Raw genomic sequence first — 72,089 nt, 5'->3', positions numbered from 1 at the left:
CATTTTGATAACTTGGGCTTAATGGGCCAAAAATCGGGTTCATGGGCCAACGGGCTCAATTTGGTAAGTATGCGCGGTAAGTATTCTGATAGTACGTAAATGGATAGGATATGCATGAAAACCCTAGAAGTAGCTAAATCACTACAATACCCTTATGTATGAAAAATTACCATGATACCCCTAGGTGTAAATGACCAATATGCCCCTAGGGTTAATTTTGTCTGAAAAGCATGTTGATTTAAATCTGTATGATGTATGCCATGAATGAATATTTGTTGCATAGGGACATGGGTTATATTTTGGAGGAAGCGTCCTGGTGGCTATGCCACAATATCTGATCTGGTGGCTCTGCCACATATTTCTGTTCTAGTGGCTCTGCCACGATTATCTGTATCTGGTGACTCTGTCATATTATCTGTTCTGGTAGCCATGCTGCATAATTCTGTGGCGTGTAGCGGTTGGGTGGGTCGAGTAGTCTCCCCACATGGTGAAAGGATGGTATGGGGTGTACATGGTTGGATATGGGTTGGGTTTTGCATATACATGAAATATCTGATCTGATCTGTTATGGGCCTATGGGCTTAATTCTGTATTCTGTTCTGGGCTAAGGCCAATTTATTCTGTTTCTGTGGTTTGAGCTGATATGGGCTATGGTTGGGTTAATTTTACACGCTGAGTTTCTCCAAACTCATCCCCTATTTTCATCCATGCAGGTAATCCCCAGCCATAGTGGGCTTGGAGCTGCGAGGGTTCGGAGTGGCCACTCGTTCTGCAATATGGATTTCTTCTGGTGATTTGGACTTCAATTTTCTTTACTTTGATGATTTGGGTTTTGTTATGTAATAAGGCCGCTTATGATTATTTTTAATTAGGTTTCGATTTATAACTTATCATGATGACCTTAAATTATATTAACTATCAAAATGGGCTAAATCTAGGGTTCGTTTTCCAAAAACATAAACTGATTTCGAAGTAACACGATTACAAACAAGGCTTCTGCTATGATAACGTTTTACAAACTTAAATACGTTTTATTCTAAAATAGACATAATTTCAATGGTAACCTAAAAATATACGCGATGTTAGAGTGTGGAAATGGCGGTGTGTATGTCTAGGATTGGATCCGAAAGAGCTTGGTACTTAAGCAGTCCGATGGACTCACCTCCTTTTTCCAGTTTCCTACCTGGTGCACAACTTCCATTCACTTTAACCCTTAATGAATTAATCCTTTGAACATCAAGTACGATTTTCTGAACTTAGAACGGAAAAATGTTTTTAACGTTTTTGATGTGGCACATCGGATCCGGTCATAACGTCTAGGTCGAGTTTTGGGGTGTTACATTTAGTGGTATCAGAGCCAGGTTGCAACAACTCGGCTGTGGAATGGGTTTCCAAAAATGAAGATTTCAAAAAAAATTCTATTTTTAAAATCTGGACTTCTGAAGGTGGCATTCCAAATCTTTGGCCCAAGCCTGTAAGTATTCTGAATTTTTCTGAATATATTCTGAATTATCTTTCTGTACTGAAACTTTACTAGAATACTCTAGATAGGATGCTATTGAAATCCTAGAAAAGCTTGCTAAAAGACTGAAATTGTAGCTAAACATCGATTCTACGAAAACCAACTCTGAATTACTGTCTGAATCATAAAACATCTGTAATAAACATTGGAATGATATTAATGCATAAAATTCATAATCAGATAATACGATATGAGTACAAGAGCCACTCATGGAAGAGGCCGTGGACGTGGCCGAGGAAGGGTTTGAGCGGTATCTTCATCTTTGGGACATATGCCGGCGGTAGATGCCCCGGTACCATCGGCAACAGAAGTAGAGTCTCATGATTGTGGTGCCGGGGATGACGCCCTATCGCAGGCTATGCTTCGAGTTTTGGAAAGGGTTGCCGGGGAAAGTACAGGCAATGGAGTTCAGGGGTCCATTTCGGAACGACTCCGGGCCAACGGAGCGGAGATTTTTAGGGGTGTGTCTGGTATCGCTTCGAATGTGGTAGAATATTGGTTGGAGGCCACAGAATGAATTATGGATGACTTGGACTGCTCGGTGGAGCAGAAGCTGAAGGGGGCCATATCACTGTTACGAGATGAGGCTTATCAGTGGTGGCTCACCGTGAGGGATGGAACCCCAGCTGATAGGGTTACTTGGAAGCTGTTTAAGACAGCCTTTAAAGGAAAGTACGTCGGGGCAAGTTATATTGATGCCCGCAGGAAGGAATTCCTGAATCTGGTCCAAAGATGTAAAACTATCGCTGAGTATGAGGCTGAGTATCTAAGGCTGAGCCGGTATGCTGTGGGGATAGTCGCTACGGAGTATGAGCGTAGCGTTCGCTTTGAGGATGGACTCAGAGATGACCTTAAGGTGCTGATTGCTCCGCAGAGGGAGCGGGATTTCGCGGTTCTGGTGGAAAAAGCTAAGATAGCTGAGGAGGTAAAGCGTACTGAGAGGCAGAACCGTGAGAAAGATCGAAACCGTTTCCGGAGGGATTCAAGACCCTCGGGTGGTGCCAATAAGAATATTAAGAGAGCAAGAGTAGAGGAACTAGTGCGAGCAGTGCCGATGAATGTGGTTAGACCACCAATCTGTGGAGACTGTGGTAAGGTACATTTGGGCGAGTGTAGGAAACGTTCCGGTGCTTGTTTCCGATGCGGATCTATGGAGTATAGAGTTAAGGACTGCCCACAGAGAGCTGGTCAGGCTCAGGTTGCTGTACAGAGGGTTGTTCAACCCGCGAGAGGTGGACCACAACCACCGAGAGGACGTGGACAAGGTAGGGGCGGAAATGGAAATAGAAATGGTCTAGGTCGAGGGGCGTCTGGTAGGGGTGCCGAAAATGCTGAGGCTCGACAGCCAGCGTTGGTGTATGCGGCTCATCATCGAGAGGAGGGTGACGCACCTGACGTCATAACTGGTACGTTTTTGGTTTCTAGCATGCCATATACTGCTTTGGTGGATATTGGATCTACTCATTCCTATGTTGCATGTGTCATATCTGGGTCATTGGGAGTGCATTCTGAAAAGATAGTGAGTGGGGTATCTGTGTTAACTCCTTTGGGCCACTCGGTTAGGGTAGACAAATTGTATAGGGATGTACCCTTAGAAACTCAAGGTAGGATCTTACCTGGAGATCTAATGGAGTTGCCGTTCGGAGAGTTTGACCTCATTCTAGGAATGGACTGGCTTGTTAAGTATAGGGTGAATTTGGATTGTGCTGCAAAATTAATGGTGTTAAGGACCACGGAGGGTGAGGAGGTTATGATGATAGGTGAGCGAAGGGACTATTTGTCTAATGTGGTGTCGGCATTGAGGGCCGAAAAGTGGATTCGAAAAGGTTGTGAGGCCTATTTGGCATTCATAAGCCAGTCGGAAGAGAAGGGATTGACAGTGGATAAGGTTAGGACCGTAAAGGAGTTCCAAGATGTTTTTCCGGAGGAACTCCGGGGATTACCTCCAAACCGAGAAGTGGAGTTTGGAATCGACTTGTTGCCTGGAACGGAGCCAGTGTCTATCGCACCGTATAGGATGGCACCGAAGGAGTTGGTGGAGCTAAAGGCACAAATTCAAGAGTTGTTGGATAGGGGCTTTATTAGGCCAAGCATGTCTCCATGGGGAGCACCGGTGTTATTCGTGAAGAAGAAGGATGGTACAATGCGGATGTGCATTGACTATCACCAGTTGAACAAACTGACTATTAAGAATAAGTATCCACTGCCAAGGATTGACGATCTGTTTGACCAGCTTAAGGGGGCTTCTGTATTTTCTAAGATCGACCTTAGATCTGGATATCATCAGTTAAGGGTCAAGGAGACGGATATCCATAAGACGGCATTCAGGACTCGGTATGGTCATTACGAATTTCTAGTTATGCCATTTGGGCTGACGAACACTCCTGCGGCATTTATGGATCTGATGAATCGGGTGTTTCAACCATTTCTGGATCAATTCGTAGTCGTCTTTATTGACGATATTCTGGTATATTCTGAAATGGAAGCAAAGCATGATGAGCATCCCGTATAGTGCTACAAGTGTTAAGGGAGAAGGAACTTTATGCAAAGTTCAGCAAGTGTGAATTCTGGTTAAGGGAGATAACTTTCTTAGGAAATGTGGTCTCTGCTAACGGGATTAAGGTGGATCCTCGAAAATTTGAAGCAGTTTTGGAGTGGAAGCCACCTAGGTCAGTATCGGAGATACGGAGTTTCCTGGGATTGGCAGGATACTACAGAAGGTTTGTGGAAGGTTTTTCGGTGTTGGCTGCACCTCTGACTAAACTCATAAGGAAAGGGGTACCATTTGTATGGACTGAGACCCAGTAGGAAGCTTTTGAAAAGTTAAAGAAAGTTTTGACTGAAGCACCTGTGTTAATTCAACCGGAGTCTGGGAAGGATTTTACTGTCTACAGCGACGCATCACATGTAGGTTTGGGCTGCGTGTTAATGTAGGAGGGTAAGATGGTTGTATATGCGTCACGGCAGCTTAAGCCTCACGAGGGGAACTATCCTACTCATGATTTGGAATTAGCAGCAGTGGTTTTTGAACTTAAGATTTGGAGACATTACCTGTACGGAGAGAGGTGCATTATATACACAGACCATAAGAGTCTTAAGTACTTGTTGACTCAGAAGGAGCTGAACCTTAGGCAAAGGAGATGGATTGAGTTGCTTAAGGATTATGATTGTTCAATCGAGTATCACCCAGGAAAGGCTAATGTGGTAGCCAATGCTTTGAGTCGTAGAGCCGTATCTGATCTGAAAGTAATGTTTGCTCGTTTGAGTTTGTATGATGATGGTAGTTTGTTGGCTGAATTGCAAGTAAGGCCAACCTAGGTGGACCAGATTAAGGAAAAGCAGTTGGAATATGAGTCTTTGGTCGCTCGTTTTCAACAAGTTAAAGAAGGGAAAACTTCTGAGTTCGGTTTAAATGGTGATGGAGTTCTGTGTTTCCGAGGAAGAATTTGTGTTCTGAAGGACTCTGACTTGAGGCAGACAATATTAAAGGAAGCTCATGGGGGACTATGTGCCATGCATCCTGGAGGGAATAAGTTGTATCACGACTTGCGGGAATTGTACTGGTGGCCTGGACTTAAGCGAGAAGTGACGGAGTTTGTAGGAAAATGTTTGACGTGCCAACAAGTGAAAGCTGAGCATCAATTACCTTCTGGACTGTTGCAGCCGATAAAGATACCACTTTGGAAGTGGGAGAGGGTAACCATGGACTTTGTGAGTGGGTTGCCGTTGACACCATCGAAGAAAGACTCGATATGGGTGATTGTGGATAGCTTGACCAAATCGGCCCATTTCATACCAGTACGTACCGACTTTTTGCTTCAAAAGTTAGCCAAACTGTATGTGGCGGAGATTGTGCGACTTCATGGAGTCCCAGTTTCGATTATCTTTGATCGGGATCCCAGATTCACATCTCGGTTTTGGCAAAAGTTACATGAGGCATTGGGGACGCGGTTGAACTTCAGTACAGCTTTCCATCCCCAAACTGATGGTCAGTCAGAAAGGGTCATTCAGATTCTGGAGGACATGTTAAGGGGATGCGTGATTGACTTTCAAGGTAGTTGGGAGGACTACTTACCGTTGGCAGAATTTGCATACAATAACAGTTATCAGGCGAGTATTCGAATGGCACCGTATGAAGCACTGTATGGTCGAAGGTGTCGTACACCTAGTTGTTGGACGGAGCTAGGGGAGCGACAAGTTCTTGGACCAGAATTGGTGGCTGATACTGAGGCTAAGGTCAGAATAATTAGGGACCGTTTGAAAGAAGCATCTAATAGGCAAAAATCGTATGCAGATTTGAAGCGTAAGGAGATTGAGTACTCATTAGGGGATATGGTCTTTTTAAAGGTTTCTCCTTGGAAGAAGATATTGAGGTTTGGTAAGAAAGGCAAGTTGAGTCTGCGGTTCATTGGGCCTTATCGGGTTTTGAAGCGAGTAGGCCTAGTAGCTTATCAGTTTGAATTACCTCCAGAGTTGGACATGATTCACGATGTTTTCCACGTCTCCATGTTAAGGCATTATCGTTCTGACCCTACTCATGTCGTGCCGGTTGCAGAAATTGAGGTGCAAACTGATTTGACTTTTGAGGAGGAGCCTGTGCAAATTTGGATCGAGATGTTAAGATTCTAAGAAGGAAATCTATCCCATTAGTAAAGGTGCTTTGGTGTAATCATGGCAGAGAGGAAGCTACTTGGGAGCCAGAGGAGGCGATGCAGCAACAATACCCTCATCTGTTCGGACCAGGTAAATTTCGAGGACGAAATTTCTTTAAGGAGGGTAGAGTTGTAACGCCCCAATTTTCAAGAATTTTAAAGATGTTGGAAAACTTTAAAAATTCTGTGTCCTGTTTGTTTGTCGTAGGATTAAGTACGGTAGTGGGCCTCTAGAAGGCCCAAGCTTAAGGTAAAACCCGGTAGTTTTAATTAATTTTAATTCCATAAGAAAAAGGGGTTCTGGTTAATTGGGCTTTTAGGTATTCATTGTGTAAAATAAATCACAAGGAAGCATGTGGTAAAGTGGCTAAGTGACGCCACTGGGAATGCTATAAGTGGCGTGTGGATGATTGGGAGGACCCAGGTTCAAGTCACAATGACAGCAAATAAAGGATTAATTTTTATGAATGGAAAAGGTAAGTAGTGGAACTGAAGTGAAAGTCTGTCAGGAGAGGAATTAGGAGTTGATAAGGGATAGGATTTAGGAGCAGATAAGGGAGGAAATCTAGGAGCTGATCAAGGAACAAGAGGTGGCCGGCCAAGGGACTTTAGCATGGGAATTTCGGCTAGGGTTAGTGCCAGTATAAATTCGGCACTAGTGGTAAGTGGTGCCGTTTCCTGACCATTCTCTTCTTCTTTTCTTTTTCTCTTCTTTCCATCCACTTATTCTTTTCTTCTTCTTTTCCCCATAGCCAAATCCTTCAGCTACCCTACTCTATACCACCTTCCTTCCATTATTTTTAAGACTATAGCCGATTGCCTCAAATCCCAAAATCCCAAAAACTTGACTCCTTTTGTACTGATTTTTCCCTAGCCAAATCTCTTATTTTTCTCATCATCTTTGGCCGATTCTCTCAACCTCTAAACCCCAGGTTTCTTTCGACAATACCACAAGTAAAAACCCTCATATTTTATCTTTCTCTACACTTTTGCAAAAAGTCGAAACTCCCACACTATCCTAGGGACATAGCCGAATACTGAGATCACTGAGGGCTCGACTTTTGTTATCGTTTGAGGGCTTAGAACTGCATCAAAATCAAATAGGAACTAAGGGGGAACGTTGATTGGAAGAATCGGTGGTAAGTCTTTCCAACTTAGTCTATCTTGCATATTTTAAGAAAAGCCGGAATCCCTAAAAGGTTAGGGAGGTTGTCATTTTTTGGACTTGTAGCCCTAAGGGGTTGTGATAATAGTATTATTTTGGTAATAGTGTGATTAAGAGGCTGTTGATCAAGGGCTTGGACAAGTGGAGTGAACGGATCTGGATCGAAACACTATTTTCGGCAAAGGTAGGAACGCTAAGGCCTAAGGTGTTGTTGGCCGAATATGGTAAGAAGTTAATATGTAGTTCGTTTCGGTAGTAAGATTAACGTGGTAGTATTATAATTGCAGGCAGTTCGTGCGTGGATCTCATTAGCGAATCGTCATAAAACAGGTGTGTAACTGACACCCTCTCATAGTCTCGATCGGCAAAAGCCAAAAAGCCGAAATGCCAAAAAGTTGGTATTTTGGGAATTTGCGAGTGTGCGAATGCTCGTAAGATAGTTGGGTTTGTATGTTTGGTATTCTGAAGATAATAAACTGCAGTACGTGCGATTTCGTGCATTTTGATAACTTGGGCTTAATGGGCCAAAAATCGGGTTCATGGGCCAACAGGCTCAATTTGGTAAGTATGCGCGGTAAGTATTCTGATAGTACGTAAATGGATAGGATATGCATGAAAACCCTAGAAGTAGCTAAATCACTACAATACCCTTATGTTTGGAAAATTACCATGATACCCCTAGGTGTAAATGACCAATATGCCCCTAGGGTTAATTTTGTCTGAAAAGTATGTTGATTTAAATCTGTATGATGTATGCCATGAATGAATATTTGTTGCATGGGGACATGGGTTATATTTTGGAGGAAGTGTCGTGGTGGCTATGCCACAATTATCTGATCTGGTGGCTCTGCCACATATTTCTGTTCTGGTAGCTCTGCCACGATTATCTGTATCTGGTGACTCTGTCACATTATCTGTTCTGGCAGCCATGCTGCATAATTCTGTGGCGTGTAGCGGTTGGGTGGGTCGAGTAGTCTCCCCACATGGTGAAAGGATGGTATGGGGGTGTACATGGTTGGATATGGGTTGGGTTTGCATATACATGAAATATCTGATCTGATCTGTTATGGGCCTATGGGCTTAATTCTGTATTCTATTCTGGGCTAAGGCCAATTTATTCTGTTTCTATGGTTTGAGCTGATATGGGCTATGGTTGGGTTAATTTTACACACTGAGTTTCTCCAAACTCATCCCCTATTTTCATCCATGCAGGTAATCCCCAGCCATAGTGGGCTTGGAGCTGCGAGGGATTCGGAGTGGCCACTCGTTCTGCAATATGGATTTCTTCTGGTGATTTGGACTTCAATTTTATTTACTTTGATGATTTGGGTTTTGTTATGTAATAAGGCCACTTATGATTATTTTTAATTGGGTTTCAATTTATAACTTATCATGATGACCTTAAATTATATTAACTATCAAAATAGGCTAGATCTAGGGTTCATTTTCCAAAAACATAAACTGATTTCGAAGTAACACGATTACAAACAAGGCTTCTGCTATGATAACATTTTACAAACTTAAATACGTTTTATTCTAAAATAGACATAATTTCAATGGTAACCTAAAAATATACGCGATGTTAGAGTGTGGAAATGGCGGTGTACATGTCTAGGATTGGATCCGAAAGAGCTTGGTACTTAAGCAGTCCGATGGACTCACCTCCTTTTTTCGATTTCCTACTTGGTGCACAGCTTCCATTCACTTTAACCCTTAATGAATTAATCCTTTGAACATCAAGTACGATTTTCTGAACTTAGAACGGAAAAATGTTTTTAACGTTTTTGATATGGCACGTCGGATCCGGTCATAACGTCTAGGCTGAGTTTGGGGTGTTACAACTATTGTTAGGATGAAATGAAGGGTTAGTAGTATTTTTAAGAAGTTTCTCGAGGTCTCATATTGGCATGGAAGCGGAGGAGGATGACGGGAGGATTGTTTGGTGTTTCACGGGTTTATATGGTTCCCCAGTGGAGCAAGCTAGGAAGGATTCGTGAAATTTATTGAGGCAGTTGAATCAGGAAAGTAATATGCAATGGTTAGTTCTGGATGATTTCAATGATATTTATTATTCCTTTGAAAAGAAGGGAGGGCGTCTAACAGAGGAGTTGTAGGTGGGTGCTTTTAGGGAAGTGTTGGAAGATTGTGCTTTGGGCGATCTAAGCTTTGTTGGCCAATGGTTCACTTAGGAAAGAGGTTCATTTCCAAAAAATAATATAAGAGAACGATTAGATAGGGGATAGCTAACCCAAGATGGTGGGATGTTTTTTCAGAATATTCAATGAACCATTTAAGCATAGTTTTTCAGATCATTGCTCGGTGACTATTGATACGGGAAATGATAAGAGGGCCCGACCGATGCTGAATGGACATTACTTTCATTTTGACGTCGATTGGATTCTGAAGGATGGGTTCGAGGATCATCTGAAGAGTTGATGGGTAATGAACCATAAAGAGATTTCGATGAAGCTTAGGGATTTAGGGGTGGAGCTAAGTAGTTAGGCTAAAAAGGTTCGAATACGTCAGAATTGTAGGAGAGGGGGTCTAACTGCTAGACTAAATATCCTAGCGATCAGGTCCTGGCAGAAATCACTGATGTTAAGTTAGCCTTAAATTTAGAAGCTGATATCGAGGAATTATTTTGGGAACAATGGGCTAGGGCTAATTGGTTATGCCTGGGCGATCGCAATACATCCTTTTCCATAGTTTTACTCTTGGTCGAAAGAGAAGAAATATTGTTAAAGGGTTAGAAGATGGAAATAGTGGTTGGATAAGCAAACAAAATTGGATGATATAGGTGGAAACGAATTATATTAAAGATTTTTTTCCTCAAAGCCAGTGAGAAATGATGATTAACTACTTTTGGGAATTCCAGTGTGCATTGAAGAGAACCAAAATGAGGAGTTAATGGCTGAATTTAAAAGGGAATAGGTGCTAGAGGAGATTAAGGCTATGGCCCCTTTAAAAGCATCCGATAGTGACGGTTTCTTAGAACTTTTCTTTTAGAGGTACTAGCATGTGGTTGGGAGTGATGTAGAGAAGTTTTGTTTGGAGATGCTTAATGGGCAACGATATTTTGAAGAGATCAATTGAACAAACATTGTGCTTATTCCAAAAGTGGGTTCACCGAAGAATATGAGTCAGTTTAGACCCATCATCCTTTGTAATGTCATTTATAAGATAATTTCGAAGGTGATTGTTAACAAACTTCGTAAAGTACTTGATAATTATATTGATGAATCTCAAGGAGCTTTTGTGTCTTGACGAAAAATTGCGGAAAACATGTTTGTAGCATATGAAGTTCTACATTCCTTGAAGAAAAAGAAAGGGGTCAGTTGGATCTTTCACTTTGAAACTTGATAAAAGCAAAGCTTATTATAGGGTGGATTAGAGTATTTTAGAGAGAGTGATGGGCTCTCTAGGTTTTTGTGAAGCGTGGATTTCACTCGTCATGCAATGCATCTCTAGTGTGTCGTATTCTTTAATTTTGAATGGGGAGAAAGAGGAGCAGTTTCGACCATCTATGGGCCTGAGACAAGGGAACCCCCTTAGCTCGTATCTATTTTTAATTTATGCTGAAGGTTTCTCAATGTTACTACATATAGTGTAACACCCCTAAACCCATAACCGTCATCGAATTAGGGTTACAAGGCATTACCAGACGGACAGAACATTTCAAACCAATCCAGAATCACAGACATCACATAACATTGATGCATAATCTAACATCAGCAATTCATCTCTTTATATGGTCTACGAGACCTAAAACATACTTTTAGGGACAGTCAGAACTAAACCGAACACATTAATAAATTTTGGAACTTAAAAAAATTTTCAATTTTGTTGAAGTCACACGCTCGTGTAACCAGGCCGTGTGCCTCACACGAGCATTAGACACACCCATGTGAACCAGTCGTGCCAAAACAAGGCACACATACTAACTTTCACCCACGACCAATAGACACACCCGTGTGCTATGGCTTTGTGATACTTAGCTAGCTACTGACTTAAGCCCACGGCCATATGACACGCCCGTGTGCTATGGCCATGTGGCACAATGCAGGCTTAATTTAAACCAACTTGCCACCCCTATTTGGGCCATTCCTACAAGCAACATTAAACAACATTCATGCCAAAATTTTTAGCCAATTCCATGCTTAAAATAACCAATTCATATTAGATCATAAAACATTACAAAGCACACACCATTTGGCATCACTAACCAAATACCAAAACTATACACACACATATCATTTGCTAGCCAACTCTCATGGTATAACATATATACATATCAAAGCTTAAATACATAGACATTCTAGCCTATACATTCCATACTTAAAAATATTTACACTTTCAAAAGTACCAAAATGAGTTCGATAGTGTGATGACAATCCTCAACTATCCCCGAGTATAATATCCTGATTTTGGGCCTAATCAGAATGGTGGTTTCGAGACCACAAATCTGAGATAGAAATAATTATTTTATAATTATTTTGAGGTCTATGATATGATTGCATGATTGTGTGAAAATTTCGTGAAGAAATTCTATGCATAAATTGCTTAATTTGAAATTAGGGACTAAACTGAATAAATTGCAAAACTTGTGTTCTAGAAGTATTTTGCATAAAATTGAATTAGATTATTAATTAGAGGTACTTAAAGAGTAATTTTACCAATTTATAAAAAAATTTTGGACAAAAATGGGCTTGGAAGGGTAAAAATTTAAAGAATAGTAAAAAGGGCATTTTGGTCATTTAGGGGTAAAATGAATTAAAGGACAAATTTCAAAACCCAAATGTGTCCATATTCAACCCCATGGCCGAATATAGCAAGGAGAAACCATGGCTAGGGTTTTTCAAGCTTCCAAGCTCGATTGTAAGTCCGTTCTAGCCTCGTTTTTAATGTTTTTTTACGTTTTTGGAGTCCCGGTAACTTGATTTAGCTTATGCTAGCAATAATTTAACCTAGGGTTTATATTTGGAAAAATACCCATAGGTGAAATTTGTATATTTTGGTGTTTTATGATAGAATATGAGGTTTTAAATTATGTTAGACAACTTGTGCTACTCGGTTTTAAGTGAAAACGAGCAAAAGGGCTTAATCGGTAAAAATACCTAATAGTCATAAGTACATGTTAGAGTGAGTTTCCATAGAAGGGAAAAATGATCAGCATGTCATAAAACATAAGAAAATAGGCTGAAGTTTAATTTACGAGCTTTGGGGCAAAAGTGTAAATATGTGAAAGTTTAGGGGCAAAACTGTAATTTTGCCAAAATATGATTTTGGGTCAATTTGAATAATGTGAGTCCTAATTAGACTATATTTTAAATGATAGATCAAAGAAAACTGAAATTCGGGCTAAAATGGGAAAAATACCAAGTTGTGGACGAAATGGTAAAAGTAGCTATTTTCACATATGAGGTAAGTTCATATGTAAATGTTGGTAACATAGTTATTATTTTAAATGTTTTAATTTTATTTAAATGATATGATAATTATTATGAAATATTATACTTGTGATAATTGTTTGATAATATGTCAAATTATGTGATATACTTGGAAAATGTGAAATACTACCGAGTATCGGTATCGGCATTCCGTAGAAGATGGTTGAGACACATGATTGGGAAAAAGGTCCTGTTGAACCTTAGGAATGGATTAGGATACAAGTGACATGTCACTAGGATATTTGGGCATCCGAACTCGTTGAGTTGAGTCCGAGTTCACTTATGGATGCGAATGTTAGAACTAGTTGAGTTGAGTCCGAGTTCGAGAGATGTAACTAGGCATCCGAGCTCGTTGAGTTGCGTCTGAGTTCACTTATGGATGCGAACGCCCGAGCTCATTGAGTTGAGTCCGAGTTCACTTATGGGCAGGTTACATGGTAGCTTGGCTACATATATGGCACTTATGTGCAAACTTTCCATGTATCCAAATTATTTTTCGATGTGTTCAACGGGTAAAATTCTACTCAAATGGAGGAATACTCGAGATGAAAGGGACGTATTGGTAAGTGTTGTGAAATGGATACTTTGAACAGGTATGTACTTAACCCTTGGGTTGAAAACTCGATATACCAACAATATGGTAAGATGATAAATGAAAATGTGATATGAATATCTCGGTGATGATTATGCAAATCATGTTTTATGTTTGCTTATATAGTTGTGTTACTTGCTATTTGCATGTGAAATTACTAAGCATTTATGCTTACTCCCTCCTTTTCATTCCTTGTAGTTTTGACAAGCCAGCTCGGAAATCGGGAACAGTCGGAGGCTAGCTCACACTATTCGTGTATCATCTTGGCATAATGGCTTGTATATTTTGAGCATGGCATGTATAGCATTATAATCATTTTGTGTATATGGTCTTATGATATGGTTATTGAGTGGTATGGAAATGCTTGGTAATGATTAGCCATTGGAATGGCTAATCATGATCATATTTGGTGTTATGTATGCTAAATTGCTAGCTAATCCATGGAAACCATGAAATAGGTAAAATTTACCATAAAATAGATTCAGACAGCAGCAGTGATGTAAGTTTGAAAAATCATTAAAAATAGTAGAGATATAATTAGATGATGAATAAAATATGGAATTGAATAATTATGAGTCTATTTTCATATGGATGGAACAAAACAGGTATATGAGTTATATTTTATGAGATGTTTAAATTTTTGTGAAACAGGACCAGAGCGATTTCTGGATCCCCTTTTATGACTTTAAAAATTCATCATAAATTTTAAAAAAATAATTAGAAGTCATGCTTTATATGTACAGATTCCTTATTGAGTTTAGTTTAATTAGAAATAAACAACATAGTCATTGAAACTCTGTACAGGGAGATATCTGATTCGTAATACACAGAGGTCAGAGCAGTCGAACCCTGAAATAGGGAAGACTTTAACTAATAAACTGTATTAATTAGCTCGACCAAAAATTCTAGAAAAAAATTAATAAATATATATATGAGTTTAGTTTCATCAAAAATTTATGGAATTGGATTTCGAGTTTCGGAACTCGAGATATGAATTTTTAAGCGACTGTGATGCAGATTACTAGCTTGACTAGAAATTTTAAAAATAAATTATTTGAGCTGTTTAAGTAATGAATTAAGTCTGTTAACACCTCGTTTTCGACTCCAATGACGGTCTCAGGTACGGGGCGTTACACCGAGCCTTCAGTAGCTATGATAACTGTAAAAAAGACAGAAATCACACAGAGTAAGCTACAAAGAGCTTAGTAAGCCAAATACAATGGGTCTATCTACTAAAGTATATAAAGTAAAAGTCAATAGCAAGAATTTATAGCCGTATCATAGAGTAATTCATGAGTCTAACCATGCTCATTAGCTGGTATACATTTCATGCTTCATTTCCAATTTCCATACATACTTCACATTCATTATTTCACAGAAATACAATTTTTCATATTCAGAGATTTAGTACGATACAAACGTACCTGTACAGATTATACATTTCATATATTCATTCCCCTATCTCGTACTCTATCATCAGACAGTTCAAAAACAATACAGATACTCATAAACGGGTAAAATGCCGACGTCCCAGACGTGGTCTTACATGTAATTTAGTATCGATGCCTTTGTCCCAGACAGGGTCTTACACAAAATCAGATACGATGCCGATGTCCCAAACATGGTCTTACACGTAAATCTCAAATCGAGGCCTGTGTCCCAGACACAGCCTTACATGATAACTCAGATCGATGTTCACATTCCTTCAGATACATACAGAGCTTTTTAGATACTAGCATATTATCAAAATTTAATCGGAATTCATTCATCAGGCTCTCAAGGCCTTCCAATAAAGATTTCATTTTGTATGCGCAAAATTTAGTCAATTTAACAGGTAATTGTAATTTGACTTACCTCGTACAGATTTCGGATGGAACGAGTCGACTATTCAACTATTTTGGATTTCCCTCGATCTAAGTCTGATTTTCTTTGTTCTTGATCTATTACAATCAAATTCAACCATTCAATCATTTATTTCATTCAAAATAATCCATGAACACATATTTAGGAAACTTTGCATTTTAGCCCTTACATTTTCACACTTTGACAATTTAGTCCATTTTTCACAAAATCACAAATATGCAAAATTCACCAAGACTATAGCTTGGCCGAATATACATAGCTTCCATACAAGTCCAAATAACATATTTATTTCACAATTTAGTCCTTCAAAACCTCATTTTTACAAATTAGCCCAAATAGCTCAATTCCATCAAAAATTCAAGAACAAAACATGATAATCTCAAGTATAATATTTCATAATCCATATAAAAACATCACAAATATCATATAATCATCAATGGAACATTTCATAATCTTCAACAAAAATAGAAATTCAGACACTGGTTTTGAAGAACACGAAGCAACGATCACAGAAACATAGAAATTATCAAAAATCGAGAAAAACTCATACCTTAATCAAGTTCTTTCTTCAATGTTAAAACATGAAAACCTAGCTTTTCTTTCTTCAATTTTGGTATGAACAAAGTGAAAATGGCCATTTGCATGCTTTGTTTTATTATATTAAGCATTATAATCACCTTTTACCATTTTGCCCTCAATAAAATAACATTACATTTACCAACTACATGTCCATATTTGTCCACCATTAAAACAAATGGTACATTTGACATGCAAGGACCTTTATTTTAAAAGCCAAGCCAAATAGGTGCTTTCACATCTAGCACAGAACTTTTACACTTTAAACAATTAAATCCTTTTTCATAATTAAGCACAGAAACAGACAAATTAAATTATAGAAACTTTGCAGATATAAATTCACATATCACAGACATAGAAAATAATATTGAAATATTTTTCAGGTTCAGTTACGTGGTCTCCAAAGCACTATTCCGACTAGGGTCACAACCAGACTATTACAATTCTCCCCCCTTAGGGATTTTCGTCCCCAAAAATCTTACCGTTAAACAGATTTGGATATTGCTGTCTCATTGAATCTTCAGGTTCCCACATAGCCTCTTCAATACCATATCAATGCCACATCACTTTAACTAATGGAATTTTCTTATTTCGTAACTCTTTAACCTCACGAGCTAAAATACAGATCGGTTTTTCTTCATAAGTCATATCAGATTTGATTTCAATATCAGACGGGGTAATCACATACAAAGGATCAGATCTGTACCGTCGAAGCATCGATACATGAAATACATTATGTATCTTTTCAAACTCAAATGGTAGCCTCAATCTACAAGCAACCGGCCCAACTCGCTCGATGATTTCATACGGTCCGATGAACCTTGGACTCAACTTGCCCTTTTTACTAAATTGGAACAGTTTCTTCCACGGAGAAACTTTCAGAAACACTTTATCACCCATCTCAAATTCAATATCTTTTCGTTTTAAATCCACATAAGATTTCTGACGATCAGAAGCAGCTTTCAGACTATCTCGGATTACTTTCACTTTCTGTTCTGTTTCGTTTATCAGATCAATACCGTAAATCTTATTCTCACTGAGCTCAGTCTAGTATAACGGAGTTCTACACTTTCTACTGTATAAAGCTTCATACGGTGCCATTTTAATGCTCGACTGAAAACTGTTATTATAAGCAAATTCAATCAAGGGTAGATACTGATCCCACGTACCTTCAAACTCAAGAATGCAACATCTTAACATATCCTCGAGTATCTGAATAATCCGTTCAGATTGACCACCTGTTTGAGGATGAAAAGCAGTGCTGAAGTGTAATTTTGAGCCTAAAGCCTCTTGCAATTTCTTCCAGAAACGCAAAGTGAATCGTGGATCTCTATCAGACACAATAGATATAGGCACACCATGTAATCTCATGATATCATAAATAACTCAACTAATTTATCAAGTGAGTAATCACATCAAATCGGAATAAAATGAGATGATTTCGTCAAACGATCAACTACAACCCAAATCATGTCTTTCTTTCTCGGAGACAGGGGCAAACCCGAAACAAAATCCATGGTTACTCGATCCCACTTCCACTCAGGTGTCATAATCTGTTGTAACAAATCAGATGGCACCTGATGCTCAGCTTTAACTTGCTGACAGATTAAACATCTCGAAACAAAGTCAGAAATATCTCTTTTCATTCTCGACCACCAGTATAGTTGTTTCAAATCGTTATACATTTTCGTACTTCCTATGTATAGAAAATCTACTATTGTGAGCTTCACTCAAAATCGTCTGAATTAACTCTGGATTTCTCTGAACACAAAGTCTATTTCTGAATCTCAGACAGTCATCAACATCTATTCGAATTCAAAATAGAATCAGAATTACACTGAGTTTGTTTTGCTATTAATTCATTTAACAACCTTCTGAGCTTCGATAATCTATTGTAAGAACAAAGGTCTCACTTTTAATTCAACTAAAACTGAATCATCATCAGACAAAACTAAATGAGCATTCATCACATGCAAGGCAAACAACGATTTTTGACTCAGAGCATTAGCAACAACATTTGCTTTTCCCGGTGATAATCAATCGCAAATTCGTAATCTTTTAGCAGTTTTAACCATCTTCTCTGTCTCAAGTTCAAATATTTTTGCATCATTAAATACTTCTGACTTTTATGATCAAAAAACATGTGAGATTTCTCACCAAACAGATAGTGACGCCAGATCTTCAAAGCAAACACAATAGCAGCTAACTCGAGGTCATGTGTTAGATAGTTCTTTTCATGCGACTTTAGTTGTCTCGAAGCATAAGCAATAACTTTTCCTTCTTACATTAAAACACAACCGAGTCCGTTCAATAAAGCATCACTGCAAATAATAAATACTTTACCCGAATTCAGGTTGCACCAATACTGGAGCTTCAGTCAAAAAAACTTTCAACTGATCAAAGTTGTTCTGGCACTTTTCAGACCACTCAAATTTCACATCTTTTTGAAGTAACTCTGTCAACGGAGTTGTTATCACAGACATGTCTTTTACAAATATTCTATACTAGCCGGTAAGTCCCAGAAAACTGCGGACTTCAGAAACATTTCTCGGAGGCTTCCAATCCAAAATAGCAGAAATTTTGCTCGGATCAACTCGGATACCAGAGGCTGATGCAATATGACCCAGGAAACCAACTTCTCGCAACCAGAATTCACATTTACTGAACTTTGCATACAACTGTTTACCTTGAAAAGTCTGTAACACTATTCTCAGATGTTTAGCATGCTCAGATTCATCACATGAATAAGTCAATATGTCATCAATGAATACAACAACAAATTGATCTAGATACGGTCTGAAAATTCTATTCATCAAATCCATAAAGATAGCAGGTACATTCATTAATCCAAAACGCATAACAAAAAATTCATAATGCCCGTACCTCGTTTTGAAAGAGTTTTCAAAATATCAGAGTCCTTTACTCGCAACTAATAGTAACCCGATCTCAGATCTATCTTTGAAAACACAGTAGCACCTTTCAACTGATCGAATAAGTCATCAATTCTAGGCAGAGGATATTTGTTCTTTATAGTCACCTTGTCAAACTGACGGTAATCAATACACATTCTCATTGTACCATCTTTCTTTTTCACAAAAAGAACAAGAGCACCCCGTGGTGAAAAGCTCGGTCTAGCAAATCCTCGATCGATCAATTCTTGTAACTGAGATTTTAATTCCTTTAACTCGGTCGGAGCCATTCTATATAGAGCTATCAAAATCGGAGTAGTACCAGGTACTAATTCAATGCCAAACGTGACTTCTCGAATCGAAAGTAAACCTGGTAATTCTTCAGGAAACACGTCAAAGAATTCACAGACAACAGGCACTGATTCAACTTTCTTATCATTCATTTTCAAGTCTAACACATAAGCTAAGTAAGCTTCACAGCCTTTCTTCACATATTTCCCTGCCTTCATTACAGATATCACAGCTGGTAGTCCATTCAGATCACTAGAACCAATTCGAATTATCTCATCATTCTTACACCTTAAATTAATGACTTTTCGTTTGCAATTCACATTAGCATCGTGCAAAGTTAACAAGTCCATTTCCAGAATTATATCAAATTCGTCGAAAGGCAAAAGTATCAGATCAGCAGGAAAACAGATATCTCGAATCAATAACGGAAAATTCTTGCAGACTTTAGCAACCAATACACTTTTTCCTAAGGGGTTCGATACTTTAATTACAAATTCAGTAGACTCTACAGGCAAAGTCTTACTGTGTACTAAATTCATACAAATATAAGAATGCATTGATCCAGGGTCTATCGATGCAATCACAGAAGTATCATAAAGAGTAAAAGTACCAGTAATCACGTCTGGAGACGAGGCTTCCTCACGAGCTCAGATAGCATAGGCTCTAGCAGGTGCTCTGGCCTCAGATCTAACAGTAGTATCCCTAACAGCTCTTTAACCACCACTTGTGGTTTCCGTGTTTCTGGATGGTCTACCTCTAGCTAAGGTGTTGCTCGGTCTCGGATTCTGTACATTCTCTTGCTCAGTAGGTTCAGAACAATCTCTTACGAAATGGTCCAGAGATCCACATCATAAACAGGCTCGGTCATTCAATCTACAATTTCCCAGATGTCTTTTACCACGGTGTTTACATTCAGGTCTCCCAGATAGGACATTCCCGACACTTGCAACAGAAGTAACAGGAGCTTTGAAATTCAAATACAATCTAGCTCGATCTCGATTTGATTTTCCTATATCAGCCTTTGAACGACTATAATCATCCTGGAATTTCTTTGACACAGACTGAAATGATCTATTTGAAGATCTCTTTCTAACATCTCTAGCTTCAAAATCAGCTTTTCTTTTCTCTTTACTAAATTCTTCAGCTTTACAAGCTCTCTCAACAAGCACTACCATTTCTTTAATCTCCAAAAGCCCAACTAACAGACCGATATCTTTGTTTAGTCCATCTTCAAATCTTTTGTACATTATCGATTCATTTGATGCACATTCCCGAGCATACTAGCTCAATCTCACAAATTGACGTTCGTATGCAGTAATAGATATACGGCCTTGTTTAAGCTCAAAAAACTCTTTACGTTTCTGATCGATGGATCTCTGATTAATGTATTTCTTTCAAAATTCAGTTTGGAAGAAATCCCAAGTAACTCGTTCTCTCAGAACCACAGATATTAAGTTTTTCCACTAATGGTACGTCGTATCTCTCAGAAAGGGAACGGCACATTTCACACATTCCTCAAGATTCAAAGACATTTCATCAAACACTCTTATTGTATTATCTAACCAGAATTCGACTCTTTCAGCATCATCATTCATTGTAGCTCGGAACTCTTCAGCCCCATACTTTTTAATCTTATCAACTGGTGGTCTACTTATCTGTACCGCATTCACTGGTGCATATCAGAAGTTTGAGAAGGATTAACCGGGGATTAAATAATAGCAACGTGCATCAAAATTGGAAGCAACGGTTAGTAAAGGAGGTATTAAATAATAGCATAACAATTTTTAGATTACTCGTTATTTCTTATTCGGCTCTATAGTATAACAGTAACAAAATATATCATGAGGGGATTAGGGAGCGGGTGCATGAGGTAATAGGATTTATAAACGCTTACATGCTTGAAATTGAGTAGTTAAGTGGGTTATCTAGATTTGTGCATATACCAAAGCATATTATTTGGGAGCCACCAGAAGCAGACATTATTAAGTTCAATATTTGATGCTTCTTTTAACCAGCAATCATGGTCATCACATTCGACTATAATAGTACGAAATAGGAAGGGTCTTGTTGCAACACCCCAAAATATGGCCTAGGAGCTTTAGGGGTATTTTAGGAATTTTAGCCTTAGAGTGTTCAAAATTTTTGTGACATGGTTTGTCGATAATGTTTTCAGTTATGGTTTTTAAAAAATAAAACCAATTTTTGAAAAAGTGTTTTGGAAACCTTTAATTTTAGAAAAATGACTGATTTAAAACAGAGTCAAAATTGTGAGCATTTATGTTGCAGTTTTACCAGGTTTTAAAATTCAACCTAAAAACCCCATTTATAGTTTTATTTTCACGTTAGTCTCCTTCTCTCATACTTGGGCCGTCCATAGTTCTCCTAACTCTCCCAATCGATTTTGAATTCCAAATCCTAATTCTTTTTATTTCTATCATCTTTTAAGTTATAAATCTCCATAGAAGTTAATAAAAACACCCAAAATCATCATTGATTTTTCCATTGTCAAGCTTGTGAGTTTTTCAGGTTTTCGATCAAATGCTTGATTTTTTATCGTCTAAGGTAACGATTCAACTCCTAAATAGTTTTAAATGTTATTTAGTCTTTAAAACTAAGTTTTTAGCCTTTAATGTAACAGCCCATTTTTAGTGAAATAGAAACAGTGATTTTGGGACCACAAATCTGAAGTCAAAAATTTTGTTTTATTATTATTTTATGATCTACAACATGATATTATTACCGTATAAAAATTTCGTCAAGAAATTTTATTGTTTACATGCTCAATTTGAGAAAAAGGACTAAATTGCGTAAAGTGCAAAAGTTATGTTCTAATAGCTAAAGGTGTCTAATAGCTATAGAACTTTAAAGTGGAGGTCCTTATATGATAATTAGACCATTAAATGTGATAGTGGATGTACATGGCTTGGCATTAGTGTAATTTTTAAAGTTAATTAAGGTTAATTTTGTAAATAAGTAATGAATGATAAAACAAATAAAACAAATTAATATCATCTTCTATTGTTATCTTTCTTCAACCAAATAACCAAGAAAAAGAAGCCATTTTTGCTCTTTAGGTTTTGGCAAGCTTGTTTCCATTAATTAGGTAAGTGTTTTGTCCCGTTTTTGATAATCTCTCTGTTCTCGGGATCGTTGTAGCTTAATCTAGCTAACTCAGGGACTAATTTGTGAAACTATTAAAATATTTGAGTTTTTCCATTGATGAACATGTTATGGTTTTGAATTTTAATGGTAGAAAATGAATGATTGTTGTCAGATAAACAACTTTTGTAAAGGAATTTTTGATGAAATTATCAATTAGGGATTAAATTGAAAAATGTGATAAATTGTGTGGTAAAATTGTGAATTTGTGATATATATGGATTGCTATAAGTATGTTTATAATTCGGCTAGGCTTGCGTAGGGATAAAATTGAATGAATTCCATTTTTTGAGCCTAATGACTAAATTTAAATAATTAAAATTATAGGGGCAAAATGGTAATTTTTCCAAAAATGTGTGTTGGACTAAATTGAATATGAATTATATTGAATTGAGTTAAATTCATTCGTATAGATTCAATTAGACCTCATACGAAGTTAGATCGGGACAAAGGAAAATTATTGGATTAGTCGCCTTCGTATCTATGTACATTCGTCGAGGTAAGTTCGTGTAATTAAATTGTATAATTATATGCTTTATTTGAATTAGATGTACGTTATTTGCATTATCATCATATATGATTACCGATCGCATATCTGACGACATACGACAATTACCAAGCCCCGTTTAAACCTTAGGAATTTGTAGGATACAAATGACATGTCATTAGGGTTACTGATTTCAGCTCTTATGAGCTTATTGTTATTCAGCTCAGAGAAGCTTACCATTTTATAGCTCGTATGATCATACATGTACATGAATTGATGGATTACAGTTTAGTACACCTCGTGTGTACTACCCGCGTATCCAACGATATTCTAAATGGTTCAACGAGCACAGTTCTGTTACGAGTTTATATGAGTTCGATACGAACTAGTACAGGTATTTACATGAATTACATGGAAATGGTTTGTATATGATATATGGATACATGGTTAGATGTTACATGTATACGGAATTTGAATAGTTGTTGAACTCATACATGATTCTTGGTTTTTATATGAATTACATGGCTAACATGGTTGATGAATATGTGTTAGGCTTTTGGCCAAATTAAGTAGAGATATGCTTTGGTTTACTTACCTTAAATGTGATTAAAATGGTAAGTTAAATTCTCTATTATATGAACTTACTAAGCTTAAATGCTTACTCTGTATTATTTTCCGTGTATTATAGTGATTCGGAAGCTCATTTGGTTTGGAAGCTTTTTGGAGCTATATCACACTACTATCGGCATTTTTGGTACATTCAATTGTTTAATTTCGGTTATAATGGCATGTATAGGTTAATTTGGCCAATGATGGCATATAAGTGTTTTGTTGAGATTGGCCAATTATTTGGCTTGTGTTTGGTATATTTTGATGTATATTTATATGTGGCCTTATCATATTTGATGTGTGTTTGATATGGTAGAGTTATGGAAAGTAAAATGTGGTTTGAATATACATATAAGATATGTTATATACCTTGGGGTGATTTAGTACTTTGTTGTGGAAAATTTATAAGTATAGTGATGTTAGTTAGAATGGTATATTTGGTACCATTTGGAAATATTGGTATGTTTTGGTAAGTAAGTTAATTGACATGAAATGATGCAAAAATATTTACCTTGCGAATTGGTATTTTCGGTGCCAAATAGTTGAGCTTGATAAGTGACCTACATGATAGGTTTTGGGTACAATGATGCATACATGTATTTGGTCATTTAGGTAAGTTTGGATACATGGTTGTTGTCATTTGATGTGCCTAAGGGCATATTGGTTGTATGTGATTTTAGTACATGTTTAAAGCTTGTTTATTCTTGTTTTGGATGCTTAATTATAGCTAGCATATATGTAACAGCTCGATTTTGGGTCTAGTCGAAACAGTGGTTTCGGGACCACAAATCTGACATAGAAAATGTGTTTTTATTATATTTTTATGGTCTACATTTTTATGGATTTATTTTATAAAAATTTTGTTCAAAAATTTTGACGTTTGGGCACTCAATTTAGTTAAAATGACTAAATTGTAAAAAGTGAAAAAGTTGAGTTCTACATATTAGATGTGTCCAATTGTTATGAAATTTTAAATTGGAGGTCCTTATATGGTAATTAGACCATTGGTTAAGTTGGTGGACAAAAATGGACATGGTTAGGCATGTTTCCAAAGTTTTTCATTAAGGGCATTTTGGTCATTTAGTTATTAAAATGAATTAAAAACAAAATTAAAAGCCAATTTTTGTCCATCTTCAACCCCTTGACCAAATTTCACATGAGGAAGACATAGCTTGGGTTTTTCAAACTTCCAAGCTTGATTACCAAGAAAGACGTGGAATCAACCTTGATCGGGGGAAGGAAAAAATTGTGGACTAAATTGCAAAATTTCTATATTTTGCACCTAGGTAAGTTTGTATGTAAATAATATTTTGATTCTTTTTATGTTATTATATTTTGTTACTATATGAGATGTGGCTACCTATAGAATGATCAATTGATATAAACTACGAATTGGGATTGACTAAGAACGAGTTAGTAAAATGTTGAAAAGTGAAGAATTTCCCGATTGAACCTTCAGAATAGAAGAGATAAGAATGATCCATTGTGAGAACACATGTGTAGTACAATGTGCAGGCTACTATGTGTTTAAGACAGTTTTAGGTCACATGCGTAGTACTAAGTGCAAGCTACTACGTGTACCAGATTGTTAGGTCGCATGTGTAGCACTAAGTGCAAGCTACTATGCGTACTCGATAGTTTCGATCACGTGTGTAGTACTCTACTACGTGTATCAGATGGTTAGGTCACGTGCGTAGTACTAAGTGCAGGCTACTACGTGTACCGGATTGATAGGTCACATGTGTAGTACTAAGTGCAGGCTACTATGCGTACCCGTTCACTTCGATCACGTGTGTAGTACTAAGTGCAGGATACTATGTGTATCAGATCGATAAGTCATGTGTGTAGTACTAAGTGTATGCTACTACGTGTACCAGATTGATAGGTCGCATGTGTAGTACTAAGTGCAGGCTACTATGCGTACCAGAGAGCTTCGGTTACAAGGGTGGTATATGCACAAGCCACTGGGTATCTATTATTATTCCGATGAGTTCAACGAGAAATTTACTAAGTGAAAATACATATGTACATGACTATATGATGAATAAGTACAGGTTTATCGATGTGAAAAGTTGTGAGCAATGTGCTCGATAGTTGAGTGAATCTTTTGGTAAGATAGAATGGAGTAAGTGAAATTTTGTAATAAAACAGTTTTAGACAGCAGCAGTTGTGTGACTTTGAAAAATCACCAAAAATGATAAAAATTGAGTTAGAGGTTGAATAAGATATGAAATTAAATCTTAATGAGTTTATTTTCTCATAAAAGGAACAATGAAGGCAAAAGAATTTCATATTTTATGATAATTGGATTTTTATGAGACAGGGTCAGAATGATTTTAGAATCCCCTATTTTGATTTGCGCAAATCATTAAAAATTGTAAAAAAATAATTACGGGTCATAACTTGCATGCTTAAAATCCTTAATGAGTCTATTTTCAAAAGGAATTGACAAGGACAGTATCCGAGATCTGTACCATGAGATAAATAATTTTTAGTAAAGAAAGATCAGAACTATAAGACAGTGAAATAGGGGTATATTTAATGAATAAATTGTACTAATTGGCTAAACCAAAAATTATTAAAATTTTATGGTAATAATATATGTGAGTCTCATTTCTGGGAAAATTAGAGGTTCTTAATTTGGAGTCTTGTACCATGAGATAAATAATTTTTAGTGAAGAGAGGTCGAAACTGTTGGACAGTGAAATAGAGGCAAATTTAATCAATAAACTGTACTAATTGGCTAAACCAAAAATTCTGAAAATTTTATGGTAAGAATATATGTGAGTCTAGTTTCTGGGAAAATTAGCAGATCTTAATTTGGAGTTCCGTAGCTCCAGCTATAAATAATTTAGTGACTGTGACTCAAGAAAATAGCTTAACTTGAAAATGAGTAATTGTACAATTATGATTGTTTTACCTTGATAATCATGTTGACAAATTGTTTATTATTTACGTACTTACTTGCTAACCTTTATGCTTACTCTCTTTCCTTTCCTTTGTCTTATAGTGTCACCAAGCCAGCTCGGGGTTCGAAGATCGTTAGAGATCCATTCATACTATCAACACTCTTTTGGCATTTTGAAAACAATATTTTGGATTATGGCATGTATAGAGGACTTAGTTATTTTGTTTTATGTCATAATTAATTTGGCCTAAAATGTTAGCCTTCAGTATTTGATAGCTCATTTTGTATATGACGATTGATATTAATTAATATCGTTCAAGCTATAAGGTATGAGGATGCATGATTAAGTATGAAATTTGAATTATTTTAACTTGGATATATAAAAAAAGTCTACGTCATGGTTTCGTACGATTGCATGTGTTATGTTTCGGTAATGTCTAGTACCTTATTCCAGCGTAGAACACGAGTAAGGGGAGTTACAATATATGTGCATTTTTGGGAGTAGGTTGATGTCATTTTTGGGTGAGAAATGTGGCTTGGAAAATGGCCTATTCTCATCCATATGGGCATGTGTCTCAACCATGTGTGACACACTGCCGTGTGTCCCCTGTATCTTTTAAACAATGCAAGTCAGTATGCTCACACGGCCTGGCACACGGGAGTGTGGCTTGGTCGTGTGACCCAAGTCAGTGAGCTACACGGGCACGAACACGAGCTGGGACACGACCATGTGTCCCTATTTTGAATGCCCACATGGCCTAAGACACAGGTGTGTCTCTTGGCCGTGTGACCCCTGCAGTTTTGAAAATTTTATAAGTTTTTGAATAATTCTCTGAACTTTCGGTTTAGTCCCAATTTGTTTCTAAGGTGTATTTTGGGCCTCGAGGACTTGCATTAGGAACAATATGCATGATTATGATTGGTTTCTGACATGAATGCTATATGTTATGAAATGTTTGAATTTTATCTCTGTTTAAATTGTAAACTTCAATAATACTCCGTAACCCTGTTCCAGTGACGGATCCGGGTTAAGGGTGTTACAATTAAACTGCATGTTTGAATAAAAGCCAAAAATTGGCTCGTTAGTGGTGGATTTTGAGATTTCAGGTAAAAACATAGTTTCAAAATGTTTTTCAATTATTTTTACATGATTAAAAGGTTCCCAAACTTACTTTGAAGTTTCGTTAAAGATTTCTTGAGTTTTAATGATTTTTTGGAAAATAGCCATAAAACACGTAGAAAAAGTTAATAATGTGAATTAAGTATTTTTTTGTAATTTAAAGGTTGGGAATTAGTCATAGGTGAATTATAAGATTAACAGAATTGGTTTTAGGCAAAAATATTGAGTATAGACCGAGATATTTGAGTTTTAAGTTGGCTATATTAAAGATTTTGGTTACATGAGAACTTAGTTTAAGTTTATGTTTTTGATTGCTTGTGTGAGCTCTTAGTTGATTATTGAGTGCATTGTAGTGTTGAAGTTCCAAATTTGATAGGACCTTCTACAAGTAGAGATAAAGGCAAGGGAAAACTAGTTTGAGGTTTTGGCTTTTCGATGAAAGCGTAATTGGTGAGTGTTTAGACTGATTGCTTGTGGACATGATTCAATGTGTTATTTGGGAATTTAGTAGTAGCCTTAACCCCTACTCTAAATTTTGAGTGTAACCTTTCTCATACCTATGCTATCTTGTGAAAAATGTGCTTGTGTGTTTGTGAATATGTGAATTGAGATGAGATGCTATAGCATGTGATATGTGGTTATGATAACCATTGTGAAAGTGCAACTGTGTACATGTTATGTATATGTTAAGTTTAGTAACAGTGTTTTGCTAAAGATGCAAATATGCTGTGATAGTGCACGAATAATCGATAAGTGATATATGTTTGATTTCAAATATTTTGGACTCGTGATTTTGAAACTGTTGGATATAGGTGGCATACCATAGGATCGTAAGTACTCACCTATGTGTACGGTGATTTTGGGTGTTGAGGCCTTGGGACATGTTAGAGGGATAAGGGAATGTGAGCTAAGCTCCATTCAATGGGACATGTGAGGGGAAATAAGGAGATTATTAGCTTTATGCTTCACTTTTGGAACATGTTTGCCTCTATAAGTCTATGTGGTGTGTTGGAGATCCGTGCATCCGATGAGTGATAATAAGGCTCACTTTTATGTTTCATTGATCAAGTGTCAAATTATCTCAAATTATGAATATGTGCGTATTGTAATATGTTTTTATGATATGTGACCATTATGCAAATTATCTATAAACATATTTTTTTTAAGTATTGTGATATATGCTTGAATGTTATGTGATTGTATAAGTATTGTGATACATGCGTAAATGTTATGTGATAACATGTGTAATGTGAGATATGCTTAAAAGTGAAAATGATTACTATATAAATGAACTAGTAATAATGCACGAGTAAGTATATTATGACACTAGAGTTGGAACTGTTAAGGTTGTGTTTGGTTGTTTCATTAATGCTTGATGAATTGTTTGCATGATAGTTGTTCTAGACTTTCACTGAGCTTGTTAAGCTCACCCATTACTTTCTTAAAACCCTTGTAGAGTTGTTGAGTGTCGGTGTGATTGGTGTGGTTCCAAAGATGATCCAAGCAAGTCTATTTCCGTGATTTTGTAGGTGTTATTGTTATTTGATTATGTTTTGGGAATAAGGCAATGTGGCAAACTTTTATTGTATTTACCATGATGTTTTAAATGCTTCCATAGATTATTTGTTCCTAAGTTTATGAGATTCATTTTGTATTACGTTGGTTATTGTTTGGACTTACTTTCGATGTTTGAGACTATTACTAGGGCCATTTTGACGTTTATTTGATGATATGTTAGCATGATAATTTGGTACATGTTGGAATGATTTATATGCTTATGGATGTTGGATTTTTCTGGTCTAAAGTAGAGGTATCGATATTCGTGTTACAAAAATGATACATCTGTGATTTGAAATGTTCAAGAGTCTGAATCATAATTTGGTATCGATACCCTATCACGAGAATCGATACTCAAGGTAGAAATATCGATACTTTGATAGTGGTATCAATAATTTCAAGGTTTGGATTTTTAAGCGAGAAATAGTAAGCAGTTTTGGTACCGATTTTCCAAGTGATATCAATGCCACTTGAGAGAATTATCGTTACCTACGTGAATTGTCTTGGAAATTTTGCTAAGTGGTCTAATGCATGTTTAATTATTAACACAAGTTTATTTAAATTATGTTTGGCATGTTTTAATGATGGTCGATATATGTCTAAATAAAAATTTATAAGATTACTAATAAAGAGGATGATTTCTTAATAATGTGACAATTTACTCTGAGTATGACATGAGACGGTCGTGTGTCATCCTGATATTCGGGCTTGGCTACCAGGCCAGGTATAGGGTGTTACACTAGTTATCGTGTGGTGTACTTACCCGTTAGAGAACATTATGGATCCGACAACGGCAGAGGCGAGAGCATGCTTGAAGGTAGTCTCTTTTGCAGAAGAGTTGGGGTTTTAGGATATGTGTGTCGAAGGGGATGCTCTAGTCATCATCCGAAAATTGAAATCTAGTGAGAAGGACAGATTTAGTAACCTTATTTCAAAAATTAAAGAGAAAGGCACTAAGTTCAGGGTTCTCCAGTTTAGGTTCGTACCTCGAGAAGTAAACGCGGTAGCCCATGCAATGGCGATGGAGGGCTAAAAACACAATCGTCCTATCTATTGGATTGAGGAGGTCCCGAAGGATATGGAAAGGATTGGATCTGCGGGGAGGAAGGGGATTGGAGGAAGAGACCATTTTTGAAGGCTAAGTCCGGATTTGAAAGTGAAGGGTGTTCGATGAACTCAAGGCCGGTTGAGGGGTTTTCCAGTTTGTTGGTATCAGAATATGCTATTTTTCTCAGGACTATCTCCTAGGAAGGGTTGTGAAAGTTCTGGAGAGGATATCTTAAATCAGAGAGGTTTTATTTGTTTTTGTTTTTTGTTGTTTTTCATGTTTTTCTAATGGTTTGTGTTGGTTTCCTTTTGTGTTTAATGTTTTGTTTTTTTACTTGTCTTGTTTCTGGTGTCTATTAGTGTGGTCTAATTGTTTTGAAACCCCTCAGGCACCTTTTAGGGATCTAATGGTTGGGTTACACGTGTGGCTGATTGTAACTGTTTTATTCTCCAAGTATTTATGGTATAAGTGGTTTTTACTCAAAAAAAAAGACTTATATAACCAATATATACTACCAACTTCCTTTGAATACCCATTTTTTTGCAATATGGTGAAACAACTTGAACATATACTACACATTCAAAAATTTAAAATTAGAAATATTTGACTTTGATCAAAAATCAATTGTAATACAAGTGTTGATGCATGTAAAATATCATATCTTTAAACTTATACAAAAGAAATTTTGTTCTTAAAAGTAATGGTTTAGTTGTTAACTAGAGGCGTTTAGTCATTTATTTATACTAAAGCCATTTTATACATATAAACAATAGACTTTGCAATAATTATTCGAATTGACATGTAATAAGCATTAAATGTTTGAGATATAATCTAACTAACATTAGCATGAATTGTCTCAACTGCATAATCTGAAAGTTTTGCTCTTAAGTTAATCATTTAACAAATAATCTCGTAAACTACAAGTTACGAGTTGGTAACTCACATGTGATTATCTTGTAGATGCATCTACCAAAATTATATCAAAACATCCACTTGTTAGATAAACAAGTCAATTTAAAAAAATCCAATAGATTCAATCTCAACTTTTGTTAGAAAGATTCCAAATAAATAATTCTCTTTTCAGAACAAGCAGCACATGAGAATTTTTTAGAATGAAGAATCTTTATGTTCTTTAATAAATATCCATGTAAATACCATTTTTACATCATTATTTATCGATACGGTCTAACTAATCATGCTAAGTAATTAATATTTTTGGATTAGCAAACTTCTAGTTTACTTGTAGATGTGATTTAATATTACAAACTTCTAGTTTACTTGTAGATGTGATTTAATCATATTAATATAGAGAGTATAAACTAGAGAAAAGTAGGTAATTTTTCAAAAGAAAATCCATTCATATAATAGCTGTAATAGATAGAAAATAATCTTTTGATTTTTTTAAACTCAAATCTTGGTTCCATGCTTTAGGAAAGGGTGGTTTGAAACTTTTTTCACAACTAAATCTTCGTGAAATTAAAACTTCTAAATTAAGATCAAGTTCGATAACATAACTTATGTACTCCATAACAAATAGGTAGCTCTAAATAAAATGTAACAACAAAAAAAAAGATAGTACAATGCAAACAAATATACTAACATTATATGATAAAGGATGATACGGGTGAATGCGGAAGCAAATCGTAAAGTTTATTCAAGTTGCGGATGTATCCTAAATCTCTAGACGAACGTAAACTGAAACGAGAAACAACGAGAATAGATTAGTTATCACAAAGGAGAGTCAAACGAAAATAAAACAAAAGAAAGATGAACCGGCTGGTAAAGAGTCCAAAAGAAAACAAATTAGGGTTTATTGGATGGAAAGAAATTGTTCTTAGACCTCAAGAAAATGCCCCAACCGGATTTTTAATGTGTTTCCTAATGGAACAAAATGGGAGAATGTTTTTCTTGAATCAAATTTAACCTAGAACGAAAATCAACAAAATCAGCAAGCCAAAATAGCAAGAACTAACTTAAATAAGCAAGAAACGATAAATTAATGATAGAACAGAGAAGATGACGTCCTAAGAAGCCTTGGAATTAAGAATCTACAACTCCTTTCAATGGCTCTAATTCTCCCTCTAAGAAAAATATATTGGCAAGAAAAAGCTTGAAGATGATTCCCACAACCTGAAAATTGTTAAAACATCTTCTAAAATAAACTCAAGAGCAATTCTTAAAGAAAAACTCAAAGAGAATTATTATTAACTCAAAAAAACATAAATTAATTGTATATGTATAAGGGTGAATGTTCATGCTATTTATAGGCCACTAAAATAAGTTTTCCTAACCCTAATGGAATAACTAACATGACAACTCAATAAATAAATAAAAACAAAATAATTCTAAGTGTGGACTTTTAATGAAGGAATTAAATGGGCTCTTTGGGCTGAATTCTTACATGGCTGTCCACTTATTAAAATAAAATTGGACCTATAGTTTAAATATTTTACAATTTTGGCCATTTTGATAATTTGGCTTGATATTCAATTAAATTATTTTCCAAACTTCAGGATGGGCTTGTAGACATCTTAATAGGCCATTTTTTCAAGAACTTGGTATTGTGATCCGTTTGCTCTCAACATTAGCTCGCTCAAGCTTGTACATGAAATCCAATATGCCTTGGCTGCAAGATTCGGTTTCTTGGACCAAGATTCCAAGATTTGAAATCTTGACTTGAAATCTTGATTCTTGAAATTGTTTGAAACAACAAAATTAGACCAAGATTCGGTTTCTTGATTTTCTTGAAAATAAGAAAGTGAATCTTGATTTTCTTTTTCAGTCGTGTGCGCAGCTAGAGCCTTGGTAACGAAGTCTTGGATGGTCACGTTCAATCTTGCTTGGATTTGCTTAGCTTTCGACCTCGTTATTAGGCCTTGAGGAAATTTGAGCCCATCACGTTCATGACCCTGATTTTGGGCCTAACGACTCGTATCATTATATTAAAGAAAATGTAATTATAAATGTTGATCAGAAAAGCTCTTGAATGTCATCTTGAAGCAACCAAATATAGAATATTAGCCTCCATACAATAAAATCAAAGTAAAAAAACACATGAATTTCTTGCAAATAAAATTTATCAATTGACAAAATGCACACAAACAATTTTTTTTTTACATAGATATATGTACAAAATTAAGTAAATGGTATAAGCATACCATGAATCTACTATTAGAAGTCAAAACATAGAATGTAACTACTAATCTAAATTGCAATATTGAATTTAACTTATAAATCTTCACTAATGTAATTATTACTAGTAAATATATTCAACAATCAAGTCATTAGTGTCACAATCAATAAAAGTATGCAATTCCAAAAAGAAAAAATTTGTCCTGAACAAATACATACAATTCTAGAGGATATGACTATAAAATTACATACAAATATCAAAATCAAATTATAGATTAAATTTTAGTAATGAATAGCAATAATAATAAATTATAGCAACCAATTCTTAAATATAGATAGTAGAAATCTGAAAAATTAGCATACTAACATTATAGTGATCACCATTATAAAAACAACGCCAATATTCTTTTACGATTTAAAGATGTCTTATTAAGAAAACAAAATCAATATCTAAATTAATGTATATATATTTATATGCATTAGAAGTTTCAAAGAGTGTTAAACCAAAATTTTAATCCATTGAAATAAAATTAAAAGGAAAAGGGAAAGTGAAAATTCAAAAGTAAAAGGTAAAAAATTATCTTATATAATGAATAAGTCGGATCAATCGATGTAATTAATCTATCTAAATTATAGATGCATATGTCGATTGAGTCTTAACTTAATTGATATAAGTATTATTGTTAATGCAAGAGGACATGAATTCAAATGTGCTAAACTACATTATTCTCTTATTTATAAGTTGAAGAGGACATTAAATAATTCTAAAAATTATATAAAAATATATATATATATTATGCTGCGAAAATAAAACATTCACATTATAAGTAATTCATAATAAAAAGACATTGTTGGTAATATCTCAAAAACATATGATAAAATAAAACTATAATGTCATAAAGTAAATTCCTTTAATGCGAAAATACTAAAATTATAATTAGAGAAAATTTTAATAATATTATACCCAAAGGTGAGTTACTATATGTTAATCTATTAGATAAAACATCAAATCGTGAAATGTACAGCCCCGTGTCATTTTATAATCTAAATCTATTAGAGATTTTTATATAGTTTAACGTATAAAAATGATTCTCTCCAAATATTAATTTAAAAAAGCAAAAATTGATAAAACAATTAATTAACGCATACCGCATCTACTTATAGTGCTTTATTATTGTACATGATGATCACAGAATATTTATACCAAAATTAAAATCGCCATTTCAAATCAAAATAATAAAAATTCATTAGATTCACTAACACATTATACACAACCGTGAGATGCATGGGTAAGAAAGTAGTCTTGTACGAATATAATTGATTTGCTCTTTAGGAGAGTCCTTTAATGTGCTCAAAGCCAAGCCTTCGTTACTTATCTGGGTAACTTATGGAATGAAAAAGAAAAAAAAAACTTTATACACTATACATAAGGGAGAATTTTTAAAACTATTATGACATTCCTGCTTACATGAAAGCAAATATGCAAAACCAATGAAAATGAGAATAATAATAAAAAAACACACCAGAGAAATGTTAGGGGAGATTAAGATATATCATACATAATGTCCAGCTTATAGGAAATATATATATATATGGTACATGCAAAAAAGAGAGAGAAGAATGAATATGGTATGCTTTCCTGTTTCTAATAGTAGTAATATTATTTCATACACCAGATGCTTGGCTGCACAAAATAATGGAGAAATCAATATTTTGGAGAGAACAAATCCACCCTTGATGATGATATCTCAGTTTGTTTCATTCATGGAGTACAGTAGCATGCCTTGTCAATGAAGACAAACTATTGTGCCCCAAGCCAAGTATAACCGAGGAAGAAAACCTCACGTTCAATGCGCTTCAGTTTGACATTGCTCCTTCATCCGAGTAAATTTAGTACTTTCACTTCCATAAACTAGCATCAAAGAAATTTTTACTTATATATTTTTTTACCAGGGTAGTGGCATTGCAAGGATCCTCCATGCTTCCAGTAGCATCTACTTATCAGTTTCCCATATACAATCTGCTTGGCTCATCCTTAGATCCGAAAGAAGACCAAAAAAGTGTGTCAGCTGAGCAAATGGTGAATTTAGAAAACAGGCAGAGATAGAAGGATAAGCAATACATCAGATTTCAGCTTGCATTTTGACCAATAAAAACTCCATTGACTGTAAGTGTTTAACAGGAATGCTCAAATGAGGCACAAATATAACTTTTTGAATGACCGGAATGTGTTGAAGACTGAAGAAGAAACCAATAGGTAAAGAAGATCTAAAAGAAAGTTTATGGCTGTAAAGGCTTTTCACGTTCAACGATTTAAAGCAGTTAAATTTTTTAGAAAATAAAACAAATGATAAAAGTAGTAGAGAATAAAGCAGCAACTGTTCAAAAAGAAAACCAGAATCTGCCCTTCTTGAGTTTCTGTCATAAACATTTACATTTAAAAAACTCAAAGAAGTTTCTTAAGCAGCGAAGACAAAGTTGATTTCTAATATTAAAAGCTATGAAATACCTTCAGAAGTCCATAGATGAATATAGTCAACAGAATCTTATGCATAAGCAGAGGAATTTGATGCAGGATACAAAATAGATTACCTTAAGAAGCAATCACCTGTGAAATGTTTAGGTAGAATGTTGTAGGAGCTTTAATGCGAAATGACGTGGAAAACAGATTATGTAGGACCACTTGCATTTTCCATTTCCATCTGCTTCATCCACAATGACCACTTAACAGCCTCTAAGAACTTATCATTCTTTCTTAAAGCAGTGATCAGATTGCTGTAAGTTATCCTATCAGGCTCTATCCCATTTCCTCGCATTTCCTTGATCAAACCTACAGCATCCTCGACCATTCCAGCAATTCCATACGCCTTAATCAATGTGTTATAACTGCACAAATCAGGTCCTAGTCCACATTCTTTCAGTTCTGTCAGCACAGCAGCAACTTCATCAATCCATCTTCGTTCCCCATAAATATTGATCATAATGTTGTATGTATAGTGGTCGGAAGCACAATTTGATTCCTTCATCCTCTGCAATACACTTCGAAATTTCTCCATTTCGCCTTCTTTCCCATATGCATCCAACATGCAATTATAGGCTTCAAGGGAAACTGAAAAACCATTGAACTGCATTTCTCGAATGGTTGATGACATATTCTTGAAGTCCTTATTTTGACCATATGCAGATATAATAGTATTGTAAGAGATTACATCTACCAAACCTCGAGTTTTTGCCATCCAGAATAGTTTCTTGACCTTCCTGAAAAGTTTGGCTTTACCATAAACATCAAGCATGACGTTGAAGGTTATAGTATTAGGAGCAAAACCATGGTGAAGCATTCGATTAAAAATCTTGGAAAGCTCAACAACTGGCAAAGCACGTGCACAACAGTTAATGACACAGTTATACATTTCCTGATCCCAGGAAATACCGCTCTTCAAAATTCTATAGTAAAGATTCATTAATTTTTCCTGCATGTTGCACTTTTGATAAATCCGAAGCATGTCACGAAACAGATAAATGTCTGGGACAATGTCTTTCTGCTTCTCCATCATTTGTAGAACGCTGCAGGCATCTTTTAAAGATCCAGCTTTAACATACATTCTTACAACAATGCTAAAGCCAATCATGTCCAAGGCAACTCCTGAAGATTTTAACTTCAAATAGAGTTTTTCTGCTTCATTGAAGTGACCCATGACACTGTAAATGTCAATCATTGTACACATTATATGCAAATTTGGCTTGTTTTCAGAGTTAGGTATTTGAGAAAATATCTTAACCGCATTTTCAAGATCATCCAACTCCTTGCAAGAGCAAATTAATAAATGATACAGGTTATCTTCAAAAACTGGATCCTTCCACCTTTTGCTCCCTAACACTTTAATTGCATCATTCACTAATCCACTTTTCACATAAGCCATGACTAGAATGGAACAAGAAGTTTGGTCGTCTAAAACATGATGATAGAAAGACCCAGTTATAACAAGAGGAACTTTATAGATCCTCTCAGCCTTCTCATATGCTTGCAAAACAGTACCTAGGATTGAAGAATGTTGGCACCTCATCTTGAGCATATCATCAAGTGTTCTAATGGCACGCTCTTCATCCCCATGCTTTGCTTGCAAAGTTAGCAGCGTGTACAAGTTAGATGAGCTAGGCTTGAATCCGAGCTGTTTCATAGCCCTGTAATACCATGCTGATTCTTTATAATTGCCAGTTCGCCCCCAGCCCTCAATCATGGAACGGTAAGTTGTACCATCAGGTTCTAATCCAACTTGCCGGATGCTCAGGAATACACATTGAGCTGCATCCATATTTGATGCTCTTCCATACCCTGTGATCAGTGTATTGTATGCAACAATATTTGGAGAAAAGCCTGCTTCTTGCATTGAAACCAATACCTGCTCGGCCTCCTCTAACTTGCCACTTTGACTATAAGCATTAAGCATCACCAACCAATTCTCAAGATTCAATGCGACTTTATCTTCTCTCATAAAGCTGATAACCTCTTCCGCTTTGTCATACAAACTCAACCGTGTATAAATTGTGATCATTGCAGAGTATGCAGACTGACATACAATGCCAGAACTCCTCATTTGTGAAAGTGCAAACTCTGCGTCCCTAACATTCCAACCCTTCTGGTAAAGTCCCATAAGCATCCCATAAGTGGCAACATTTGGCTGAACCCCATGTTCCAGCATCATTCTAAACCACTTAGCACCCATTTCAACAAGCCCCCTTTTAGAACAGGCGTATATGATTGTATTGAAAACCTGAAAATCAAGCTCACAGCCGGAATCGCATTTTGCTTGCCTAACCATTATTTCAGCAGCGTCCCAATCTTGTCTCCTGCCCAAAACTCGAAGAACCAATCTATAAGCCATCACATTTCCATCTAATTTCCCATTGCTCCTCAGCCACTCAAAAAATCTCAAAGCATTACCATCATTAGACTTCTCAAGCCTTTTCAATATAGAATTACAATGCTCCAAATTCAAGTCAGGCTTTATAGCAGTATAATCAACATCCAACCCGCTATTTCTACACACGAAAAGATCTCCTTTTTCTACTTCGTTACCGTTCCTTCTGGAACCAAACCTGAAACCCACATTTCTTGTTATCCCTTTCTCGCGGTTTTGACCTTTTCGGCCCTCAACAAGTTTTGGGTTTTCATTCACTAATTCATTTTCGGAAGAAAAAGGGGTATCTCTATCGACTGGGTTAGGGTCAGGAACGTTGGCGGGTTCGACTCTAATATGTTTGAGCCTAGTCAAAGAAGTGAGCATGGAAGCAGCTCTTGCGACATGAAAACAACTGGTGAATGAAAAACTGGAACATTGATCAGGTAAATGAGACGGGTTAACGTAGAAGCTGAGTTTCTTTGAATCGACAGAGTCCCAAGAAAGGGACAATTTCAAAGAAGCCATAGTTGTTATAATTACTGTTATCGGATTTTGAAGAAAAAATTATGCATCACTTTTGTGGATGAATGGAATTAAAGAAGAAAGCAGTAGAGAGAAGGCTATTGTGCATACCTTGATGATGGGATAAAGGAGGTTGAAGCAGTGGAGCAAAATAACCGTTTCTGGATCTTCTTGCTTTTTTTCTTCTTCTTCTTTTTTTTTTTTTTAAATTTCCTTTTCTACTTTACAGCCATGACAAACAATCGGTTTACATTACAACAGTAACAAACAGAATAAATAAATAAAAGTTAATTTACTTTTTAAATGGTTTAATTTTAACTAAGCAATAAATTTTTAAATTTTTTAAATAATATGTGAAAATAGTGAGATAGCATTGCATTGTATATGTAATAATATATTTATCGATCATACTTTAAAAAATAGTAAAAATAATAAATTTATTAATAATTATTTGGTCAAGACTAGAATTTTAAAATTCATTAAAATTCAAGGACTAAAAGTAATCAAATTAAAGTATACTAAATTAAATCTACAACTTACATATAATATAAAAACTAATAGTAAAATTTAGCTCATAAATAAATACAGCTCTGAGGTAATTTTAATTATAAACTATTTTTCAACCGGTAATTAAATCCCTTTTATTAATTTAATCTTAAAAAGTGAATAAATAAAAATAATAAAATATTTATATTTGTTAACCATAATCAAGCAGCAGTAAATAAATATGACTAAATTAATGATGAAAAAAATACACGTGAATCATACTTTTACTTATTTCAAGTCACTAACATTGATCAACATTCCTACTATCAAGTAACCCACTAAATTTATGTTTATATAGGAGGTTATGTCACTTTACCTTGTATTATCAAGCATAATAAAAAAAAGGTGGGATAATTTTGTAGATTATATTAATAATTCATTTTGATTTTGATAACAAAAATGGTTACAGTCTAAGTAAACGAAACAAGACCATTCATATGATGGATGAAGTTGGCAAATCTCTTGAAGTATTCAACTTCAACCCCGATATTATAATATTTTAGTAGAATAAACGACAGTGGCCTTGCTATACAGCAATTGGGTTGAAATGTTGTTCGTATGAGAAGCCACCCAAAAACCCAAGTCAGCTAGAAAAAGAGTGAAGGTGGATAAAGAAAGGGCGTTGAATTGAACAAATTGGGAGATGGCAAGCCATTGGGCTGTCTCTGCCTTGGGTAGATTAGATCAAAGTCAATTGGTTCCCCCTACCCAAAAGTCCAAAATTAAATAAAGTGGGATATCTTACGTAGTTTCTTTTTTTCGAAAATTTTAATTTATTAAACCCCACAATTTTCACCTTATCCCCACCCATCCCAGCAACTACTCTCCACCTTTCAGGTCCAATTAGCCTTCTTTTGGGGTCTGTTGTTCTAAGCCCAAATCTCCGCCCCCCCCGACTCTCTCTCCGTCTTTCTCCTCTCCTGCAAAACCCTAGATCTTTCACCCTTTCAACGTCGTTTTCCGGCCTTCTTCTCGCTCCCAGATCGCTTCTCGTTTGGGCTGACTGGTAAAAATCTCATCACCTTACCTAATTTCTCCGTTGACTGAAATTTTGGGTGTTCCTTTTTCTCTTTGATTTTTTCTTTATTTAATGCTTGCTTCGTTTTTTTGAGTTGGGGATTTTGATTTTAAACGCTTCGTGTTTCAATTTTGTGAGAGAATTGCGATGATTGCTGGCTTATTGTCCTTGTTAAAAGTTACGGAAGTCGTTGGACTTTTTGTTTTGAATTGAAACCATAGATTCCCTTTCCTTTTTGCTTCTGTTATTTAAATATGGCTATTCTCGTTTCATGCATTGATATGGGGTTTTGTTTGTCCTTCATTTCTTGGTTTTCATCTGTACAGATAATGGGTCTTTCTTCTTTGTTTGTTGTTGATCTGGGCAGATTGCAGACATGGGTTTTTGTTCTTTTGACGTTTTACTTTTCCTTCTCTTTCTGTGTTTTTCTCTTTTGCTCTTGCTCTGGGCATATTAATAGATGCCTTTGAAGCTGAGTTTGATCTTTGAAATGGAATTGGGTTTCAGTTCGACTGATCTGGGCTTTCCCTTCTTTGTTTATGCTTTTTGTTTTTCTTTTTATTATTTTCAAACCCTAGATCTACGGTTTTTTTTTTTTTTGGCGGGGGGGGTGCATTGTAAAATGTAAACCTTTTCAGCCCATTTAAATGTAAATGTCTGTTTTAGCCCTGGTGCGTAAAGTGGGCCCATTTAACATGGATCTTATCCAAGTCCTTTGTCCTGTATTGTAAATTGCTATACTACGACTTGGTCTTATTGTGGACCACTTCAACACGTGGCACAGTTTCAATTATTCCTTGACCCATTAGCCTAATGTTTATCTTATATTTGGGCTATACTTGTATACGTTGGATATTACCCATATTCATTTTTTAAAGTTCTTTTTATTTTTGAAGACACATTTGTTAAAATTAATGTTGCTGATGTAAACTCATTTCTGGATTCTTTCATTCTTTTTCTTTCCAATCAAAGCAGCTCTTAATTATGATCCTGGATTGCCAGCTCCTGAGTGTTTCATTTAGTGGTGAAAACTTTATAGTCCAATGTGTGCTGTTTTTTCATCAACTATACCATACAGTACGCAGTTCAACTTACTTTCCTTTGGACAAAGAGGCCACATCCGTCACCCTTGACACAAATCCGGACTGTTTTTGCAGCTTAATGTTGTAATGCATTAAGTCTTAGACCACTATGTAACCATGCGTCTCAAAGCTGAGAAGATTCTGTTTTAATGAAATTTATGTTGTGTGAAACCGTTGATTGCTTTGACTGAACCTCATTGTTTCCTTTATTTTTACCTTCCGAGTTATGTTAACCTTAATGGTAATTGGGTCTATCTACTCTTTTGTTTTTTTATACAAGCATAGTTTGAAATCCTTTTTAAAATTTTGTTTTGCTCCAGCTGCGGGTTTTATGTATAGACAGGAATGGCAGAAATGACGGAAGCTACAAATATGGAAACATCCCCGGTGGAGAATAACAATGAGCTGGCTCTCATCACTCCTGAAACACAGCCTAAGCGAAGGAAAAAGAAGTCCATGGTCTGGGAGTACTTCACCATTGAAACTGTGAGTGCTGGATGTAGAAGAGCATGCTGTAACCGTTGCAAACAAAGTTTCGCTTATAGTACTGGTTCCAAGGTAGCAGGGACCAGCCACCTCAAACGTCACATTGCTAAGGGTACCTGTCCGGCACTCCTACGTGACCAATATAACAATCAATTGACCCCATATAGCCCGAAGACTGGAGGAGGTGAACCACGAAAGCGGCGCTACAGATCTCCCAGTTCACCTTTCATACCATTCGATCAGGACCGTTGCCGCCATGAAATTGCAAGAATGATCATCATGTATGAGTATCCTCTTCACATGGTTGAGCATCCTGGATTCATAGCTTTTGTTCAGAATCTTCAGCCCCGGTTCGACAAAGTCAGTTTCAACACTGTTCAAGGGGATTGCGTTGCAACTTACCTGAGGGAAAAGCAAAGCCTCATGAAGCTTATTGAGGGTATTCCGGGGCGAGTTTGTCTTACACTAGACATGTGGACTTCAAATCAAACACTCGGTTATGTGTTTATAACTGGACACTTCATTGATTTTGAATGGAAGTTGCAAAGACGGGTTCTCAATGTCATAATGGAACCATATCCCGATTCCGATTCTGCTCTAAGTCATGCTGTTGCTGCCTGCCTGTCAGACTGGAGTTTGGAAGGCAAGTTATTTTCCCTCATCTTCAATCATCCAACAAGTGAAGCTGGGCTGGAAAATCTTAGACCTCTACTCTGTACTAAGAATCCCCTTATTCTTAACGGTCAGTTGTTACTTGGAAATTGCATAGCTCGTAACCTGAGCAGCATGGCAAAGGATGTGCTTGGTGCAGGGCATGAGATTGTCAAGAAAATCCGTGATAGTGTAAAGTATGTGAAGACTTCAGAATCCCATGATGAAAAGTTTGTTCAAGTTAAAAACCAGCTTCAAGTGCCAAGTGAAAAGAGCCTGATTCTTGATAATCAAAATCAGTGGAACACGACATACCAAATGCTTGCAGCTGCTTCTGAACTCAAGGAAGTTTTTAATTGTTTGGATACTTCTGATCCAGATTATAAGCTAGCTCCATCAATGGAAGACTGGAAGGTGGCCGAGACTTTATGCACTTTCTTGAAACCTCTCTTTGATGCAGCCAGCATCCTTATGACTACAACTAACCCTACTGCAATTACATTCTTTCATGAAGCATGGAAAATACATGCAGATTTGGGTCGTTCGATTGCTAATGATGATCCCTTCATCAGCAATATTGCTAAGTCAATGCTAGAAAAGATTGACAAGTACTGGAAGGATTGTAGCTTGATTTTGGCAATTGCTGTAGTCATGGATCCTCGCTTCAAAATGAAGCTTGTTGAGTTCAGTTTCACAAAAATATTTGGTGAAGACGCTCCCACATATATCAAAATTGTTGATGATGGAATTCATGAGCTCTTTCTGGAGTATGTAGCACTTCCACTGCCTTTGACACCAACTTACACAGAAGAAGGCAATGTGGGAAACAATGGAAAGACCGATGAATCTCAGCAAGGAAATCTTCTTTCAGACCAAGGACTTACAGATTTCGATGTGTACATTATGGAGACTAGTAGCCAGCAAATGAAATCTGAGCTGGATCAGTACTTAGAAGAGTCCTTGTTGCCTCGAGTCCAAGAGTTTGATGTATTAGGCTGGTGGAAGCTCAATAAGATGAAGTATCCAACTCTTTCGAAGATGGCTCGTGACATTTTGTCAATTCCAGTATCAGCTGCTGCTCCGGACTCGGTCTTTGACATCATAATAAAGCAACTGGATGAGTACCGAAGCTCCTTACGACCGGAGACTGTGGAAGCGCTAATCTGTGCCAAGGACTGGCTTCATCATGGATCTGAAGAATCCAATGCACTTGTTAAAATGGAATTTTAGATGTAGCTGTTTTACTTATGGTAGGATGCTGTATGGGACGTTATTTGACTATTAGGGATTTAATTTGTACAATTAAAATCCAATTGTATTTGTATGGTTGCATGGACATGAAAACCTTTAATTGCTAGAGTAGTTGTTCCTATTACATGCCTTGTTTTAAGGTTTTACACTTGTTTCTCCTGATTCAGTTGCCTCTGACTTGCCTCACCTGATTCACTTTTCTCATTCATATGTATGAAACTGAAAAGAAGAAATGCTTTATTTCCACCGATTCATGCCAAGCAAATCATCTCGCTCCCTACTTTCTTAATTTCTCCTAAACTGGTTTACGTTGTGGGTTTGTGTTGTGTCTCTAGTTTTCCTGTTTGCCTGGTTTAATCGGTCGCTGATTCTTTTATTTCACGGAAGTGGCCAGTGAGGTGGTGGGTGTCCAGAGAATCAAAGCATATAGGCGAAGGAACCTCGTAGTGAAACAGTGAAGATAGAAGAGACCAAGCATGAGTGTTTCATCAAAGATTAGACCAGCGGCCTCTTTAAGAGGAACAAGTGCGGAGATTACAACTGTAGGAAAATGAGCAGGAAAACTGTGTTGCTGAAGGATTCTTTCAACTACTCTGAGGATGAATGTTGTTATTTTCTTTTCTATTATGGTATCATTTTTGTAATCATGCTAAGTGCATGGAAATTTGAAAACCATTCTACGAGTATTGAAAGTTGAAAACAAGCATCTGGATACGGAGAAATGGGAATATGAAAATATACTATTTTTCGGTTCTCCATCAGTTAGGCTATGGCAAGGTGAAAGCAATGTCTCGTCCAGTTGTAATTGGCTAATCCACTTTGCTTGCCGGAGTTATAAGTGTTATCCGGTCTAATGGGCACTTAGGCTGGCAAGCAAAGCAAGCCGCCTGTTTCCTAACAACAGGTTTAGATCAGGCTGTCTTCAGATTCAGATTATTTTAGGCTTGAATTATCTCTGGATAGCAGATAATGAATGTATGGAGATTCATTGGATAAAGTAACTTAAGATATCAGCTCTTATAGCAAGAAGAAACTAGTATTCCAATTCTTCATCTTAATACATAAATCAATCCATAAAGCTAATGAATGGGTAAAAAATAGGAGGGACTTTATTGAGAAAATCCCCAACCAGAGCAAAATCTACTCTCCGACATGATCCCCTCTGGTAAAAGTCTGATACACTACTTTGCTGCAGCTAACTCAATTCAACTTCAACAACATGGACTTTCAGCCCTTCCTCGGGCAATTTTTCCAAGCTGAACCTTACCAATCCCGACAACGAATCATAGTCGAACTGAACTTCACTGTACCCAACGCTGCACTTTCTTGGCTTGGCTGATGAATAAGCACCAAAGTTGCCACAACCTTTTATTTCCATGCAAACCTTTCCCACCAGTTCATTGCTAGAATTCTCCGCCCTCACATTAAGACCACTGCTTTCACTTCCATATTCAATATCAAGCTCAGATAGTTTGGCACCATCTTTAACTTCATACTTTAAATCCACAATGGCACCACCAGAGTTGTACATGTTGATGAGTCCCAAGGGTGCAAAACTGAATCCTGGAGCCAAATTCTTGATAGGTGCTATTGTGAAAATTTCATGCTCAAGGACCTTGAGGGACACTGGCATGGCAGCATTGTATGGAAGGGTGATAAGTTCACCAGTCTGGTGACAGTAAACTGCAGAGTCACCGGCCCATTCAGGGTCCAATGAGGCCTCTGAAATGAGATGGACATCATGGCCTTTTACGTGGCCTGATAAGGAGTCTGTCTTGGTTTGGTGGAAAGTATTCTTCCTGGCCGCGCTGTTCCATGCTGCACCTTGGCAGTTGTAAACACCTAGAACTCCGGTGTACTTATTCATGTTCCATATCTTCAACAAGCTGCAATCAAATAAAAAGAGAAATAAGGAAATGCCAACAATTCAATCAACAGGTCAACCAACCTTCAGAATCAGATCCTTTAATTTGCAGCCTTAGACCATTTTAACTGCCAAAGCTAGTAGATGTTTCATATCAATTGAAACCAACATCAAAGTTCTTAAATACAAATTGTTCTAATAAACAAACAGAAGGCAGCTTATGTTCCATTTAGATGGTTAATTTTCAAAGACACATATCTCTATCAAATTCCATTCCAACTGAACAGAGATTAAAAGAGCTGATCTTACCTAACGCCATCACGAGCTGGATCTGTAAACAAGCAGTCGCGAGTGGGGCGTCCAGGCAAACGAGCACGAAGAATGGACCCATCAGGCAACACCAGTTTCTTCAGAAGCTCAAAATTGTGTCTCCCAGGCGCATCACTGTGACAAACAAAAGCTTAAATATTTTGCCACTGAAAAACCAAATAAATTTTTAGTCCTGAAAAGAAATAAAGCAAAAAAAAAGGGGCCGGCTAGGCGAGCCCTCCTTAGTCCTTACCTGACATAGATGGGGCCACCGCTAATAGCTCGGGCTGAGGCGTGGTACTCAGCAGCCGGATGAAGTGAGTGGAACATATCCCAATCGGGTTGCATAAATTCCCCAAGGAAAACACTATTGTAGGCCACCGCTGCAATATGGATGGTGTGCGAGACCGGGTCGCGCGGGTAGAAATCATCTGATGCTCTCACCACCGCCGTCTGTTTCGAACTGTTTCAACAAAATTCTAACATCACCATAAAACCCCCCAAAAAAAATGCAAGATTCTATAAAACTCAAATGAAATGACTGAACCAAAGGGCGGGGTAATTACCAGTAGAGTGCATCAGTGTTATGGCTCATGCAAGCGATGATTCCATTGTCTGGAAAATTCCTCCCCACCGATGCGTCAAGGGCCTGATGATATTGCCTCGTCAACTCCACCCTTCCACCGAGTTCAGCTCCAAGAGTTTCCAAAATGCACTGCACGTCCACCTTAACTCCATCTATGCCCGCATCCGCCAGATAACTGTGCAACTCGTTGTAAAATTTGTACACATTTTTCGGGTTCACTAAACCCAACCCTTGAACAGCTATCGCATCGGTTTTCCAACCCGGTTCATTATCCACCACTCCCTTAGAAACCATCGGGTACCGGATTCTCGACCCGTATCCTTCCATTTCCTCAACTCCAGGGCGGACTCCACCCCAGTACCCCGTAATTGCATGCCAAACGTACACATACTTTAACCCGTGTTTTTCTTTCGCAATGTTGACGATGTTTTTGATCCCCACAGTTGGATCATCCTTATTCTGGAATTTCTCGTTTTCTTTTATCCCCGTCAAGCGAAGCAATGGCTGTTGTTTCGTTTCAGCCTGATAGGCCGATGACGACGATTTGTCTTCTTCGCGGGGGTCGCCGCATACAGATTGCCATCCGTCGTCGATGATCACGAACTTCGGTGGGGTCCCGCCGGCAGCTAAAGACTCGAGCCCAGCTTCGACCCCTTCTTGAGTAACGTCCTGGTAAAAAGCGTCCCAGGTGCACCACCCGAAATAGTCAACAATCCCAGGTAATTTTTCTCGTGACGTTGCCGGAACGTTTTGAGATGTAATTTGACGGCCCTGATTGCTTCGGTGATTGTAGTGAAAGGGTCGGTGCCTGCGTGGATATAAACGGAATGCGTAAACGACGATGCTTTGGTGTCGGCGTCGCCGCTCTCTAAACACAGCTCGAGCTGGTCGTTTTGGTTGCCTTGTAGGACGGCTCGAAAGGGGCCTTCAATCAAAGGGAGGAATACGGTATAAACAATCTGATTTTCTTCGGTTGAGTCCAGGTGGGACCCACCTTTGGTTTCCACCAAAAGGAATTGAGTCTCGAGAGGAACGTCTTTGCCTTGATCTCCCATTTTCTGGGCCATCCACCATAACTTGAACCTAAAGCAGGACATGAACCGGACATCGCGTAAAGTCCCGATGGGCACCACATGCCTGCTGTTCTCTTCATCAAAAACCGCACCAAGGAAAACCCCCTCCACCGAACCGGCTGCCGTACCGGAAGTTGCGATCACATTTTCGGGAACTCCGGTCAGGATTGTCCGCTCCTTTACCACTAATTTCCTCTCGGAGATCCTAACCGCTGGTTTAATCGTCATTCCTTCTACTCCTTCTTTCTTCAAAGGTGGCTTTAAATCACCTTTCTGAGAACTCCAACAACAACAACAACAACAAAAGAGCCATTTTCAGAAACTGTAAAATCAAAACATCAAACACTTACAAAGGGAGTAAAAATTCAGAAATGCAAGCTCATAAAATTACCTTAAAAGATAATACCGATAGCGCTGGATTGATAGAAACTCTGAAAACCCCAACGCCTGAAATACCAGAACTTACACGTTTCTGAAAATTTTGCTTGCTTCTAAAGAAGAGTGAAATTCGACGTTGATTAGATTTTGAGTGAAGATAAATGGAAGGAAGACTCCTATTTATAGCTAAGAATCGGGAACAGTAACAAGTATTTGACACCATTTTGTTCCCCTTCTCAATCAGCGTCCTCTTTTTATATACATAAAAAGTTTCTTCTTCGATTCTATTAGTCCCCAGTTTCTTGTTTTGTTTAATAATGTTCCCTTCGCAAAACCAATCAAACGGCGAGAAATTCCTTTTCTCCACTTAAGCCGTTAAAAGTACGGTTGATTAGATTGCCACGTTAGATCTTCGTGGTATCGATCCGAATTCTCTGTTTATTTAAACAAACCCAATAGCTTTCCCTCACCTTCAAATTCAAGACACTGTTTTCGACTTTTCGTCTTGTTTAGGATAAATATATTTTTTTAATGCGGGATTATTAGTGTCCACGTACGCACTATTTCACGTTTCTCACGCGCCTCAAATGTAAACCAAACGCGTAGCTTCTCGTTTTCAAATTCTCACGTGTCAACCTCATCAACGGATGTATTCTTTTAGAAATTTCTTTCTTTATAAATTTTTACGAGCAAGGGACAATTTTTTAATATTTGTCCTTTGACTAAAATTTCACCCAAAAAGAAATATCTTTGCTTTGGCGTCCAGTAAAATATCTCTTAATCATTCATTTATATTTTAAATCATTTAATTCATTAATTCATTCCTTAGAAAATATACAATTCACTTAAAATAAAATAAAAAACAAACAATCATCATGGGTGATAAAAGAATAGGCTCCATCAACATGATAAAAGTTTTAACCTCAACATCAAATAGAACATTACGATACATTGACAATTAACTTTTTCACAACTCAAGTACGGCATATTTAGAATAATTGCAAGCAACTAGCACAATAAGAAAATTAGACCCAGATAGTCTTAAGTGGTGAAGTAAAAGAATCGAACATCCACAAAATTGGATAGGACGATAACAAAAGCATTCCTAAAATTATTCGCAAAAGCAAGACTGAAAAACATGCTCCAAAGGCAAACAAAAACTTCAAAAAGTGAATACCTATTAAACAATGGAAAACAAACAAAAAAAATGTAAAACTTAAGAAAACATGGGTCCAAACTGACTCTTAAAATCATTTATTATTCTAAAATACTCAAAACAGAAACAAATTAAGAAGCCGATAAAAGGTCACCCACTTTTTAAGAGAAACTGCCGGTGTTTGGTAGAGTTCAACAACAACAAGCATTATCATCTGTTCATTACAACTAGTGAAGACAATAAAAATACTTATATGATAAATCTGTAAATTGAAAAGAGAGATTAAACATGGGGTGACTGATGAGAAAAAAGAAAAAAATGGTTGGTGGTATGGAGAAAAGACGGCGGGCAAAACGAAAGAGAAAAAAATTGACTTGGAGAAAAAAAGGAAATTTTTAAGTTTCTAACTTACTATTTTAAGCCAATTAATTAAATTATATTGGATTTTGTCAGATCATGGTTTAGGTAAAAATGTTTATGAACCAATTTATAAAAGATTAATATAAAAATCAAGTATAACTTTAGTTAAAATGGTAAAGTAGAGGACTAAAGCCTATTAAAGGTATTTATACTACTATATAAAGTTCATTTTAGTTACTCTATTAAAAATTTGTCCAAATTAGTAATTTTACATAAAAAAAAAGTGTATTCAAATCATAATACTATTAAATATGTTGTTAAAATGCTAATAATTTAGATAAAATATATCATATTCAATTGATTTATCCATAATTGAACGCACAAAAAATCTAATTATTCCCGTAAAAGAAATTTATGTATCTTTAAACTATCATGTGGTTAAAAAAAACATTAAGTTGAGAATACTATGACATGATGTGATATAAAGTGAGCCATGGGAGGTCCTCCTTGGATTGTAGTAATCAAGGTAGATTGCGTGGTTTGAGCTGAGATTGTAGACAATTCTCCATCGTTGATATGAGATCAACCGTCAACTTCTTTCGTGGGACAATGGCAAGTAGGAAAGTGATGAACTTTTGGGATTGGCGTGGGAGAGTCACAAGAGTTGGGTTGTTTAATTTTTTTTAGCCCCACGATAGTTCAAAGGTTCATGGATTTCTTTTTTTGGTATGGCTGAGCTTTTATGGGTCAGGTCAATTTATGGGTAAATCAATTGAGTATAATATATTTTGTTCTAGTTATTATTAACTTAACAACAAATTTAACGATGTCATGATTTAAATAAACTTTTAATGTATAAGGACTAATTTGGAGAATTTTTTAGTAGAGGGACTACAATGAACTTTACTTAGTAGTATAACAATTTTAACAGTCAGTTGAGTCAGTTACATTTATGTCTCTATATTCTAGGAATCAGCCACTTCAATACTCAAAACAAAACATTTCCCCAATTGAACTTGATATATGACATATTAGTTTTTCAATCTATTTGCTCATTTTCGATTAGACTAAAAACACGTTTAGATTATCTACTAATACAAGTTACCTTTCTGTATTATGATCCGACTAAGTAATATTGCTTAGTATTAGTTAAATACTAGATAACCAGTGAGTCAATATTTACTTCCATGTTATTTTGCATGCAAAAATCTTTGAGGATAATATATAAAGAATATTAATATAAAAAATGAATATTTTATTAAACTAATTTGTTCGAAAAATATAAATATATAAAATAAATATACTAAACTTAAGGCGTTGGATCCAATAATGTGGTCTCTTAATTGAGATAAAATAATTATTTCAATATGTTAATTAATACTACTTTGGAGATACTAAATTGAAAAGTAATTAATTTACATCACTAAAAATATTACAAAAATATAAAATTTAACATCACTAAACCAACTACAACAATCAAAATATGTGATTCGAAGGAGTCATACGGGGTAGGAACAGTTAGGACGGTCTTCATCAACGGCCAAACTGTGTACATCGATTAAGCGAAATGTGTTTATCTCATCCCCTTGTGTTGTTGTACTCAATGGTGTTACATAATTATCATTATTGAGAAAGGCACAATAAAGATTTTCATGTCATTATAACTAAGCGGTATATGACGAGGGCGATTAGTACTTCATATTTTGAATCGGGAACAATTAGCCCAAAGAATATGTTCCTAGTATTTTCAATTCGTACCAACTACTTTGTTCGACGACATTTTGTGCCACTACAATAGATTCGTACCAACTACTTTGTTCGACGACATTTTGTGCCACTACAATGGATCTCGACATTTCCGATCCATAATTGCTAGTTGGCGATGATTGACCTTATGTTAGATGTTGTTTAAGTTCCATGAATGACATTCATCACAATTGATATTTTTCTACATTTAATAATGATGTAGACTACCTCGAATAAAAATGTTAAAATTTCGGTCCAGTTCAATCATATTACAATTTTTTATTTTATTTTATTTTTTATATACACAATATAATACAATAAAAACACTAAAAATATTAAAATAAATGTTTCACAACAAATTGAAAATAAATTAAAATTTTCTTATATAATAGCAAAATTAACAATAAAACAAGAGTTATATAAAATCTAAATAATAACAATAAAATAGTAATAATATAATAATGAAATGACAATACAATAATAGAAAAACAGTGGGAAAACAATAACAAAATAGTAGAAAATAACTCTTTTTTTTTTTTTTGTAAAGTTAGGCCGAGTATAGACCCAAAGAACCTTACTTGAGATAAAGGGGTCTTCTCTTTTTTGTCTAAATCTATTTTTTAAACCTATATTCTTATTCATGTCATCCTACTTTTCGATCAGATTTTCAAGTAAAGCATATAAATACTAATAATATTAAAAAAATTTAAATATTCTCAATATTGATTTTTTTTCTTCAATCTATCTTCTTTATCTTCGATTAGCTTTTGATTTACATTTTCAAAACTAATAAAGTAAAATTTAACTTTTACATATAATAAATTTCATAATAATTTATTAATTAATTTTTGAAATTAGAAATCATTAGCATTATTAAGTTTGGTGACATTAAATCATGTAAAGATATAATGTCAAATTTATCTCTTAATGTTTATATTTTTTTTATTAATTTGACTGTTTTTTAATTAAATTTGAGCATTTTAAAATGATTTTTTAATAAAAATACTATTTAAAATGTTAAAATTTTAAATACGGGAACTTATATTATAATCCATGTGTACTTTATAGTAATTTTATTTGAATTTTTATGAGTTTTTTATATTTTTTTTATTTTAATTTTGGTTTGTTTTAAATTTTAAATTTTTATAATTTTTAAATTATTTATTAACGTAACATACAAAATAAATAATATTATGTTAGCATGATGTGTAGATGATTGTCATGCGAATTGTCACGTTAATAATATTAAAAATTAATACTTTAATTATCATTTCTATTAAAAACAATAATTATTTTTTGAAAAGTTAAAGATGATGAAATTTAACTAAAAAAAATAATGGTTAAATTGATAAAAAAGAATTTATAATACTACTTTCCTAAATGTTAGTGTATGGGAATTAAAAAAAAAAAGAGTATGATGAATCCAGGTCAGAAGTTCATTGGATGGACCCATGTTTTTGAAAAAATAAAAATGGATTTTCTCTGGTGTAGGGACTTGGGTGGGAAAAGAGCCAGCAAATAGGGCAAGTGGGCCGCCCCACTGAAAAAACAAGCTTATCGTTCAACATGTATGAATAAATATATTTCCTTTATTTGTTTGGTTTTATATAGGAAAACAAAATCCATATCAATTATTGCACTCAAATCATTCATCTCTTATCGATAATCTATTCTGTGCTTACCGATCTGAGGATAAAAGAAAAAACCTCAACTTTCATTCCACCTCACACTTTTTTTTAAAATTTATATTTTTTTCCATTTTTCATTGCACGAGGTCAATTGCTCAAAACTTATGGATCTACTATCTGGTCCACGACATGTCTGTATGTGTGTTATCCTGCTTTTCTGGGGGAACTTGCCAAATATTTTAACAACCTTTTAGATATTTTTGGAGATTTTTTTTTATTTTAATAAAAATCAATAAAAATATTCGATTTAAATTTGTACTAATTAAATTGATAAAATCTTAAATTTTAAAGAAGTCAATAAAAATATAAATATAGTAGGATATTAATTTATCATTTAAATTTTATTATGCACATTTTATTATCTCTATAAATTATAAATTTAAATTAACGTAATAATACCATAATAAACAATTTTAATCTCATCCTCCTAAGCAACTCATGAGTAAGCATTGTATTTGTGTTTCACTGTGCATCCCTAAGATAGGGTTTACCATAAAAGTAGTTTTCAGATAGAGTCTTAATCAAGGACAACAAGGATGCTTGATCAATTATTGATTTAAGAGTAGGTCAAATTTCAACTAGATTTACCCAAATTCAATGCCACGTAGGATGAGATTTGCATAAACAAATGAAAAATGGGAAGCAGTCTTAATCTAAGGTTTACATCCAACCATCTGTTGCGCTCTTCTACTCGTTATGGAGACGTTTACGTTAAGATAAATGTTTCAGAAAGTTAAAACTCCGCCCCATTTTTTTGTGACTCATTGTGAACCTGGATTTGAGTTTTTAATTTTTTTTAAATTAAATCCTTTGCTTTTAAATTTTAGGTTGGTGTGTACTTTTAGTTTCAATTGAAGTTGAAATTAATGTTAACTCTTTCTACTTTAATTTAGCCTAATTCATGAAATTTTGGATATTTTTAAAAACAAAATTACAATTTATTAAAAACTTTTATTTTTGAGAAAATTAAAATTGGAAGTTGCTCAGCTTTAAAAATCATTTTTTGAGAGATGTTTAAATACCCAATTGTTTTAAAGCCCAAATATGTTGTGTCTTGATGAATAAAAATTTTAAAGTTTAAGACCCAAATAAGCTTACAATCCAATTCGTTTTTATTTTGGACCCATCAAATCGTGACCCATTTTTTAAAAAAGAGCCCAAGCTTATTAACCCAAACACAAGCCCAAGTTAAAGGCCCAATCTTTTTCTTTCCTTTTAATTTTGGATCTAGGCCTAACCTAGCCCAATTAACTTAAATCTATTCTAAGCCCACCAATTAAGCCAAGCCCATATCATTTTCAGATAGTAGCTAGGGATGCAAACCCTAGTTTGCTCAACGTCATATGTGTGAACATGAGAGAAAGGGGGTCATTCCCTTCATCCAAAAAAAAAAAGTATAATATAAGTGCAATACAAGAATTTAAAAGAATGAAAAATATATTTGGAGTAACCTTCGAACCAAAAATAGATCAATCAACAAAATAATAAAAAAGTTCAAATTAACCAAAATGAGATTAATATTTAATAAGATTAATAAAAACCATACATAATCCTGCAGAAAGTCAAAATAAAAGTCAATGACAAGAAAAAAACCCTAAAAAATGAGAGAAAGAAAGCAATGACTCCCTTCATTGGCCACTAAAGGTTCCCTTTTCGTATTTAATCTTGCATGCATGAATAAGAGAGTAGGGAAGCTTTGAAGCCCTAACATTCTCTATTCTAAAACCCTATTCTTTTTTTTTTCCTTAGCCTTTTTGTAACACCCCTATACCTGACTTAATCATCAAGTCAAGGTATAGAAACGTTATATTTGATGCTAGAGCAACCTTGGTCATGTACTATTAAACTGAGCCTTTTATAGAGAGTATTTTGGCATTGTCAACACATAATACAATTTTACTAAATAAATTTGAATTAATTTTATATTATAAGACTATTTCAGAGGAAAGATATTGGTACCTCTATCAATGGTATTGATACATTGACTTGGGTATTGATTATCGATACCGTTTTGAGTTTCAGTGTTTGAAAAATTCAGAAAAATACTTTAAGTATCGATACATAGGCCAAGGTATCGATACCTCTTCTTAAGTATCGATACTTTTCCCCTACTATTGATACCAAAATGGGGGTCGATGTTCCATTTAAAACTAAAGATTATTTACCAGATTGGCCCATCATATTTTACCTATTTTAGTACCTGTTCAATTGTCAAATTAAACCAAACCAATTCACATATCAATTATACATCTCAATCCCAAATACTCATAATCTAACATGATACTTATAAACTTGTAAACCATACCGTACATTTAAACAAGTATAAGTTTTACAGTTAAGTCCCTCAAATTTTTCAACCTTTAAACATACCTAGGTATATGCCATTTACTAAAATAAAACAAAAAAGAAACTTTACTCATTCCTCAGATTCGTTGATGTGATGAGATGCGTTGCCATTGAGCTTTCAGTAACCTTCTTATTCTGATCTTTATCTATACGTATAAAACACACGTTAAGCTATTACTAGCTTAGTAAGCACAACTAAAGTTCAACTAACATTTTAACTACTATAGAATCTGGATTTATATAATTTTTTTATCATTTCCATAATTTTAATTTAGAACATAAACACATTAATGTCTTTAACTTATCATTCAATTATTACATCTTTTCTTCTATTGCTTATTATTTATCAAATCACAATTTGGTCCATTTAAATACATTTAATCTTCTTACCTTTTCTATAACACCCTAACCCGTCTAAAGCTGGATTAAGTTAGAAAGAATTACTATACAATTGAAAACATTTAAACTTAATACCATTCAATAATTTAATCATATCATAAACCATTCATAAACATGCATATTATCCTTAAATCGAGCCCTTGAGGCCCTAAAAATATCTTAGAAGCAAATCGGGACCAATTGGAAACAATTTGAAAAGTTTAGGAAAAAGATGCAAAATTTGCAAAATAGAGGTCACACGGCACACAGTCGTGTGCATCACACAACTGAGACACACGTTCGTGTCTCAGGCCGTGTAACCTTCGAACTAGGGACACACAACCGTGTGCCAGGCCGGGTAACTCTCTGAGTTGCCCCATACGCCCATGTGCCAGGCCACGTAACTCATTGACTTGTACCCTAAGGAAATCATCAGATGACACACGACCGTGTCGCCAGGCCGTGTGCCTCACATGGCTGAGTCGCACGCTCGTGTCTCAAGCCGTGTGGACCCAAATTTACCTAAAATCAAGCCATTTCAAAACCATATCATGCATAAACAATTAGACCAATAATGCACACTTTCAAAGCACCAAAACCTCACCTAAACACACATATATAAGCCATTCCCAAGACCATAATTCAACAAACCAAAATACCATTCAAAGGTACCTCAAAATCATACAAACGACACCTACCTAAACATGTCAATGCTACCACATTCCAAGCATCACATCCTAGTTCAAAACTTACCAAAACATGCCAAAAACTTGACCACTATCATACCATTTTAAACATACCATAAAGAGCCATATCAACATGCATAGTAAGGTAACCAAAATAACACAATTTGACAAGGCATCAAGTGGTACCAAACAAAGTTAACCTTCAAAACTTATACATGCCAAAACATTAACAAAACACTCATCAAAATACCATTACAAACCATCCTATACATGCCATTATAACCTTGGAAAAATGATCAAAAACTACCGAAAAGACTTCTGGATAGTGTGATAGCAACAATGCTTAGTAAGTTTGTATAAACTAAAACACAACTTACCATTACCATAATACATAACATAGTTAAAAATACAATTCAACACCAATGACATAAGCTTAGAAATGCCTATCCAACATCATCAACTCACAAGTTAGTAAGCTTTCTATTATAATATGAAATCAACCATATGTACAACATCAAGTAGTTCATATTTCCATTCATAAAGTCATGATTCAATCCAATTGCATACTTACCTTTCCGTTCCCTTTTCTTGCCCATTAAACCGTCTAGAATTACTTCAAAAATACGGGAAATCTCACATGAAGTGTGCCTGTACATATAACCATAACCATTCCTTTACATCATTGCTTACACAAGCTGTGAAATAGGTTTGCTTATACGAGTTGTGGGTCGGAATGTAAGCTACACAATGCTTCTCACACGAGCTGTGGAGAATTTGCAACAAATGCAGGACCTTAGCCATTGGTAGGAAATTCAAAACTAGCACCCAAAACATGAAATCCTTAATGACATGTCATTTGTATCCTAAGAATTCCTAAGGTTCAACCGGGACTCAATATTCGTCAATTCATCATAGCATTGATATGTTTATATATCGATTAATTTACATTAAAAACAATATAATAACATTCAATTTAAATAAATAAACACAATAAACATTCATATGAACTTACCCCAACAACTAGGGGCGTAGTAGTTAGATCAAACTAATCCGAAGCTTTTGCTTTTCCTCGATTTAAGTCCGATTGAGGTTTATCTTGATCTAAATAAATAATTATATTCAATTAAGTACTTCAATTAACCTTAAACATTCAATTCAACCCATAATTCATATTTATGTAAAATTACTAATTTGCCCCTGACATTTTAACTTTTTCAAAATTTAATCCTTAAGCTTTTAACTTAAAATCTAACCATTTTAATCTAAATCCATGTTAATATAAAATTCAAGGGACCTTGAAACATCTCATATTTACCATCATTTCACAATAAAACCCTAAAATTTATACCTTTAACAAATTAGTCCCAAATTCCAAAATTCAACAAAAATCACTTAATAAAACTCGTTTGTTTTTCAACAAAGATTCATAATCTATACAAAGATTCATAATATATCATTTAACATAAACAAAATTCAATAAAATTCATGGAATAACCCTCAACCTTTATCAATTTTACAAATTGACCCCCGAGCTAGCTAGATTAAGCTACAACGAACTCAAAAACATAAAAATCATTAAAAATGGGGCTTGAAAACTCACCATGCACTCAATACAAGCCTGACTAATTGCTTCCCTTATCTAATGGCTAAAATTGGTTTAGGTTTGATGCATGAGGAAGATGAACAATCTTGTTTTATTTAATTTAGGCTTTAATTACTTAATTACCATTTTAACCTTTAAAAAGTAACAAAATTTTAATAAAACCAATGCATGCACATGCACTAAACCATTAAATGGTTTATTCACTAATTAAGTCCTTTATTTTAAGGCTTCATAGCCATTTGACCCTTTTAACTAATAGAAATCAACTTTTACACCTTTTACGATTTAGTCCTTTTTACTTAATTAGTCAAGCAAACATTAAAATTTCTTAACGGAATTTTAATAAGACATTACTATAATCCCATAGACATTAAAATAATAATAATATAATAATTTACTTATCGAAATTGTGATCCCAAAATCACTATTCTAATATCACTAAAAACGGGCTGTTACATTTTCATTTAACAAACACAATATTTCAACTTTTAACAGAAGCCCGGTAGACTAAATAGGAAACATAGGATACACGGGACAGTACAAGACAACTCCAAAGCGTGTAATGAGACAGCACGAAATGTGTAACGGGACAACACCAAAGTGCATAACAGGACAACTCCAAAGTGCGTAAACAGAGAGTCCGGTGAAATTATTTAATGGCATGCCATCTATATCTCACTTTTTGTTATCTCGTCTACTTGGGCATTCATATAAGAGCCGATTATATTTTCACATTTCATGTAACAACCTATTTTCAATGGTGTTGAAAATAGTGGTTTTGGGACTTGAATTTTGACGTATGAATCTGTAAATATTATTTATTTAATATTCACGAGGTCATCAAAGTGTCTTATTAAATTTTGGTCCGGTAATTTTTATGTTTGAATTTTTAATTAAGGAAAAATGATTAAATCATAAAATTGCAAAACTTAATCGCCATTAGTTTTTATTGGCTAAATTGGTATAAAAGTATAATGGGAAGGATTTAATTGGCAAATAAGCCATTTTTAAATCTAGTGGCTGGTTATGTGCTTAGTTAATTGAGTTTTATAATTTAAAATTTTATTAAAATAATGTAAAAAGTGTTAATAATATTAAAACATAAAGAAGCAAAGGTCATATTCTTTATTCTTGCTCTTTTCAACCGAAAAATGCCATTCTTGAACCTAGAAGTATTCAACCAAGCATATATCCTTACATGTAAATCAATTCAAAGCCCGTTTTTAATAAATTTTATGTTTTTGAGATAGTTGTAGCTTAATATAGCTAGCCTAGGGACTATTGTGAAATTCTGTCAAAGTTTTGAAAAGTTACCATGGTTGTTTTTAAAGCTTTATGGATGTTAATAGTTGAGTTGAAGCTTGATGTTGAAATAGGACTATTTTGTAAAGTGAATTTGTATAATTTTGAGTTTAGGGATTAAAATTTTAAAATGTTGAAATTGGCATGAATTTTCTATAAATTTAGTTGCTTGGGAGCTTTTAAGGGATGATAATGAATTTGAATTTAAAGCCTTGGGCTTAATTATGAAAAATAAGCTTGTTTTGATTTTAAGGACAAATTGAATAAAATACAAAATTTTAGGGAAATTATGAAAAAATGTTAATAGGAGGTCATAAGCATTAAATTACATTTATAAGGTAATTGAGATTGATAAATTGAAATAAATCATTGTATATATTAAGAATCGGTAGATAATCGAGGAAAAAGAAAATTGTAGACTAGTCCTTGATACTCCTATATTTACTAGTTGCCCCTGGTAAGTTCTAATGATGAAGTCTTGTTGTGTATTTTGTAATGTTTATGTTGATTTGTGGAATTTGGGTATGTTTGAATGTATGTATAAATGTTGCAATTTGGTATAAGGTGAGATAAAGGACTGAATTGAAAAGTTTATAATGTTATATGTACTGAGTCCGGATGAACATAAGATAGGATACAATTGGCATGCCAATAGGTAATATTGCATACTGTAAGGGTTTTATATGAGATAAGATGATGACAGATGAAAAATTATTGTACACTAAATGTATTGGAATCCAACATTCGTTGCAGATTTCCAAGTTATATTTATTGTGATTCAGACGTGTTTTTGGGGGAGGGTGTGAAGCCTATAGGCTTGACACTTAGTGCCCAGGCGTGTTTCTAGAGGGATGTTATGTAATAGTTTGGTTTTGATCCTTGTTGGAATAGTGGTTTCAGGACCACAAATTCGAGTCTGAAAAATATTTTAATATTATTTTCTGTGTCTGTGATATGTGAATTTATGTCTGTGAAATTTCTGTGGTTTAATTTGTCTATTTCTGTGCTTAATTATGAAAAATGATTAAATCACATAAAGTGTAAAAGTTGTCTGCTGTTTGTTAAAAGTGCCTATTTGTTTTGGCTCATTAAAGGTAAGGTCCTTATGATGAAATAAATCCAATTATATGATAGTGGAATATATGGTTTGGCATAATGGTTAATATGGTTATTTTTAAAGGGTGGTTAGGTAAATAGTTTATTAATGTATATTATAATAAAACCAAAGCATAAAATATTTCCATTATGCTTTCTCTTTGCCGAAAATTAGAAGAAAAAGGAAGCCATTGAAGCTTCAAGGTATTCGGCCATTGCATGAGTGAATAGGTTAGTCTATTTTGTTCGGTTTTTGATGATTTTTATGTTTCTGTGATCGTTGCTTTGTGTTCTTCAAAACCCATGTCTGAATTCCTGTTTTTGTTAAAGATTTCATGAAATGCCATTGTTGATATCATGAGTTTTGTGACTTTTTTGGATGAATTATAAATGCTTGGTAGATGATTTATAAGTTTTGTATTTGAATTTTGATGAAATAGAGCTATTTGGGATAATTTGTGAAAATGAGGTTTTAAAGGACTAAATTGTGAATTAAATATGTTATTTGGGCTGGTATGGAAGCCATGTATATTCGTCCAAGCTATAGTCTTGGTGAATTTTGCATATTTGTGATTTTGTGAAAAATGGATTAAATTGTCAAAGTGTGAAAATGTAAGGGCTAAAATGAAAAGTGCGCTAAATATGTGTTCATGGATTATTTTGAGTGAAATGAATGATTGAGTGGTTGAATTTGAATTGTATTAGATCAAGAACAAAGAAAATTGGACTTAGATCAAGGGAAGTCCAAAATAGTTGAATAGTCGACTCGTTCCGTTTGAAATCCATACGAGGTAAGTCAAATTACAATTACGTGTTAAACTGATTAAATTCTGCATATACAAACTTTAATTTGTATTGGATGGCCTTGAGTGCCTGATGAATACCTTTTGAGTAAATTCTGTTAATATGTTGGTATCTGAAAAGCTCTGTATGCTTCTAAAGGAACGTTGACATTTATCTGAGATATCGTGTAAGACCGTGTCTGGGACATAGGCCTCGATTGATATTTACGTATAATACCATGTTTGAGACATTGACATCATATTTGATTTCGTGTAAGACCCTGTCTGGGATAGAGGCATCGATATTGAATTACATGTAAGACCACGTCAGGGACGTCGGCATTGTACTTGTTTGTGAGTATCGGTATCGTATATGAACTGTCTGATGAGCATGAAATTGAGAATGATTATATGAAATGTATAACCTATACAGGTACGTTTGTATTGTATTAAATTTCTGAATATAAAAGACTCTGTCTCTGTGAAATATGTATGGAATTTGGAAATGAGGCACGACATATAAGCAAACAAAGGAGCATGGTTAAGTTTATGAATTATTCTATGAAATAGTTATGAATCTTTATGGTTGAATTATACTTATAAGCTTTAGTAGTTAGACCAATTGTATTTGGCTTACTAAGCTCCTTGTAGCTTACTCTGTGTGATTTTTGTCTATTTTACAATTATCATAGCTACTAAAGGCTCGAGGATAGTCGAGGATCGTCACCACACTATCGAACTCATTTTGGCACTTTTGAAAGTGTAAATTTTAAAGTATGGCATGTATAGGTTAGAATGTCTAAATATGTAAGTTTTGAATTGGATATATGTTAGGCAATGAGAGTTGGCTAACAAATGATAAGTTTGTGCATAGTTTTGGAGTATATTTGTAATGTGCTATGTTCTAATGTGATTTGGCCATTTTGAACATAGAATTGGTTGAAAATTTTGGTATTATTGATGTATATTATTGCTTGTAGGATTGAACCCAAAAAGAGATGGCAAAATTGGCTTAAACTAAGCCTGCATTGTGCCACACGGTCAGGGGACACGGGCGTGTCATATGGCCGTGGGCTTAAGTCAGTATCTAACTAAGTACCACACGGCCATGGCACATGGCCTTGTCTGTTGGCCGTGTGAAAAAGTCAGTATAGGACCTATTTTTGGCACGGTTAGATCTCATGGGCGTGTATGGTGCCCGTGTGTATCACATGGCTTAGTTACGCGGGCGTGTGACTTTAACAGTTTTGAAAGATTTGGTTAAGTTCTGAAAATTCTGAATATGTTCGGTTTAGTCCAGACCTTTTTTAAATGTATGTTTTAGGTTTCATAGACCTTCTTAATGGATGAATTGTTGATGAATACCTAAGTATCATTGTTATATAATATTTGTGATTCTACATTGTTCTGAAATGTTCTGTCCATCTGGTGATGCTCCTTACCTATTTCGGCAACGGTTAGGGATAGGGGTGTTACATGTTAGCCTTCGGGCTTGGCATTCAGTGCCCAAACGTGTTCTTCGTTGGATTAGCTCAGTTGAGCATGTTGACGTGTTTTGGATGGATAATCGTGTATCTGTCATATTAGTTCATTGGGCTGAATCGAGATTGTTAAATGATGTAATGACTATTATTGATGTAGTGTGATAAAGTCTTAATGAATGACTTGAAAATGTGTTTATGCTTATGGATATTATATCATAACTTGGTATTAAATCAACTTGTGTAATTAGGAGGTTATATGACTTGTATGTGATGAACTCACCTTTTTATATAGTTGTAGTGACAGGGTTTAATGCTAGTTAATTTTTTGTTAATTAAACTTTGATGTTAAGGTATGTTATATCGTTTTCAACCTATGAACTTACTAAGCTCAATTGAAAGCTCACATTGTTTCGTGTAGTTATCATTTTGCGGTACCTAGAAGTCAAATCAACTTGTAGATCACACTATCTAGCCACCTTTTGGTAGACTTTGAAAACATTTTATTTTGATTATGTGGCATGTAATAGGAGTAATTTGTATATATATAAGTAATTGTAAAAAGTAGGTATGTTTTGATGCTTGCACAAATGATGTATGCTTGTTGGCTAAATGATATGGTTGCTCATGGCTTAATATAGTAATCTTGAACGTGGGATTGGGTTTCGTATGTGATGGAATGAGATAAGTAGTTGATAAGTTGCAATATGTTATGGAATAATTGGTTAGGTAAGAATTTGGTTGAAATATATGGCATAATGGTTTGGTCCTTGATTTGGATGTTATAAAGATGCTATTTCAATGGTTCTTTGGTTGTCAAATGTATAGATGAATATACCTTGGTATATGGTTGATGGTTGATGATGAAAGTGATAGTATTTATGATGGTTCATATTACATGGAATCAGTCTTATACACGGTTGAAGTACACGGTTGTGTGGTTCAGCTCCACACGGCCTGACGACATGGCCGTATGACCCTATTTTTCAAAATTTTCTCACTTTTTGTTACGTTTTTAAGTCCCTATTTGGTTCCGATTTGTTTTAAGAGTTTCCATAAGCTCGATTTAAGTTTTAATCATGTTTGTTTGAATGGTTAAGATTTGAGGCATGATTTATTAGATTTTTTAATTCAATTTACATGTTCTTGTACTATTAATTACTATAGCATCTCGTAATTTGATTCCCACGACGGAGACGGGTGAGGAGTGTTACATTTCAGAACGGAATTCAATTACTTTACATTTATTTCAGTTTAGTCCTTGTAACAACAATTCATATAACATTATTTTCCACTTTCAATAATACATGTAACATATTTCATTTCTTAATAATATTTTCATAATTCACCTACAAATTCTTATCGTATTTTTCACATGTCACTTTTTCATATATTCCAATTTAGTATTTTTCTTTCTCATAATTTATCAAATACATTCACAACATTGCCATAGCATTTTACCCAATAATCCTATAGATATATCACTTCATACATTCGTTTATTTATAATAATTGTAATTTTATCAACTTTTGTATCTTTTACACTATATTCCATTTACTTACTTTTAATTTCTTCTTCTTTTATTTACTTTTCCTTTATTTTCTCTATTACATATTACTTGGTAAATAGAATCAATTCATCATTTCCTTACACTCATTAGCATATCTTATTCTTCATTTATATAACAGGTAAGCTTATAATTAAACATGATATTAAGACTTATATTCATCTAATTTAACTTAACAATTTACCACATATTTAAAATAAATGAAACTCTAGTTGTACTTACAACCAAAGCTTTGAAATCTAACTATTTTCTTCATCTTCTTCCTTTGGCTCCTCATTTACTTTAATTCTCCACTTGTTTCTAACTTTCCTTCACTTTTTCTTCATTTTTCATATCAAAACATACAATATTTACACATTAAAATCATAATAAAATATCATAATCTATGTTTTTCAATTAAAACTAACATGAATTTCAAGAAAGTTTTACCATTTTTACCTCAATCACTTGTATTCACTCTTAACCCTTACTTTCTCTCTTATTCAAGACAAGCATTATAGCAGGCCAATTTCGGCGAAATCAGAACAGTGGTTTTGGGACTACAAATCCGAACCGAAAATAAAAGTTATTTTAATTTTATTATATGGTCTGTATTATGTTAGAAATGTCATGTGAAAATTCTAGTAAGAAAATTTTACCGATTATTTGCTTAATTACAGAAAAGACCAAATCGCATAAAATGCAAAAGTTGAATTCTAGTAGCTAGAAGGATTAAATAGCTATGGAATTCAAAACTTGAGGTCCTTATATGGTAATTAGACCATTAATGAAAATTTAGTAGATATTTTTAGATGATTCATCCATGGAAAATTAGAAAAAAGCTAATGACTAAATTGGAATTCAAAATTATTAAAGATGATAAATTAATTAAATAGAAATAAAAATAATTTTTTATCATCTTCTTCCCCAAAATATTCCATGGAAACCCTAAGAGAGAGAGAAGAAACTTTTTTGGCCAAATAGGGTAAGTTTTCTTGTCCCGTTTTTAGTAATTTTGATATTTTTGAAACTAAAATAGCTTAATCTATCTATTTGGGGGATCAATTTAAAGAGTTATAAAAGTATGAAAATTATGTCATGGATGAATATGTTGAAAATTTGAAATTTATAGTAGAAAATGAAAGGTTGTTGATAGATAAACAACTTTTTACAAAGTAATTTTTGATGAAAACATGATTTAGGGACTAAAATGTAAATTTTTGAAAACTGAAGAAAAATTCTGAATTTTATAGAATATATGTGATGTAATTTTTATGGTGAAATTTGGGTTAGGCTTGGAATAGGGAGTAAATTGCACAAATTTCATTTTCTGAGCTTAGGGACGAAATTGGAATTTATGAAAAAGTTAGGGCAAAAATGGTAATTTTGCTTAGGATAAAAATTGAGTCCCCTTGAATATGAAATATGATAAATTGATGTTAAATTTACTCGTATAGATCCGGATAGACCAAATTTGGAGCTAGAACGAGGAAAAGAGAAAGATGTTAGATTAGTAGATTTTACGTACTCAAACATTTGTCGAGGTAAGTTCATGTAACTAAATCGTGTATGTTTATATGCTTGAATTAAATGTTGCATTGTGAATTGTATAAATATCATATATATGTGTGACATTGAAAATGTATCTGACAAAGCTCGATCCACGATAATGCCTGATAAAGGATAAACGATGAAAAAATTACTTTTATGCTTGGAATGAATATGGAATGTGATTATTTGAATTATATGGATGTGATAGATGTATGAAATAATCACATGCTAGGAAATGCTTGAAAATGTTAAATCCCATGTGAATAAATGAAAATCGAGAGATATGTGATTTCTCGAAATGAATGAGGTCCTACATTTGTTGTTAACGGGATTTAGCTTGGATAAGTAATCCTATTGACCGCATTTATGAAAGGATTTAGCCCAGATGGGTAATCTTGATATAAGTCCTCTCGAGCATATGTTATTGATTGAATTTAGCCTGGACGGGTAGTCCAGATCAAGCTCTTTAGAGCAAATGTAATAAAAAGAATTTAGCCTGGACTGGTAATCCTGACTAAGCTCTATTGAATATATATTGTTGATAAACCGTAATTCTCGAGCATATATTTTTACCCCATGTTTAACACATTTTATGGATGATTTCCCATTAGAATAGGTGAATTCGATGCTCCTAATGCTTTAATTTCATGTTTTATACCTAAGAGAGCATAGGAAAGCGAAAGGAACGAGAAACGGGCCAAAAATGGAGAAAATGAGCCAAAGTACGAAATCAACACGGCCTGGACCTCCTCACATGGGCGGACCACATGGCCGTGTCAATTTGGCAGGCTCGAGCACGGCCTAAAGTAATCACACACATGCCAAAGTTGAGTCCAATTTGGAAAAGGCTAATTTTGAGGGCTCTTAGGCATTCCAAAGCCTATAAATACACCCTAGAGGAGGAAGAAAAGGGACACAAAGAATAGGGGACAAGGAATTACCCCAAGAAAACCGATTGATCCATCTCAAAAGTCGGATTCATCATCAAGACTGAAGATCTCTCCTAAATTTCCCTTCAGGAGTTTTGGGTTTTCTTTATGTTTTGTATTCTTTATTATTCTGAGATGTTTTCTTATTTAGTTATGAACTAAATCCCCTAATTACCTAAGGGGAATGAAACCTAAGACGAATCTTGTTATTATTTTCTGAATCATATGATAAATATGTAACTTGTTCTTAACTATGTGTTCTTAATTCTTGTTTTGATATCCCAGGATACTGATTCAAGATAAGCTCTTATTCAGAGGAGGAATAAACCCTGTCTAAGAGTACATTTGTCATAATTAAGTGGAGTTCATTGCACGTTTAGACATAGGGTGTCAAGATTTTGCTGGATTAGGGTGAAACCTAATAAGAGGATCCATAGATCGAGTTAATGCAACCTTAGAGTGTTAATTAAAGAAAAGTCTCAGTTATTCAATCTAGAGATTAGACGTTATTAGTCTTGAATAGGGATAATAACATAACTTAGGGATTTCTATGGAACAAGTTAAATGAATAAATCGTCCGATTCGGAGCCAGAATAACAAGTACAGTCTAGGTGGATTTTTCCTTAGGTATTGCCTTCATTCAATCGATTTTCCCAAAAGCAATTTCCCAATTCTATTCTTTGTGAGTCCTTAGTTTAGATAATTAGTTAGTTAAAACAAAAACCTTTTTATTCTTAGGCAAGATAATAAAAAGACGATCATTACTAGTACTTTTAGTTCCTTTGGGTTCAATAATTCGGTCTTGCTAAAACTATACTACTGTTTGATAGGTACACTTGCCTGCATCGCGATAATAGTTAGTTCAAGAACGAGTAATTATAAATATTTAAAACCTATCATGAAATCACGCGATCAATTGTAGACAGGATTTAGCTTGGATTGGTAATCGTGTTGTCTATATATTTGTGGCTCGAGAGTGTACTTTCTGAAATAGTACCTTTTGGGTACCATTGAATATGAATTGACGGATCCTGATTTGTACACCTCGAGTGTACTACCTGTGTACCCATCGATATTTCAGATAAATTGAATGAGTAAAAATCTTGACATGAGAATATATGAATAAGAAATGAGTTATTACACGTATCTCTCTGAAATACATGAAAATGGCGATACATGATAATCAATTTATGAAAATATGAGATGATGATATTTGTACATGGAATTTATTTGATGAATATATGTTCATCCTTGATTAGAGACTTGTACACCTTGAGTGTTCTACTACTCGTGTGACCTTGATATTTCGAATGATATGAGTAAAGTTCTAACATAAAATAATCTGAACTCGAGATGAACTATTATGAAATTATACTTGTAATATAAAGAGATGATTTATATATAACATCCTGAATTAGGGTCTAGTTGGAATAGTAGTTTTGAGACCACAAATCTGAAATATAAATAATTATTTTATTATTATTTGATGGTCCATGATATGATTGCATGTTAGTGTGAAATTTTCATGAAGGAGTTCTATACCTAAAGTGTCCAATTTGAAGTTAAAGACTAAATTAAATAAGTTGCAAAATATGTGTTCTAGAAGCTTCAAGTATGAAATTGCATTGGATTATAAATTAGAAGGTCTTAAATAGCAATTTGACCAATTTCTATAATTTTGGACAAAAATGGGCATGAATAGAAGAAATTGGAAAGAAAGGCCATAAGGGCATTTTTGTCTTTTGGTAAATAATAGAATAAAAAGAGAAAAATCAAGTCAAAATTGTGTCCATCTTCCTCCTTGTGTGCCGAAATTTGCAAGGGTTCTATAGCTAGGGTTTTCAACTTTTCAAACTTGATTGTAAGTGCTCCCAAGTCTAGTTTTTGATGTTCTTTGCATTTTTGAAGTCCTTAAAGCATGATCTATCCATCTCTTGCCATATTTTGAGCTAGGGTTCATGTATGAAATTTGACCCATGTGTGACATGTTTTGTAACACCCCGTACCCGAGACCATTGCCGGAGTCGGACACGAGGGGTTCACAGACTAAATTCGCTTACTATCGCAGTCCATTTTAAAAATTTTCAGGCAGTTGGCTAACTGCGTCACTGTCACCTTAAAAATCATATCTTGAGTTTCACAACTCAAAAATCAGTTTCGTAATTTTTCCATGAAACTAGACTTATATGCCCATCTACAAATTTTTTTCTAGAATTTTTGGTCAGGCCAATTAGTACAGTTTATTAGTCAAAGTCTCCCATGTTACAGGGATCGACTACACTGACCTTTGCGCATTACGACTTGGATATCTCCCTGCACAGAGCTTCAATACTGATGCCGTTTGTTTCTATAGAAACTAGACTCATAGAGGAATCTATACATATATGGAATGACTCCTAATTATCTCTGGTTAATATATAATGAATTTCCAAAGTCGGAACAGGGAATCCAGAAACCATTCTGCCCTGTCTCACGAGAACCTGAATATCTCTTAGCATACTGTCCATATGATGGTTTCGTTACTTTCCTATGAAAATAGATTCATCAAGGTTCGTTTACATAATTTATTCACTATTTAATTCCATTCGTACTATTTTTAGTGATTTTCCAAATCTACATCACTGCTGCTGTCAGCATCTGCCTTTAAGGTAGACTTTACCTATTTCATAGTTTCCATGATTCAACTAGCCCTTTTAGCATAAATAGCACAAATTATGATAGTGATTAACCATTCCCATGGCCAATCCTTGTTAAGCATATCCACACCTCTCAATAACCATATCCATACCAAATGATTATAACATTATGCTCAAACATATATAAGCCATTTTCGCATGGCTATCCAAATTATACAAATCCAAAGGGTCCATGACCCACAACAAAAAGGGTAGTCCTACACATGCCATTTCGAAGTTCAACCAAAATTGTACCAAAAGGGGGCTTTGATAGTGTGGGCGACTTCGACTTCAAAATCCCGAGTCCGATAGCTGACGAACCAAAATCTATAAAACAGAGATTCAAAGAACGGAGTAAGCATTTAATGCTTAGTAAGTTTTAAGCAGTGTCAACAGATAACAATCAAATTATAACATAGTTGTTCGTATTTTTTATTTCACTCTTCCTTCGGGCATACCATCCCTTTACCGAATATGCACATCTCATCATATACAATACGCAGATACCCTTTCACATAAAAGTGAGCTCATGTGACATAGATATATCGTATGATTTCACATAACCTCTCACACTGATCCGATGTCACATAATCATAGGAATAGTCTCATAGATTGCTCTCGTATGCATCACATAACTACCTTATGATTTAGTGCAAATCAAGCTCACATATAAACTTGGAGTACATACCTGTTTAACCTTTCGCATTGAATATATTTATAAGCAATTCTTATTACGAAGTCTTACCCGGACATAATCTCCACACGAAGTTATCGGGTCTTACCCGAACAAAATCCCCACACGTAGTCATCGGGTCTTTAGAGCTCGGATATAGTACGAGCACGAAGCTTACGGACATTAATCAGTGATAATATTCTCGCATAAAGCCTGCGGGGTTTTAACCCGGATATAGTACTGACACAAATGCCCTTCGGGACTTATCACATTCATACACTTTCACATCCATCACGTTGGCCACTCGGCCCTGTCACATATATACACTTTCACATTCATCACATCGGCCATTAGGCCTTATCACATATATACACTTTCACATTCATCACATCGGCCATTAGGCCTTATCACATATATACACTTTCACATTCATCACATCGGCCATTAGGCCTTATCACATATATACACTTTCACATTCATCACATCGGCTATTAGGCCTTATCACATATATACACTTTCACTTTTGTCACATCGGCCATTAGGCCTTATCACATATATACACTTTCACATTCATCACATCGGCCATTAGGCCTTATCTCATATATGCATGTTCACATCCATCACATAGAATCCTAAATCAAAATATAGATTTTCATGTATTCACATCACAATTATCCAAATATACTTCACATACCACATATACTTTCACGTATACACACTGTCTTGGCTGAATCTACATCTATCATTTTCCAATATCACAATTTAGAATTCACGTATGGGTTTAATCAATAGCTTATGAGCAACTAAAACAAGTTTATCAAGGTTTACAACACAATCTCAAATTCAGCACAAGCTGTTTTTCCTGAGAAATAGTCACTAATTATTTATAACTGGAGCTACAAAACTCCAAATCACTTTCCGTTAATTTTTCCTGAATATAGACTCATATATCTTCCATCCATAAAATTTCCAGAATTTTAGGTTAGGCCAATCAATACCAGATTTTTCTTAAAGTTTCCCCTGTTTCACTGTTTGACTAATCTGACCACTCTTCACTACGAATCAAATTTCTCATTTTACAGAATTCAAAATGTGTTTTATTTGATTTAATTTGAAACTAGACTCATTAAGGAGTCTAAGCATATAAATTTTATCTTATAACCATTTTTTTACAATTTATAATGATTTTCTAAATACAGAACAGAGGATTACAGTGTCATTCTGCACTGTCTCGCACAACTTTAAGTATCTCATTATCGGAAATTCCTTTGCTTACACGGTTTCTTTTATAAGAAACTAGACTCATTAAGCTTTAATTTCATGTCTCATTCAGCCTCTAATTCAAATCCATAAATTTATGGTGATTTTCTAAAGTCACGTTACTGCTGCTGTCCTAAGCAGACTATTTCAAATTACCCTTAAATTCCCAAGCTCAAACACTTAAGAACTTACCATTTGAACTTAGAACATATCATGGCCACATCATATCTTATTAAATCAACTCATCATGTCCTATTATAATTGAATTTACTCAACGTTTAATCACTTAAAACTTACCTCGGATGTTGTCGAACGATTTCGGCGGCTATTCGACCACTTTTTCCTTCCCTTTATCGGATTTAGTTCCCCTTTGCTCTTGAGCTTAGTCTATCAAACCACCATAGCCGATTTCCTCAAAGCTCTTTTTCCTTCTTTTTCTTTCTCCTATTCGGCCAAGAACAACATGAGAGCCTTTCTCTTCTTTTTTTTTTGTCATGCATGAGAATGATGAACACATTATTTTCTCTTTGTTTTCTTCCTTCAATTTCTTATTAGTTTATTGCCCATGCTTCTTATTTTATTCTTCCATTAACACAACATGTTTCATGACATTTTTTGCCCATGCTTCTTATTTTATTTTTCCATTAACACAACATGTTTTGCCCATCATCCCTTGTCATGGCCGGCCACTAGTACTTAAATGGGGGGGGGGGAAATTGACATGCAAGTCCACCCTTTGATTACATGCACTATTAGGCCACTTGCATTTGCCTAGCACATTTCTAAATTTTCTCACATAAGTCCTATCAACTAAATTCACATGCAATTAACTAAATCGAAGCTTAAAACTTTCACACATTTATATTCACATATTTTAGGCAATAATTATAACATTCAAATAATTTGGTGACTCGGTCTAGCGGTCCCGAGACCGCTTTCCGACTAGGGTCACTTTAGGGGTGTCACAACTCTTCCCCCTTTAGGGATTTTCGTCCCCAAAAATTTCTACCGATGCATAGTTTAGGATAATGTCCTCTTATTGAATTATATTCATATAAACATTAGCTCATCGATAGCAATTGTAATTCATTATTGATTTCATAAGCAATAACCACTTAATTTAATTCA

At 35.0% G+C, this 72,089-nt stretch overlaps 3 protein-coding genes across 7 annotated transcripts; 1 reads left to right on the top strand and 2 right to left on the bottom strand.

Annotated features, from left to right (window-relative positions):
- Positions 1 to 34,518: 34,518 nt before the first annotated feature.
- Positions 34,519 to 38,711, bottom strand: LOC121204598 (pentatricopeptide repeat-containing protein At4g30825, chloroplastic). 5 transcript variants are annotated; one of them, XM_041074730.1, is made up of 3 exons: positions 38,572 to 38,709; positions 35,630 to 38,365; positions 34,519 to 35,071 (listed from the first exon to the last, which is right to left on the bottom strand). In XM_041074730.1, exon 2 carries the CDS (start codon positions 38,320 to 38,322, stop codon positions 35,707 to 35,709), a length of 2,616 nt encoding a protein of 871 aa, XP_040930664.1. In that variant the 5' UTR covers positions 38,323 to 38,365; positions 38,572 to 38,709; the 3' UTR covers positions 34,519 to 35,071; positions 35,630 to 35,706. The 5 variants fall into 5 exon arrangements, with proteins under 5 accessions (XP_040930664.1, XP_040930663.1, XP_040930665.1 ...); XM_041074729.1 differs by having other exon boundaries at positions 35,646 to 38,365; positions 38,572 to 38,693; XM_041074731.1 differs by having other exon boundaries at positions 35,630 to 38,350; positions 38,572 to 38,693.
- Positions 38,712 to 41,451: 2,740 nt separating this feature from the next.
- LOC107941736 (zinc finger BED domain-containing protein DAYSLEEPER) lies at positions 41,452 to 43,618 on the top strand. Its single transcript, XM_016875329.2, has one exon. The coding sequence runs from the start codon at positions 41,452 to 41,454 to the stop codon at positions 43,471 to 43,473; it is 2,022 nt and encodes a 673-aa protein (XP_016730818.1). The 3' UTR covers positions 43,474 to 43,618.
- An 893-nt stretch (positions 43,619 to 44,511) lies between these two features.
- LOC107941735 (probable galactinol--sucrose galactosyltransferase 6) lies at positions 44,512 to 48,184 on the bottom strand. The gene is given in 6 exon segments (XM_016875327.2): positions 44,512 to 45,380; positions 45,668 to 45,802; positions 45,921 to 46,130; positions 46,234 to 46,987; positions 46,990 to 47,599; positions 47,718 to 48,184. Coding segments are annotated over 6 exon segments (2,610 nt in total). The 5' UTR covers positions 47,928 to 48,184; the 3' UTR covers positions 44,512 to 44,689.
- Positions 48,185 to 72,089: the final 23,905 nt, after the last annotated feature.

This window comes from Gossypium hirsutum, chromosome A08 (assembly GCF_007990345.1).
Source record: "Gossypium hirsutum isolate 1008001.06 chromosome A08, Gossypium_hirsutum_v2.1, whole genome shotgun sequence".
In the NCBI taxonomy this organism is placed as follows: Eukaryota; Viridiplantae; Streptophyta; class Magnoliopsida; order Malvales; family Malvaceae; genus Gossypium; species Gossypium hirsutum.
This window is presented reverse-complemented; position numbering and strand designations above follow the sequence as displayed.

Excerpts from the sequence above, each read along its gene's own strand:
- LOC107941736 (XM_016875329.2), top strand. The coding sequence starts at position 41,452 with ATGGCAGAAATGACGGAAGCTACAAATATGGAAACATCCCCGGTGGAG.
- LOC121204598 (XM_041074728.1), bottom strand. The coding sequence starts at position 38,463 with ATGGCTTCTTTGAAATTGTCCCTTTCTTGGGACTCTGTCGATTCAAAG.